A 60,948-nucleotide genomic window follows, 5' to 3' on the forward strand; every position below is an offset into this window, starting at 1 on the left:
CGTTTCAAGGAGTGGTGTTGCTTCGGGTCAGAAGGTGAACAGGTCCAAGTCTGCTATTTGTTTTAGTCCGAGGACTCAACCGCAGATCAAAGCCTCCATCAAGGAGATCCTAGGCGTGGGTGAGCAGGAGGGCATGATGAGGTATCTTGGGGTTTCCATCACTGGTCGGCGTCTTCGGCGTAGTGATTGCTTCGAGGTTGAGCTGAGTTTCAGGCGCGGATTGGAGGGATGGCAGATGGATGCCCTTTCCATGATGGGGCGGATCACCCTGGTGCGGTCGGTTTTAAGCTCGATGCCAGTATACTTGCTAGCGAACACATCAGTGCTAGTGTCTCTATTGAGGTTATTGGAGCAGTTGTTCAGGGACTTTATATGGGGCAGGCGAAAGGGCAGACGGGGGATTCATTTGGTGGCGTGGGAGGTTATTTGTCAGCCATTCAGACATGGTGGTTTGGGAAAATAGTCATTGCTGGCGAGGCGAGAGGTTTTAGCTGCACAACGTGTTGCCAGGTTTGTTTTGGAGCCAGATAGTCTGTGGAGTGTCTTATTGATGGCGCCCACTTGACCGAGGTGGAGTTTCGGGCCGGGTGTTACTGTTCCTTCATCTGGCAAGAGATCTGCTCCTTCACCCAATCGGTGCTATCGGCGATTAGGTGAACGATTGGGGATGGGCAGTCCATCGATGTTCTAGAGGATAAGTGGTTGACGGAGCTACTACTTTGCTGGATGCTGACGGTGGTTGATTCGGCGAGACTGGTCGGACTCAGAGTCAGCGATCTAATGGTATCCGGCGAGAGATGGTGCGATGAGGTCTTGGTTAGGGAGACATTCGGGGCACAGCTAGCTGAGAGGGTACTTGTCATCCCAGTACTTCGAGGGGGCTGGACAGATAGGTGTGGACTGCGACGGGGTCAGCCAGGATGCGGTCGGCTGGCATACAGGTGGTGATGGGGGGTGAGGTGGCCAAGCGTTGTGATGGTAGCTGGATCTGGAGGATGCAGGTCCACCCCCGAGTGGCGTTGTTCATCTGGAAGGTGGTCTAGGACTGCATGTCGACTAGGCGCATGTTAGCCAGGAGGGAAGTCAGGATTTCGCCGACGTGTGTGGACTGCTCAGATTCGGTGGAGACTGTTAGTCATGTTTTGTTTGAGTGCCCTCAGGCAGCTCAGGTTTGGAGGAGGGCATCGTTTCCCCTTTCGGGGTCCGATGTTGTGGTGAAGAATTTTTTACGGCAAGTGAGGTCTGCCATACGATCTCCGAGCATTGTAAGGTAGGGTATGGATCATGTTTACTTGGCTTACCATATTTGGCTGGATAGAAATGCCAGAGTTTTTGACGATAGGAGGGCACCCCTGAGGTTTGTTGTGGAGCGGACCCTCCATCAGGCAGTGGAGGTCATTGAGTCTATAGAGTCTGATTCATCTGCGGTGGCTAGGGACACCTGGGGCCCCTTCTTCGCTTCTATAGCGCCCAGGTTTGCTCTTGTTTCTTGGGAGCCCCCACCACTTGGTCCCCTTAAGGTGAATTTTGATGGGAGTTTGCCCGCCGGTAGTGTTGGCGCGGGAGTGGCGTTTGTGATCAGAGACCATGGCTCCAGGTTGATCGCAGCGGGGGGACGTCATTCCTTTGAGGCATCAGCATTTGGAGCGGAGCTCAGGGCTGCATGGGAGGAGCTCTCTTATACGAGACATATTCTGGAGGCAGGCTATATTATCTCGGAGGGGGACTCAGCTTTATTGATGGAGCACTTACGAGAGGAGGAGTTGGAGGAGGTAGAGCACCCGCTTCTATATGACATACGTCGGATGCTGCGGGAGCGCCATGCGGTCCGGGTCAGGCATGTTCTTTGAGAGGCGAATCAAGCTGCTGATTGGATCGCCTCATTTGTTGCTCATCATTCAGGAGGATTTTTTTGGACCCAACAGTTCTCTATTTTTTTTGCTCCGTGTAGCCTGATTGTTAGTAATGCTGCTGGCTGTGCTTATGCGAAGGTAGTGTGAGCAGCCAATGTACAAAAAAAAAAAAAAAAAAAAAAAAAAAAAAAAAAAAAAAAAAAAAAAAAAAAAAAAAAAAAAAAAAAGAGGAGTGGTGTCGCTGCGCAAATGGCTAGAAGTCGAGGGGCTAAAGTGTGACTTTCCTTCCGCCCTTTCGTATTAATAGCATCTCGTTCCAAGGACTCCCCCGTCTACTTTTGCCCTTCCTCACTTCTAGGCTCTAAACGGCTAAACCCCAAATCCAAACCCTAAGCGCTCGATTCTCCCTCTATTCTATTCTAGGGTGTTCAAAATTCTTGGATTCGGTCGCAGCGGAGGGAGGATGGAATTCGACGAGTACGATTACCTGGAGAAATCGGTGGAGCCCGCGGATCTCAAGAAGGAGCGCCGGAGCTCCCGGCACGGCGGCGACCACGAGAAGGACGGCGGCGGCACGGATAGACCGTCGAGGCGGTCGAGGGCGGAGGAGAAGCAGAACGGCGAGAAGGTGGACCGCGAGGATCGGGATCGATCGCTTCGGCACGAGAAGGATCGCCACCGGAGCAGTAGGGAGGCGGAGAGGGAGCGTGACAAGGATAGAGACAACCGGAGCCGAGAGAGAGATCACCGGGAAAGAGAGAAGGAGAAGGACAAGAAGGAAAGGGAGAAGGAGAGGGATAGAGAGAAAGAGAGGGGAAGGGAGGAGAGGGAGAAAGAGGAAGATAGGGAGAGGAGGAAGGAGGGAGAACGGGAGAGGGAGAGAGAAAGGGAGCGGGACAGCGAGAGGAGAAGCAGCAGCAGGTCGAGAAGGCATGATAGCGAGGTTGAAAGAGAGATGGAGAGGGCAAGGAGCAGAGAGAGGGCATTGAGAGAAAGAGAAATCGAGAGAGAGGTGAGGGAAAGAGAGAGCAGGTATTGTTTATGTTCTTTTCTTATATCCTCTTTAGCTTATTTGTATTTGTGCTAATTTTCGGCTTCTGTGGAGTATTATATACTTTCCATTTGTAAAGTTTTCTATCGTTTCCCCAGTTCTCTTCCTTTTTTTGAATGATTACGGTATTGTTTAAAAGTAATGTTACAGTTTCGTAAACAATTGATATCAAGCTGTCTGCGTTAATGGTGAAATCTATTTTGTCATGTAGGAGGTACAAGGAGAAAAAAGAAGTGGTGGAACCTGAAGTTGATCCAGAAAGGGACCAGAGGACTGTTTTTGCATATCAGGTGTATAGATTGACTCGTATTTTAACCTTTATTTTTAACATGGTGCCTACAATTTTGACAAATTATGTTTCATATATTCAGTCTAAGTTCACTTTTATTTCATTTACATGCCAGATGCCTTTGAAGGCGACTGAGAGAGATGTTTATGAGTTCTTCTCAAAAGCAGGAAAGGTTAGTGAAACATAATGGTTTGTTAGTTCAGCAGGATGCTAATGTTTGTCTTCTATTATATTCCTTTTAAAGGATTGCCTGCATGTTTTGACATGTCATTTCACCCACGAGGTAAAATATATCCTGGAATCTATACATGTTATGCGCAATGAAGGTACAGTTTCCATCATATTTTTCCCATGCATATACCATTTGATATGTAGTTAACCATTCAAATCTATTTGGTGCATTTTCACAAAAAAAAAAAAAAAGTTTGGTCCATGCTATTCAGAGATAATGCTTATCACATAAAATGCTGCCCTTCCTTTATTGAGGTGAACTATAATATCTTTTTTGTGGCTCAATGTACTTATTATTTGGTTACTGATGATGAATAAAGAAGCCAATTAGCAATCACACAGTCTGCTTTAATGGGTGGTATAATATGCATAAGGCATATCACTGCATCTCATATACTGCAGTTCCCTGCTTATTATTTGCTTCTGGTAAAGAATACATCTTTGAATGTTCTTAATTTCTAGGTGAGGGATGTACGCTTGATTATGGATCGTAATTCAAGGCGTTCGAAGGGAGTAGGGTATGTAATTTCCTTGTACCTGAAGCTACACATTTATGCCCTCAAAAAACTGCTTTATTTCCTTTTACTTGTACAAAATCTCCTGCCTAATTTTATTTTGTTTATTAAATGCAGTGGCATTAAGAAAGAAAGAAAAGATGATACCTATAAGAACCAGTTGTTGGGAATTCTATGTATATCATTTTAACTCCTGTAGAATGTTTTTGGCATCGTATTGACATTCAATATTTGCCTTAGAGGCCATAATGTGTGTGTGGGTGTTCAAAAACATTTCTTGAGCATTTAAGCAATCTTTTTGTTCATCCACTTATCTTGGTGGCAATATGTTATGTTCTCGTGTATTTGAACTCAAGCATAAGCTTGTTTTCATAACCAACCTCAGAATTTTTGGAAAAATTCCAGATTCTATAAACCTTCTCCATTTGATTTTAGACCTCTTCGAGGCCTATTTTTTTTATGAGCTTTGCCGTATGTACTTCTGCCCCTGAGATTTGTTTCTCTATCTCCTTGCCTGTGTTCTCATTTGCGTTTTTGCACTGTTTTTAGTCATAAGACCATCTGCCGTTCCTTGAAATTAAAATGTGTAACTCCTCGTCCTATTCCTGACGATGTAAGTGTACAAAATTGACCTAAAGTTTGTCTATGCAATATCATGAAGCCTCCAAGTTGTCATTATAGTTTGGAGTTACCCTCCACAAAGGGAGTCATAATTATGATGAACAAGCCTTTTCCTATTCATTTGGTTTCACTTCATAATCATTCTTGTCATTTTGTTGTAATTTTAACTCAAACAGAACCTTTAAAATATTTTGTCATAGCTTTCATCTAAAACTTCGCTAAATCTTCATTTGATGCTCATTTCCAAAACAATCCATTTAAGACTTCCATCTGAACCTTTAAATTTTCATCGTCTGCAAGAAATCTTAGTTTCTCTTTGATGCTGTTAACTTTAAACTTTGTTGCACACTGTCATACCATTCTGTTGGACCCTGATGGATGATCATGTCATCTTCACATCTAACTCAGCTATTGTAAGTCCCAGCTTTGCTTTGTTTTTTTTTATGCTCTCTATGATCTGAAATTCTAATTCACATGAAATATCTTGCCTAGTCACTTTTCATAACAACAGCATGTAATGACTGTGAACATGAGCTGTATGCTCCCTGATTATTCATTCTTCTTTGGGCTTAAGTTCTTTACTCAGTTGCTTTAAATCCCTTGTTAGCCATTCTTGAAAGAAAAATCTCCTGTTGTGCAACTTTCCCTCGAGACTGGAGTGTGTCTTGATCATGCACTCTTCAAGCTTCTTGCTACTCAAACCCTTCTTAAATTCTGTTGCATTGTAATTCTGATTTCTTCTGTTCCTGGATCCAGGATGGCCTAAATGATTGCTTAGGTTACCTTGCAGTCATGATTTTGTGCAAATCTTTCTCATTTTTATACATTTTAAGTTCTCTCTCTCTCTCTCTCTCTCTCTCTCTCTCTCTCTCTCTCTATATATATATATATATATATATATATATATTTATATATATTCTTGACTTTTATTGAATACATTTTTTTCCTTGCTTTATAACAAGAGAAGCCTTTCTTGTCTATTTGCCATTTTTTTTTGTTGAGGGGTGGGGGTGGAATGTCTATTTGCATGTTCAAACATCTTATTGTTGTTTATATTGGAGTTGTTGCAGTTACATCGAGTTTTATGATGCAATGTCAGTACCGATGGCAATAGTTCTTTCTGGTCACCTTCTTCTTGGTCAACCAGTGATGGTTAAACCTTCAGAAGCAGAAAAGAATCTTGTTCAGTCAAATGCTACTGGAGCTGCTGCAAGAAAAATTTATGTTGGAAATCTTCACTTCAACATTACAGAAGATCAGCTTCGTCAGGTGAATGCAGCCGATGGCTAAACTGAAATGTAGCTAATATGGAATAATTTTGAATGTGTTCTTATGAATTCTGCTATTGCTGGTGTATCTGCAAATTTATGATGACCTCGTCTTTCATTGGGATAGCTACAGTGATTTTCTTTTTTTCTGGATAGATTTTTTTTAGCTATTGGGTCATATTTTTCATTTTAAACTTCAATATTCCAGATGCATGTTATCCGACATTCAGGTTTAAAATGCTGTTCCAATGAATAGCGAATCTGAGTATGGATTTGTTATTAAAAATAGATAGATTCTAACTGAAAATCAATAATATGGAGCTTGATTTCATTTTTCAGTTATTCAATTTGTATATTTTATGATTTGACCAAATAGTATGCTTCTTAGGCCACTTAAATGATATGCATAAACAAGATAGAGGAAACCTCATCTTTGTCATACAAAGGTTAGATTAATTATAAATTACCATCCTTCCTCGATGGAAATAACTTTCATTTTCTCATTGTAATCTACAGTATAGATGGTGTTCTGTTTTCTCAGTTGTCAGGGGGAGAAGAATAAAGAAGGGTCAGTTTGTAGATTTTAGATACTCAGTGCTCCTAGGCTTTATGGGGTAATGATAATTTCCCCCCATCTATTTGTGCTGTCTGTTGGGCAAATCATTATATTTGATGTACTTTTCAATAAATTAAGTTGACAAAGAACTCTGGGTTTTTGATCCGTTAGTCTCCGTGTACCTTTCAATATTGTAAGAAACATGTCCAGCTGAGGCATATTGATCCATTTTTCAATGAAAGATTTTTGGTCGATTAAATCCAGCTTGGCTTATAATTGGATAACTTGGATTTGCAAGTTAAACACTTTATTCATAGTGTTGTGCGATTGCATGCATATTGTGAAAATTGTGAGTCTACTTGAAGACAATTGATTTGGACTTGGAGAGTGAGCTGGTATTCGGCAAGGTTTAACCATTATTTTCTTGTCAGGTGAAATAACAGGCCAGATAGCTGGTGCATCATTGAAATTAAGTATTTGTCTGACTCATTCAAAAATACAGATTTTAGGACAAGTTAGTTGGCACAGAAATTGGATAATAAAGTTTTCAGTATCAGAATAGGGTGTACATTTGCTTCTCTTTGTTAAACACGATTTCTATCCTTCATGTTAGTGTTGGATTTCTATCTCTAGATTTTTACCTAAAGTGCTGCAATCCTTCCTTTTAAATTTTATATGATTCGCTAATATTGCAGTGGTTGCTGGGTTGAGCTATTGTCTCCTTGGATTTCTATGAAATATTAATATTCATTTAAAAAAAAGTAATCCAGGAACCAGTACCTATGTTTTAGTCAAAATTTTCTTTTATATAACATGCACAAATTGCGATTGCCATTTCATGTATGCGGATATTAATATTTTCTATTTACATCAGTCTGGGCTCTGGAACATAAATTCGCAAGAATCATCTCAATGGATGCAGAGTTGTGTTAAATTGCAGATTTTTTATGTCCATTCATTATTTTGGTAATTCTCAATAACCTTCACTCAGCTGGCATCGATTTTTTAAATTGTTTTTCATGTTGCAGATTCTAAACTAGTGTATGACTATGATATGATTCATGTTTTTGTGGTATAGGTGCTGATCACTAAGGGTATTTTCTACTCTTCTGATTTTGGATTATATCCTCTCAGATTTGTCATTGTCATGTGGCACAATCATAATTGCTGAAGATATTTTGTGTTCTTTCACTTCTAGGTGATACCCATTGCTTCTATTCTTCGTAAAAATATATCTGAGAAGTTGAATATAGTTCTGTTTAAAATGGGTTCCCCATTTGGAGTTTGCAACATGGGTACTTGTTGTTAAATAAAATTCCATGACTTTAATTGGTGAAATGTCATCCATTTATGAAGTTTTTACAAACTGCTTTCTTTTCCTGATTTGAATGTAATTATGTTAGTGTTATATTTTCTTCTCTTTTTATCCCTTTTTAATGTTTTTCAACAGTTGTGCTTAATGCTTCTTGATCATTTTATTACATTTTATGTCAACTTCCAAATGTATATTAGAATTGTTAAATGCATTTTTTAGGTCTTTGAACCTTTTGGTCCAGTGGAGCTTGTGCAATTACCTGTGGATCTAGAAACGGGGCACTGTAAAGGTTATGGATTCATTCAAGTAAGTATGTAGTTGTGCAGTGGCTGTTATTTCAACTAATATTTGCCGACATGCTATTTTATCTTTCTTTTGTACTATTCGATCTTTTAGTTTGCTCAAGTTGAACATGCAAAGGCAGCTCAGAGTTTAAATGGAAAGCTGGAAATTGCTGGGAGGGTCATCAAGGTATTCATCGTGCATGATGTTTTTCAGATATTTCTTTTTTGATTGCTTTTGATCCTGCATTAACAAAGACTTGCATATGGTTGGAACAGGTATCATCTGTTACAGATCATATTGGTGGGCAGGATGGTGGACCAAATGCTGCTGACTTTGATGATGATGCTGGTGGTGGTTTGGTGAGTAAATGTGCTCGACTTTTCTCTTCCTCAATATGTTATTTTAACATGCTTGTGAAGTTGTGATTGGTGTCCTGATTTTTTAATATTAAATACTTCTAGTGGTGTTTGGATCTTAAAGACCATTGCATGATCTTCTGTTTGTTTTGGTTTTCCAGTGAAATTCTTTCACATTGTGCATCAAAAAAGAAATTCAATTCCCATGCTTTGGACGTGGAGACAGCTGATTTCTTATTTCTTTGTTATGCAGTCTTTGAATGCTCAATCTAGAGCTTTACTCATGCAGAAATTGGATAGAACTGGAACTGCTTCAAGGTTTGTTTCTGTGTCTAATTTTATTTGTCCTGATTTCATGTCCTGCAAGCTTATCTGCAGCCTTATTCTGCAGTATTGCAGGATCACTTGGAGTGCCTGTGCTTAATGGAGCTGTTCCAAATCAGCAGGCCTTAAGCTTGCCTATGAATGGGCAGGTTACGGTGCCTTCAGCCCTTCCAGCGCTAGCTTCCCCTCTCGCCGAGCCTATCGGGGAGCCTAGTGAGTGTGTTTTATTGAAGAATATGTTTGATCCAAGCACTGAGGTTTGTAACAAACCTTTGCATACATGGCAATCGTATGCAAGCTGCATTGCTAAACTATGAAATTATGTTACAGACGGATCCAGATTTTGATTTGGATATCAAAGAGGAAGTCGAAGAAGAATGTTCCAAGTTTGGCTCGGTGAAACATATCTATGTGGACAAGTACTGTTTCTTTTTACTAAGTTTTTTTTTGGGATTAATGAAGCTTAAATGCCATCTTACTCCATCACAGTGGATTTAAGTAGCAGTTTCGCATACATTATTTTGCTAGGCAATTAGACAAATTGATTTAAGTAGTAGTTTCGCATACATTACTTTGCTAGACATTAGACAAATGGAGGTTCCTTAGATGATTATGACATATAGGGTATCAACATCTGGGTGTGAAATGTGAGAACAAGTTTCTAGGGATGCTGTTGGTACACAATCCTGATTTATTAGAGACACCAGGTTCTTTGTGAAGATGACGGCCGGTTTCCCTAAAAATTGAGGATAATGCGTTGGAGGCTTCTCCCAATCTATACTTCCTCTTTTCTTATCAATGTGGGAGATATCCCATGGACATGGAATGAGGGTTCCAAACAGTGCCACAGAGTTGTCAGCATGCTTGTTTTGCTTTCATGTTGTTTAGTATCAAAGAAGGGGAGGTTTGTGATATATACGAGTTCAAGAAGACAATTCTGACAAGTGCAGTTTGTGATATTTATTTCTTGTGAGAGAATAAGGGGTTTAGTGGAGGAATACGATGTAGTTGAGAAGACAATCTCAACTGTGCTCGAGCAAGAGGAGAAGGGTGGTGGCCTGTCACCTCTCTGAGTAGAGTTTGAGACTCTGCAACTAGGTCTTTCCCTCTTACCTTTCACAGGGAGTGAGGCATGAGCCTACCCCTCCTCCCAATCCAACACCCTGCCCCAACAAATGTTGGTGTTTTTAATAGTTTTAGATATGTGTACCATATAATTCATATGTCTGGTCAATGCATGTTATGCATCTTTTCGTGTGGTTATATATGTATGTGCCTATTTGTATCAACAAATGTCACTTTTTGAATATTCTGAGCCTAATTTTGCTACAGCATGGGGTAACGATAAAATTCTTTACATTTTGAAATTGGAGGTGACAAATTTTGATGAATGAGAGGAACGGATATTTGCTAGATGTTTACTGTTCTAATTGATTTAGATTCTTGTCTGAATTTTTGGGCAGAGCAAGTGTCAAATAATGAAACTATTGATAGTTTTAAGTGTTATATTAAGCTTTTAGATTGTTAAAAGTGTTTTTGGAATCCTTATGCCAATGGCTATTTAAACTTGTGTCATCTAGAGCACAGTGGCCTGGTTAGGGAAAACGCTAGCCTAATTCCTGGATCTTTTTTTGGCAAACCGTTAGCGGACAACACAAACTTGAGGTGAATTCTGTGGATACAAGTTGTGTTATGGTCTCTGCTCAACTGTGTAGACATGGCAATCCCCTTGTCACAAATATCTGTTTGGTCCCCACATAGCTAATTGGGAGATAGATACCTTTAACCATTGGTACTACCTCCTAATCAGGTAACTATGAATAAGAACTATTCGTTGTTTGGTTGACATTTGAGGGCTGGTGGGATAAGTTGTGGAAAAAGTGGAAAAGTAAGGAGAGAGAGGGGAGAGTTTTTAGTGGTTAAATCTATTTGACCTCCTGTGAAATAAACTTAACCTGGTTATGGCATTTTTTAGGGTGTTGGCGAAATAACGTTAAGACACCTTTTTTTGCACTTGTTTGGCTGGGTAGGTAGATAACCACTGCCTAACCACCCCCTAACCAGCATCCAAACAGGACCTTATTGTATTAAGCTATCATGAATCCTTCAACATGCTCTCTTTGATTGTCAGTTGGATATCTAATACTTTCTTTTTTGGTTGTTATATTTACAGGAACAGCCATGGATATGTGTATTTGTGGTTTGGTTCTATGGCAGCGGCTGCTAGTTGTCAGCATGCGATGCATATGAGATGGTATGCACGGAGGACCATATCTGCAACGTTTATGGTAGGAGTCTGACTTGTTACACAATGTTATCTTTAAATGATGTCGCTATCATACGATGCATTCATTAATATATAGAAGAGAATTTGGAGAAATCAAAATCGTATCAATAGTTCTGAGGACCTAATTCCGTCAATTTCTCTGCCAACCTGATGGTCCATGCCAATGTTGGATGACACCAAAGGTATATTATGTGGGTTGAACTTAAGTTCAGATTGCCGAGGTGCAGGAGGGTTGTATGGGAGCAAGACCACATATACTGCGAACGGTTCACTCTGAAATTGCTGATTCATAGAATCTTGACTGTTCTTTTTTCTTCTTTTCCAAGTTGCTTTGTTGTTTATGTTCACCTTCTGTCGAGCTTATATGATTTCATTCTTTGCAGCGGCCACAAGAGTATGAAGCCAAGTTCCGGGGTGTTTCTTAAGCTACTCCTGAAGATTAGGCAACAGCTGCTGCTGTTGGGTTGCTTGAATACAGTGACTGGAGATTTTGTGGTTGGCCATGCACAAGCACAGTACCTGATGAATTTAGAAATTGAAGCTTCTAACGGTTTCACTTTGTTAATGAATGAGGTTGTATTTGTAACCGAGTCCATTGTATATGCCTTAGATTATTAGATTCCCTCCTGTTAGAAATTTCTCATTTGAGAGAAATATTGTGAGCAAGAAGGATGCTAGTCAAAGGCTTTGACAGATATCTCTGTATAAAAAGCCGTTGTGCCAATAGCAAGATGAGTTCATTGGCCCGTAATTTTGTTACAAACTGCTTGTTAAGTAACAGAGTGACAGCTAGGGCCATTCTCTACGGTTTCTATTTGATCATTGATGAATTTACGTTATCTGACTGAAACAGGTTATTCTACATGCAAATTCCTTCTAGGATAGGGCTGAAAACAGGTTGGACATTATCATGGCTGAATCCCTGTCCGTATGAAAAAAAAGTTCCATCCTCTTCTTTTTAACAAAAAATAAAAAATGGGTAGCTTCATTTTATTCTTTATAATATTTTGATTTTTTTGTTTAAAATATTTAGAAATATCAATGCTTTCAATATATTTCTATTTTTTCCCATATTTTTTAAAAGTTCTTAAAAATAGATGTGATTCCTTTCATTAAAAAAATAGTAGTAGTATTTGCCATTGGCACTCCGCGAGTTACTGTATTTTGATCTTATTGGGTGTATTCATACACGTACTGTTTGATGCACCTGTTTTAAGCACAAAAAAAAAATAGTAGTAGTATTCAATATAGAAAAATTTAATACTTTATATTATTTGTGTTATTTAAATTATTTTTTAATATTTTTAAATACAAATTAGATTAGATCAACTATTCAAATCTTCGGTCAAATTGGTTTCAGCAAGTTTAATAATTGTTTAAGGCCATTATCAGGTTAGGATGCTTCCTTTGTAATCTTGATAGTAAATTTTGTACTTATTTTTTATAATTATATTATTAATTTATTTTGCATTGTTAAATTTTACTCTATTTGATTTATATCTGAATGATATCTAATTTATATCCTTCTTATAACAAAAAAAATATATATTATTAAATATTCAGTTTGTATCCTTTTTGTTTCAAACAAATATGAATATATTTAGTATTTAATTGATATCTGTATCTATTTAGCATAAATATAAATATTAATTTTCGTGTGTGTGTGTGTATATATAGCTTCATATGCAAAGCACATCATGCCTGCTGATAAGTAGTGAACGCGGACTGGTAATCTGATTGTGATGCACAGCAAGCGATCTAAATTATGAGCCTTGGGAGAGTCAGGTGCTCGCTGAATAGCGTGGCTTACGGCTCCAAATACCTGAGGATTCATATAGGAGTTGGCCAGAAGGAATTGCAAATGCTCCGAAGACCAACTTGAAATTCTGGGAGAGGCAATATCTGCACAGCACGAAGCCAAATTTCATTAAGCCTCGAGTTGTGGGCTGTCATGCATGAAAATCAACTGAAATGCCAGCCCATGGTAATGCCAATGGTTCGAGCATGATCAAATGCTTGTCATGCCAATTGCTTTTCACCTAATTTTCTTTGGAGCTTCCCCAGGTATGCCAATGCTACACACAGAGACATATCCAGCCGCAGTCCTCTAGCAAGACCATGCTGCTTCACAGTGCATGATTTGTAGACAAACAACACAATGTAACTCAGAAGTCCTTCGTACCTGCACACTGCAAAATGGTGTTATGCTCGGGTAGTTTCCTGCCTGATATCAGCCAGAGATATCTGCAAGACCACCACCGGAAGTCTGGAAACATAGTAACCGTTAATATCGTCGGCCACCGGAATCAGCCCATGATTTCTCTTGGAGAAGAAGTTGATATTATACATATACATATAGATATATATATATATATATATATATATATTCTGTATCCAATCTATTTTCCATCTTACTGTAGAGTCAGGGGCATGTGGTTGGCTGTGCAGCTGAGGAACATCAGAGGTTCGCAATGCCTGTGTTCTGAGTTCTCTAATATGATAGTTTTGGTGGAGTGAAAACGAGCTGGAGTAGCTCAGTTGGTTAGAGCGTGTGGCTGTTAACCACAAGGTCGAAGGTTCAAGCCCTTCCTCTAGCGGCTAAATTAGTTATTGTTTTTAAAATATTTTTTATTATCTGATCCTATTTACGTGCAATTTGTTTCTACTTTTGTTTGCTTGTTCAGAGCATTTTTTTCAGTCATGTTTTTGATCCGAAAATTGAGGTTGATGAGTTCTCTTTTACAAATAACCTACTTCCCACAATCATTTTGTTAACCTCACAAAATACTTTCTGGAAAGTAATTCCACCAATCTTTTGTCAGGTTCACTGATTTTCTAGATGAAAAAGGGCAAGGCAAACGTCTAGAAGAAAATAATTTAGTTGCCGTTGCACTGCATGCATTCACCCAATTTCCTTTCTCGATTAGATTTATTCGTCTTTTATATAAAATTCCTTCCTCCCTCTGCCTCCAGCTTTTCGCTGCGTTAGCATATGTTTCTTTTTTTCCTTCCTCCATTTTCCCTTTTCTCCCTCCTTTCCTCATTGGCAGTCAAATCAGTTGTTGAACACACAACAGAGATCATATCCACATGAGATAAAACATGCATACATGAACCTCGGAATTTTAGTGAGTTCCCCAGAGAAAACATTAGGGACTCACGTATACTATGCACACAAGCCTTCACATCAGACAAGAAATTATGATTGTTTGCTAAAACCATGTTTTAGTTTGCAACAAAGTTTTTAAAATGATGACAACCAAATATTGCACAACCTGAAATGAAACTCGTGCCACTCATATTATTCCCTTGATGATGAACATTCTGTAACATATTCCCATAGCATATTATGAACTGGGAAAAAGAAATTCAAGTTGCATTTACATATTCCATGATGGTGGTGGGAAAAACATATATTTCCAATATAATAATATCTCTAGTTTTTAAGTATTCATAGCCTCCGTTGAGCAGTGGGAGGAAGCGTTTCTGAAGGCCCACAAGGAAGCATCTGCCCAGTATCTCGTTCTATCCGCTTCTTCAGCTCTCTGAGAATGCGAATTTGGCCGAGCTTCTCGGGAGAAAGTTTCTCCCAGTAAATTCCTACATTCATAAAAATTATTAAATCACCCACCTGCAAATTGAATGACAAGAGACGGACATGGCTCATGAAAATTTTTCATTCCCACCTTGAGGCTTAGGGATTGTTGAATTGGTGAAGATCACCTGAGTTGGAGTGCAGATAATGTCGACTGGAACATCATGAACTAACAAGTTCTCAACTGGGATATCATCCACCAACTGCTTGTCATGCACTGGAGCCATGGACATGATAATTAGACAACACAAATAAGGTTGACTTAAGACACTAGCATACCTAATTAGTGAGTTCTTGTGCTAAACAAGAAACATGATGCTGGCTGTTCTTACAACTGCTTTTGTGGTCAAGGCATATGACATTTCATGGAAGAAAAACCATGAACAAATGTGCAGTTCAGAGATGCATGGGTGCTTGGCTGTAATATCCGATTCTTTGCGTAGCTGGGAGAAACAAGGGAACAGGTATCTTGGAGGCATTGCCAGCAGAGTTTTTGAGCTGGAGTTGGACCACCCAGCTATGTTTTATGCACAGCAATAAGCAATATCCCGCAAAATTTTGGCATTGTGGGAGCAAAGGCCTGCCCATCCCCTACTACTTCTCTCTTCTTCACTCCTTAAGCCTTTATTACCCACCCATGTGTAGAATCATGTATACGGCTATGGCAACTAGACATCCAAATACCCCACCTTTAGGTTTCATCATGCACCCAACATAAGAAGGCAGAATGTAAACGGCAGATAAGCAATAAAGGAAGATACATAGTTGAATACATAGCTTAATGAGACAAGTTGAAGATACATATGAGACAACAGAGGAGAGCCATTACCTGATGTTACAACCATAGTCGTGTCATCTATAGCCCCCATATGTCGCAGCATACCATACTCAAGTTCTGCAAAACCCTACATCAACTAAATCCTAATAAGGGATGAATGTCATTACAAATGATATTTTCATAATTAAACTTACCGCTGCTGCCTGAGATAAATAAATATGATTCAGTTTTCATACAATGAGATGCGCAAGCAAGAGAATGAAGGATGACATCCAGTAATGTGAAAAAGTTAATAAGTAATGCTAAGGACAACCTAAAATTATTGTCTAGTTCTCAATCTAGCAATATTAAATTCAAAATGCCAACTAAAACAGCAAAAACTTAATAATGGACCAGCTAATACCTCTCCCTTCCCGAGTCGCGCTCCTGTTCTTGGATCAACAGCAACTGATCCAATAACTATCAAATCCACATTAATTTTATCATCCAGACTGATAGGTCTGCCATATTTAGCAGCCCCAACAGAAGTGCATGCCTCCATTATGGAATCAGAAGATAACATCTGAGATTCTAATACTGAAAAGAAACCAGTTCTCAGACGTGGTTGAGGAGTCAACAACTTTTTCCCACCTGCATAATCCAAGGAACACTGTGATTAGAAATTATGCAAACTGGACCATGAAAAGTCAAACTTTTTTTAAGGGATGGAGGGAGATTTGCGTACTCATAAAGTTCTAACAAAGCCACTTCTTATTGGTCTGGTTAAGGAAGTTTAGAATAATTGAAATTAGTCAAATAAATTTTTACTTAATTTATGTTGAGTCAGATATGGAGTCCTGGTTGTGCTATGATTAGGTTAAAAAGGTTTTTATGAAATGATATTGAAGAACAAGAAGAAGACATTGTGATTAGAAATTACACAAACTGAACCATGAAAACTCTTTTTTTTTTTATGTGATGGAGCGAGATTTGCGTATTCCCAAAGTTCCGGAAGCTAGTACGAAGTCATGGATGTGCTATGATATGGTTAAAAAGGTTTTTACGAAATGATATTGAAGAAGAAAATGAGTCAGGTATAGAGTCCATTGATGAAGAAGAAGAAGAATCAAAGGAAGAACCCAACATATATAATATCATGACAAAATGCAAAAAAGTTGGAAAATTAAGAGATCCTTCTATATCAAGCATAAACATCTGTGCTAGAAAATATTTATTTTGATATAGAACATAAACATATTTCTTAATTTTGGACAGGAGAGAACATCAAAGTTTCCTTAATTAGAGATGTCTGCAAGACACAGCATAGAAATGTGTTTATTTGCACCAGAAATGCATGTACATGGACCTTGATTAGAATGCAGCAGCCAAAGCAGTATCAGAGTCAAGCCTGTCCAAGACCGGCAATTTTGACAAGTATTATACCGACAAGAATTCGTACACATCAAGGTTGGAGGATCCGGTACCGGGCACCGTACCGGTTTTCTGGCAGAACGAATCAGTACGGGCCGTGTTGGGCCCGTATCGAGAGAGGACACCTACCGAAGCCATAGAAGGAGAAGAGAAAGAGGAAGCGAGGGAGGGAGGGAGGGAGGGAGGGAGAAGGAGCGGCGGCAGACACCGGCGGAGGGCCACGGCGGTAGACATGTGCAAGTGCACCCATATATAAATAAAAACATCCATGTGCATGCATCAATGTGAGAAAGATATTATGTGTTAACATTTCTTTAGATAAACAAACCTTAAAATGATAGCTGTAGAACATGATGCTGAATGAAAGAGTAACAAACCTGTAAGAGTTAAGAACCTGACTTGCTTCTGTGGGGAATCAGGGTTGACCTTCACACATTGAGCCTTTTGAAAAACTTCTAATTTCCCTAACTTAACGCCCACCAAAAATACAAAATTTCAGTAACTAGAATTAAGTTAAAAAATAACAGCTCAAGGTACCTTAGTTTTAAAGGTACCAACAATATTAGGATACACTAAACATGAGAAACAAGTAACCTCCCTAAGTGAATATTGAGTTTGACTAAACAAACCTGTCCAGATCTGTTTAGTCTTGATGTAATTATCATGTTATAACCAGCGAACAGAAGTCTCATCCTATCCATTTAGCATAAGAGTAAAAAAATATTATGCATGACATAAACAATGTCATTTGAGCATATACAAAGGCAAATCTTATAACTCCCTTCTAAACTATTGTCCGCATGTTCTTTAACATGTGCTAGTCTTATGGAAGCTTAGAAACTGATCTCCACTTCATTCAACTAATTTTATTTGCAAACCAAAAATTATGGCTTTAAAGCATTATCGTGATAACAAGCTGAAGCCTTAAAGGACCCCAAGCTATCAATACAAGACTGCAAAATAAATCTCCACAGTCCCAGGAGGGCACCAAAATACAACAACAGTACAATCTGAAGTAGAGTTTCAGAAACAGTTAAAAGGCCTTAAAATGCAGCACCAATCTTGAGATTTCGTTAAAGATTACATCTTGCAATCGACTAGGACAGAACATGGCAAAAATTATGGGCATTCCACAACAACGGGACCACTCACAAACTCAAGTAGATCATTTAAGGTTTGAGTCTAGCCATTGATGAGAGATTCCATGATATCCAAACCCCGTATAAACTTGTATAAGGATTAAGAAGACCTAATTGCTTAAATAAGTAAATATTTTTTGGTCCCTCTTCAATTATAACAAAGCTTGGTGAGTCTCCTACTCTCCTCCGATATTTCTTCTAGTAAGAGGCTTTACAGATCCTTGTTCAAGAATTCACACGCCTCAAGAATTATGTTCTTTAAATGCTTAGTCTACTTTGTCAACTTAATCCAAGTTTCTGTGCTTATAAATTGCTTGAGATTGGAAGAGATTAGATCGTTTAGGCCTGAAATTATCAAAGCACAAAGGAAATAGGAATTGTTTGAATGAGGTTAAGAATAAAAAGAGGGGGAGAACACGGACTGAGTCGGCGGCGGTAGCAGCGCCGGCGAAATTGGGGATGCGGTGGTGGACGGGGCGAGGATTCCGGGCGATATCCTCGGCTTCCATGAGATCCCAGATCCGCTTCCGGATCCTCCACTTCCACGTCTTGGGATCTCCGCCTCCCTCCTCTGCCAAGCTTGCGGTGGACGCCATGGCCGCGCGGGCCTCAGCGTCGAGGCGGACTCGGTCGGCCTCAAACGTGGCCGGATCGAAAGACGAGGATCCCTCCACTCTCTCGGCGCCGCAGGGATGGAGAGGCCTCGGGAAGGCGGAGGAGGAGGAGGACCAGGAGCGGTGGAGGGCCGTGGAAGTTTTCGGAGGTGGGTTACAGGCGCCGGCGAGGACGAGCGGAGCGGCGGGAGGCCAGGGGAGTCGGTGGAGAAAGAGAGGCATAGCTTTGGATAATTTTTTTTTTTGGCCATCTAAGCTCGCCATGGATTCCTGGAGTCACGCTGTTTTGAGTCGAGTACCGGATCATGGCCGTACGAGGTCGATGTCACACGTACCCAATTTCCAGACACTGCCTTGTACCACTTTATTGTTTAAAAAAATTATTTTATTTAAAAAAATATAACTAAAAAATGGAAATAATAACTACTATAATGATTTGATTATTTTATTACGATCATCTAAAACCATGGATTAGAGTGGAGATAATATTATTCAACGCTAGATGACCTATGTTAGAAACTCAAAGAAGTTTTTGAGTGTATCATTTCTTATTGTTTATTACTCATAAACTCTAATTACAAACTTATTGGGAAAAAAAAATTGTAACATACTTTATATATGCCCATTTTTTAAGTATTAAAATAGTATAATGCTACAACATAACATTGATATACTCTATAATTGTACCTTACACTATAATACCAATATTCTTCAAAAAGCGTCGGCGGTATAGGTGTGTGTTATTTATTATTTTGAGATATTCGAGCTATGATATGTGATAATGTGGCATTTCAAATCAAATACATATTTAAAAAGCCATCGTACATGACCAATCATTTTAGAGATATATTTTGAGTGGAAGAGAGGGAGCTGCCTAATACACTTCGGACTTGTTATCTTTTGGCTTTTTTTTTTATATATCTATATTAAATTGTATGAATCATCTGTTTTAGTAAAAAAAATATTAATATTTTTAAAATAATAATCACGTTGAGTATTAATGTTATGATAATATAATTATAATAAAATATTATTATGTCACATTATATTCATATGGAATAGATAAAATAATATAAATTAATATTAATATTACGTGTGATAAAATTGCACCACTTGAAGAATTGATAGATTCTATTTAAATAAGCGGCAACGTTAGATACCGAATGTGTGTCTCAGATCAGCTGCAGCAGCACAGAGTGTCCGCCGCTCAGCGGGCCAAATCCGAGAGGGTAACCTAGCATTAAAGCGGTGACGGGATTATCACACGTGTCGAAGTCTCGCTCGCGCCCCGTCTTTGATCTCCATCTCACGTGACGGGCTTAACCGATAGCTTCCGACTACGAACCCCACCCTCACTTCTTCTCCTATAAATACCGTGTCGGTCCGTTGTTTCCTTCTTTCTGAAGCGGGACCGAGGGAAAGAACCAGTCTCCTTCCTCTCTTGGGGCAAGATCGAGATCGAGAAAAGGTACCGAACCCTTATTCTAGCATTAATTAGTGAGGATTTTTCTCTTAATCTTGTGTTCTCGTTGTTCTTCTCTTGAGAAATTTCGATCTCTTTCTTAATTCGGAGATCTCTGCGGTTATAAATTCTTCTGGAATTAGGGTTTTTGGGGTTCTTGCCTTTGGTGTTGGGGTTCGATTTTATGGTGGTTTGGTGGGTTTGTAGATGGATCGGTACCAGAGGGTGGAGAAGCCGAGAGCAGAGACGCCCATCAGCGAGAATGAGATTCGGATAACCACACAAGGGAGGACGAGGAACTACATCACTTATGCGACGACCTTGCTCCAGGTGCTTCCTCTGTTCCTTTCTTGTGGAAGATTTAGTTTTTGAGGGATTTGGTACGGAATATTAGATCATAGAATGAACGAAATTTTTGTAATAGTTTTTGCCCAAATCTTGTGCATAAATTTTTGTAATAGTCTAGGGATTCCTATTTATTCGAGCTTGCTTTATAGGATTAGTGGGCGTACTTCTCTTTTTTGCATATTGTAATATGCTGATAACCAAATCACAGAGCAAAGGAGCTTTTTTTTTTTTCCTTCCCCTTTTTTCCCTTGATTTTTATGTCTCCAGCTTGTTGGATAGGGTTTTTGATGATATTGTAATTCACTGATATGGACATATACACACACACACACACACACACACACACACACACATATATATTTACACACACACACACACACACACACACACATATATATATGTATGTATGTATGTATGTATGTATGTATATCACTTATGCTGATATATGTATATACATATGTATATATGTATATCACTTATACATATGTATATACATATGTACATACATATATGTATGTATGTATGTATATCTATCTATCTATCTATCTCTCTCTCTCTCTCTCTCTCTCTCTCTCTATATATATATATATATATATATATATATATATATGCATGCACACACATACACACATGCACACACATACACATACATACATATATGCATACATACATATATATATACACATACATATATGCATCCATACATATATATGTACACATATATATATGTATGTATACATACATACATACATATATATATATATATATATATATATATATATATATATATATATATATATATACAGACATATACATACATATCTGTATATATGTGTGTGTGTGTGTGTGCTTATATGTGTGCATGTGGACACGGATGCGCACGCGCATGTAGACTTAGACATACGTGCCCGCGCCCGCGCCAGCGCCCGCGCAGATATATATACAATATACATGTCTATATATATACGCATATATCTGTATATGTATATATGTGTATCGTACAAGGACTTAGATATCCTACCTCCTTGTAGTCTTTAAAAGTAGTTGTGTTCAACTAGTACTTCTAACTATTTAGATGAAGACCCTGTGCAAACTTTGTAATGGTCTTGAGAACATCTAGATGAAAAACTACACATGGTAAAGCAATTCAATATGTCCTATTGTCCCTTCTCAACCTGAAAAAAACAAACACAGACCATGTTGCTAGACGAGCTGGTTCACTCCTTACCCCATCACATTTTGTATGTGACTGAAAGTGAAACAGGTTTTTTTTTGCAATTGTTCTTGAAGATTTTTTACCACAAAACAAAAAAAAAGGGGGGGGAATATAATGTGTTACCCCCCCCCCCCCCCCACCACCCACACACGCACACACAGCAAAACAATGAAGAAAAGGAAGGAAAAAAACTCCAATTTCCTGATGGGAACAAAATCTTGATGCCTTGTAGATAGACCTCACTGTCACTCTTAAGTCTTGCTGTTAAGTATGGAAGATATTGGAGGGATGAAAATTTATGCATAACCGTTGTTGTTGTTCCATTGTTCATTTATTATTATAATTGTTGTGAAAATTGCAGAACACTTTGCTTTGGCACCTCACAGTGTGATATGTTCCTGGCAAGATATGATTAAATTTTCAAGAAAATTGGACCTTTATCGTAAAAGGTTAACTAAAGAATAGCTGGGTACTCGGACCAAATCCTCGTTCTAGGACTGTACAAACAGAAGAGAACATTAGCTGAAAATATATTGATCTCTTTATAAAAGGTTTTGAAAATAGTCATTTTCTTTCTTATTTCTGTAATACAAATTGAGCTCCAAGTGCTATTTTCTTTATCAAATATTTGTGTAGGACTTTAAGTTATGCGGCCTCTGCTACTTAATTTTACAGTTGTTTACAGTTTGCACTTAAACTAGAGTTATATAATGGTTTCATGGTTTCTTTAAAAATTTGTTATTTGTGTTATTTCTGTTGGATTAAAATGAGTAGTATTCCTAGTACTTATGACACCAAAAATTTTGTTCATCAGAATTTGAAGGGAGAAGGGATCTCAAAATTGGGATCCCATTCACAACATATGCATGTACTTCCCCTTTCATTGCAACTCATCTTTATCTCTTTTGTAATCTTTTATCAGTCTAAATTATTTAAATGTGAATATGCATATGTTATATGAGCTTATATAGGCACCATTGCTTGATGCAATGGTAAAAGGCTTGGACTGACAAGTGCAATGGTGCAAGTTCAAGTCCTAGGGCAGCCACTGTGTGCATAATAAAAAAATGCCAAAAGTTAGTTTTGTCCCAAGTTTAACCCACCCAGGACCCTTGATTGTCGGGACCATAACTGGGTAATATCCTTTTTTTTATGTATGAATATATATATGAATGTAAATAGGTATGTATGTAGGTTAATCAGTCTGCTCTGTGATAACCTACAAATCAGTATCCTATTTTATTTTCTTTCCCTGTATCTTTATAGGAAAAGGGATCTAACGAAATCATTATCAAAGCTATGGGAAGAGCCATCAATAAGACAGTCATGATTGTGGAGTTGATCAAGGTTACATCTGGAAACACACTCTTGACATTTGCTTGAAAGTGTGCTTATTTAAGGCATATTTTTCGTTTGATAAAGTAATATGTACTCAATTAAAGAACCACGTTTTTCCCTCCAGAGGAGGATTGCAGGTCTCCATCAGAACACAAAAATTGAATCTATTGATATAACTGATTTGTGGGAGCCATTGGAAGAAGGCCTTCTCCCGTAAGCAGCATTAGTTATTGTTCCTTTTGTTGTTCTCATAGTGCAGTTTCTGGTTTGTTGTCAGAATCAACTTGTGGTCTAACAGATGTTTTTGACAGCCTTGAAACTACCCGCCATGTATCAATGATAACTATAACTTTGTCCAAGAAGGAGCTAGATACATCCTCCCCAGGGTAAATGTTGTTATTATGAAAAATGCTATATCGGGCATTGTCAATAAATAATGGATTATTTTCATCATCGTATAAGTACATGTTCTTGAATAATTGCATATTTACATGTACATGTGAAGAATGGTTATCTATCTTTGGAAGTCAGTCAATTTACTTTCCTGTTTCCTTCTATATTCTTAAAACTGAGCTACCGATATATGTAAAGGTATAATTGTATGCTGTAAGAATTAACAACTTCTTGAGTCAGTAGCTTTAGACCTTAATTGAACTATCAGTACAGGCAGGAAGTACAGAAGTTGTTTGTCGTAACTAGCATTGAAAAGCCTTAACTTATTTCCTTGCTTTGATTCTCTTGAAATGTGAAATTTTTTCGTTAAAAAACATCTAAAAATTTGTCGTTTTGAAATTTGTCTTTTTGAAGGGGTCCTTTTCATGATTGCAGCCAAATGCTCAAAACATTTAGATTAGATGGACTTCTACTAGGATAGTAGCACTATAGCTTTTCTGTTAAACCTATTGAAACTAGAAGCAAAGCAACAAGTAATTAACTTAAACTAAATGCAGTATATATATTCATAGCATGTTAGGGTACTCTTTTGTTAATTATGTTTTCGTTGTGTCTCTGCTTAGCTGTGTTAGTAACTATTCATTCTATGCAGGTACCAACCACCCATACCAGCTGATCAGGTGAAGCCTTCGACAGAACTTGATTATGAAGGAGGTAAGCTGTTTGGATGTAATTTTATCATCCTTGCAGGCAACACATATTGACATGTCTGTTTGATTGCATAGATGTAGAGCCCTTTCCATCTAGTGGTCGTGGTAGGGGACGTGGCAGTCGTGGAAGAGGCAGGGGTAGAGGTACAGTGCTCATCTATGTGAGAGTGAATCATGCATGAATTTTTCTATTTAAATGGAACATGGGTTAAATAGTTGGATGTTACTTTTTCAGGATACCTGTTTTGAATCATTATTCTTCTCACATGATGCTGCTTTTAAAATTTTAGTAAAGTTTGTTTGATTCTAATATTGTTAGAGTTGAACTGCTTTATGTTTCCTTGAGACTATGATTGCTTTAAGGTTCCTTAAATATCTCAGGTACTTCTGTAATCCTACATATCGAAAACTCTATATGGACATCTCACCACCCAGGGGGAAAAAAAATAAAAACTGTATGGCTTGGTGTGCTTTGTATGAATCACCTTGGTTCAAGAGTTAACAAGCGAAGTCATTTGCTATTAGTAGTATATAATCTAAAATTGAAAAATAAAATCTTGCTTGGTGATCCATGATAACCGGCTTGGATGAGCCATCCTTTTCCCAAGCACATGAGGTGATGCTCATTACTTTATTAATATTCTGTCGATAAACTGAGTGGGCTGGTTTTGCTATAGGGTATTAGTTTCTCATTCAATAATCAATGAAACTCTGAATTGATGTTGTCAGTCTCCTTCGAGCTGCATTTTGTTTGCATACTAATCCATTGTGTCTTTCTTGATCTCATACTTATGTTGTACAGGGATCAGCAACGGGATGGCAGATTACGATGCTGATGGAGGTTGGGATGGTGGACGTGGATATGGTGGCAGAGGGAGGGGGCTTGGAAGAGGCCGTGGTTACTATGGACGTGGAAGAGGCTATGGTGGCGGCTATGGTGGAGGCTATGGTGGAGGCTATGGTGGCGGCTATGGTGGGGGCTATGGCAGCGGCTATGGTGGCGGCGGCTATGGTGGCGGCTATGGTGGCAGGGATATGCAACAAGAATCAGGTGGTTATGACAATGGTGGGCCAAGGGTACAAGGACGTGGTGAGTTCATACTTGGTTGCTTGACACATTATTCTTCGGTATTATTATCTAAATTTAGCGATTTGTTTAAATGTCTTTTCTCAGTTACTTGTCCCTACTTGTGGTTTGAAAATTGAAAGCACATTTCGCAATGTTTTCAGTGCCAAGTATTTATTATAATTTTCTGAGATTCTGAAAATTGAAGATTTTGATCTTTTCTTGCATACCATGAGAATTGTTATTTTTGGGGAAAATGCCGACTATAATTTGAAGCTATTTTGGTCTTCGTTTATATTTCTTAATGTTTGAGAACTTTTCTTATTTGGAGATTTGCGGTGTGCATTCTCTTGTTTTGTCCAAATATGCTTGTTTGTCAGAGTCTTGGAACTATCACTAGCATTGAATTGTATCAGGTAAAGAGAATGTGTATTTAGGGCACCATGATGTTTATTAGGGTATCAAAAAGGCCAACTCATGTCTGTAATGTAGTTGTATAAGTGTGGCGCCCGTTACGTGCTGTTAGAAACCTTCTTACTTATAGTGCATGTGTCATTAAGTTAATTGGAGCGGAACTTTGGGCACAATTGCCAAAAATGTAGTAGCTATTCACCAAGCTCCAACCTATCGTGTTTGTGTCAACTGTTGAATGTGAAAATGGGGTTATATTCTGTGTGCTTGTAAGCAGTACGCATGCTTTACAGTAATAATTCTGATAGCTCATCATTGGTGTGGCAGGCCGTGGCAGGGGAGGAAGGGGCCGGGGGCGCGGCCGTGGACGTGGTGGTCAGGGTTATCAGATGGACGCTCTCTAGATGATGCATAAGCCCTCATCTAGTGCAAGATAAATATTCATATGCCTGCTTTGCCCGTGATATTTGAAAACAGTATGGACTAAAACTTATTTGTAGGTGGTTGCTGAAGTTTACTGATAACCTGCCGCCATCTTTGGAATGTGGCTGATGGTGTTTTTGTAGTTAGGTTTTTCTTCATTTATTATTGTCCAAAGTTTGGTGTCTGCTGTGAAATTGTACAATTTCCATATGCTTTTGTAGGAATAATAGAACAGTAAATTCTTTGATTCTTGAAACCAGTTTGAGCTTGGTATAATTTCCAAGAACGTTTTTATGCATGTGCTTGTATGTGCGACCGCTTATATCTGGCTTAAGATGCATTAACCATGTAACTTTGATCCATTTTGCATCATCTGAAATTCTGAATGCTTGCAGAATCAACCTGTTCATGTTGGATCAGTGAGCTAAAGCTTTTTCGGGCGGCCAAGCCATCAAAATTTGTTCCATGTTGGACATTGTGTCATTACAGTTGTTTATTGCTTGTAGGGTGCTGGAATTGATACGGCGAATCTTTCTGCTTATGATGCTGCCGTGGATTAAAAACCGAAAATATTTAGATGGGCAACGTGGAATGAGAAGAGGCATATTCACGAACATGATCTCTGTTTAGTGTTGAATAGGTAGGGAGGGAAAAAGAAAAAAGAAAAGAAGAATTTCTGGGTGCTGTAGTTCCATTCTGTTGCCCTTGTAAACTAGATCAGGCAATCAGAGAAAAACAACGGATGTACGCTGGCCCACCAGATTGCAGCCCCTCGTAATTCGTGCTCGGGAGCCATTGCCCTGGTGGTCGATTAGCAAGTGCTGCACTGGTAAAACAACCATGACGAACGTCTAGCAATTTGCAGAGCAGAAGGCTCCTCTGCGCGTATTCAGGGAATTCCAAAGAAAGCGCTACTTAAATTATATACGGCTGGCCGCAGAAGGATTACAGCAGTGGATGTCACAAATCCCAATCCGCAATTGCGCTTCACCAGGGTGGTACGTTGTCTTCCTATCTTCTACTTGCAGATGATTGTATGGTGATTTGTCAAGCCATGATGAGCAATTCCATTTGGAAGCTCAATCACCATGTCAGCATACAATTAAAACTGGACCTCCTGAACTATAGTAGGGATATGAATATGTTTATGAGACTGGTAAATTTACCAGGGTAAGGCGTGGTAATAAGGATACTGGTGCTGAAGTTAACAGCAGGACAAGATCAGCACGTGATGGTAAAATTTACATGTTATCTAGATTGCAATAGATCTACATATACATACCAACATACGTGCATATACATATGTCATGCACACACATATATATACTTCTAGAACGAGAAGCTTCTTAAGACTAGATATAACAAACAATAAACTAAACTCAACATACTTGATCCTGGTTTGTCAACCTCACAGACAATGTGTGTCATTCCAGACTTGTAGCCAAGGAATGCTGTAAGCCTGCAGGGTTTCGTTGGGTCATCCTTTGGAAAAGACTTCACTGCATCAAGGAGTGACACAAAAAGGTCATGTAAAATTTTTGACATGAAATTGACACAAAAGACCAGCATATTATATAAAATTAGAAGCAATTCAACAAGGGGCCATGCAGCACAAGTGATAACAGTAAAGGAAAGCCCATATACAAGAAGTTAGGACACAGAGTGGCTCAGGTTTTAAAGCTCAATTATGTATCCAAGAAATATCATTATCAACAAATATTAAAGAAAAAGAGAGGCGCATTAGAAAAAGAAAAGCTGTGTAGCTAAAGGTGAAACAACAAAAACAGCTTTCAATATGGTTAACAGATAGAGTAGAGACCAGAAAATACAAAATAGCAAGATGGTGTAAACATATAGTAAGAAAAAAAGTTGGAAGATGATCAGGAGGTCGCAGAGTGAATATACATATGGATAGATAGATAGATATAGATAAGGTGAAACAACAGAGACAGCTTTCAACATGGTTAACAGATAGAGAAGAGACCAGAAAAATACAAAATAGCAAGATAGTTAGGAAAAAAAAGTTGGAAGACAATGAGGAGGTCACAGAGTGAATACATAGAGACATGCATGTGTATGTATATGTATAAATGTATATGCAATATATAATAAGCATCGATATGGGTGTTGTTGCTCGGCAGAAAAGCGTAATGTAGCAATACAGTGTTCACTTATTGGCAGGCAAAAACAGGTGTGTGACATGAGAACCAGACTGAAAATCTTGCAAAAAACCATTAGTGGTCCCAGCTCACCTTTTCCACAATGGCGAGAGGCTCGCTTCCTGGGAAGAAACCCGAGGGACCCGTGCCTAGGGTGCTCGAACTTCCGGTGAGACATCTTGCTCCTACACCTTGAGATAAGATAGCAAGGACATTTGAGAAAATTACCCAAATTTAATAAAGCAAATATATAAGATGACCAAGTTGCCATTACATGATTCATTTGAAGTATGAATCATTTCCCCTAAAGAGTAATAGAAACTAAAAATGTCAAAATCCAGCATATCATGCTGATTTTCCATCAAAACATACATTTTAATTTTTAAAGTTCAATTTGGCTACATGTTAAAAACAAAATAGTTTTAAAAAATGCATTCAAAAGATAGCTACCACTAAAAAATCAATAATGGAGTTAATCTGGAGCTACGAAGATCCTAATTTCGATACAGCGTTCTTCAAACAGGAGGTGCTAGTCTATAATTTCTCTCACATCATCTAAGTTGATATCAAACTGAGACAAAAGAACGGAAAAAAGCAACAATTTATGATCTGTATTAAAATGAAATAGAATTGAAAAAAGATGAAAACAGTAATCAAACTTCGAGGAGAAAATGTCGGATCTGGTAGAACGAGAGAAGCTATCCGTAATTGCGACAGCTATAAAATACCTGAATCTAAGGTTATTGGATGAGATTAGATCGAGAATGGAGAAACGAAACCGTAACTGATGGAAGGAATTGGATACCTCTAAGAGCCGAAGCCCCTCCTTCCCCTCGGCGGCGACGGCCTCCCGTTCGAGACCGCTTAAAACCCGAACGATGGGTTTATATTGAAGGCGGAAGCGTTAATATTTCATCTGCCCAAACTGCCCTTTCGTCATATTTCATTTTACTACCTCCGAAATTGTTATTTAACTAAGCAAACGCTAAAATGTTCTTACTTGGCTAGATGTCGAAATGAAGAAGGGAGACTAAATATGATTAAATACTAGTCAGGGATCTCTTATTAATTTTTAATATTTTTTCTAATAACCATTCCATGGCCATGATATTTGAAATGTAGAAGGTGAATTTAGCTACTTAAGTATATTTAAGTATTAAATAATGATTTATGCTGATTTTAGTTTTTATTTTTTGATGATAAAATGGAGAGTCTCATTTGTTCTTTTTCTCTGAAAATTATTTTTAATAATTTTACATGACCTGTGTAGGGTCATGTAAATCCAACTATTGGGGATGACTGGAATATTTTATACCAGGAATCTCTACTAGATAAAACTAAGTTTGATAATCCATTTTAAGAGGAGGAGATAAAAACTATCATTTTTGTTATTGTTGGCAATAAATCACTAGGGATCGATGGATTTCCAATATCATTCAACCAGCATTTTTTGGTTCCGACTGAGCAAGACTTCACTAATCTCTTCCAATGTTTATATGCAAGTTAAATTATCCACAAATTTAATTAAGACCCAAGAAAGTTGATTTCTACTGACTCACAAGCCTAATTAACAGTGTACCAAAAATTGTCACAAAGATTCTCTCAATCTAGCTAGAGAAACACGTGCACCGGTTAATCTCTAACTCTCAACTAATATTTCTTAAAGGAAGAGCAATTCAAGATAGTTTTTCCAGTGCAGCCGAGAAGCAAATGCTCTAAAGAGGCAAGTATAGTTTATAAAATAGATATTAAAAAAATCATTTGATGGAGTAAACTGAAAATTTATGTTAAAACTCCTAGAGGTCGAAGAGTTTGACTCAAAGTAGATAAATTGGACCCGACTTTGTCTAGAGATTGATAAATTTGCATTGTTAGTTAACGGAAAACTTGGTAAATAGATGTGCAATATGATATGTCCAAATTAAGGTGACCCTCTCTCTCCACTCTAATTCATTTGGGTGGCGGAAGTCTTAATAGGAGAAAATCTCATCTCTAGCATAAACTCTAACAAAATAATTGCCAAAATCGGCTGCTTGTGTTCTACCGATGGTACAATCCTCTTTACCACAGTGGATTATCAATTCTCAAACTCATCTTCTATTCACATAAGTTGCTCGCAAGTTTGTAAATCAACTTTGAGAAAAACTTTCTCGCAAGATCGAATCTTTCTCAAAATATAACCTAGCATTTGGCCAGCTTAATTGGATGCAGAGTGACAGTGTTTCCTATCATATATCTTAGCATTCTATTACATCATTTAGAACTAAAGAAATCAGATTAGCAGTTCTTGTTCGACAAATTCAATTCCAGACTTGCAAGATAGAAAAGCAAGGACCGATCTCTAGGTGGTTGGCTAACTTTAGGGAATGCAATTATGGGATTGATGCCAATATATTGATCTTCCAATTTCGCTCTTCCTTCTTGGGTCACCAATTGCATAGACAAGCTTAGAAGAGCCTTCTTATTTCAAGGAAAGCCTAGCAGTTATTGAGGTTTTTACCCAGCTAAATAAGAACTTATTTGCTAACCGGAAAATTTAGAGGTCTAGTAGTTATCAACCTAGGGAATTCCAATCAAACTTTGTTAATGAAATGGTGGTGGAGATTTTTTCCTGAGGAGAATAAGCTTTGGAGAGAATTGATCAATTGGATCTACTTTTCTTACTGCAATCCAAGAGTAGTTTCAAGCGATCTTAAAGCTAAAGCCTTGCATGTGAAGTATGCTTAAAGATAAAATTAAAGACATAAATCATGACAACTTAGAATGAATTTTAACTCGTTTCCTCCAGAACACAGGAGCCCCCACCCCCGAGTTTCCTCAAGGTAAATTTTGACGGATCGGTGTTGGATGGAGGTATGCGAGGCGGGGCAGGCTTCGTCATACGGAACCCTCACTCCAGGGTAGTGGCAGCGGGCGGTTGCCGGTTGTTCGACATATCAGTTACAGGGGCAGAGTTGCGAGCTGCCTGGGCAGGTCTTCGCCATGCCCGATAGGTGCTGTGGGCCAGCTCGATCATCTTGGAGGGCGACTCGGCTACAGTTATTGGATGGATCCAGCGGGGACCGAGTGGTGAGAGCACTGACCACCCTCTGATCCGGGACATTAGGATGATGGTGAGGGATGGCGTGGCCTTTGAGGCCAAGCATGTATTCAGAGAGGCCAACGGGGCGGCTGACTGGGTGGCTGCATACGCGGCCCACCATTCAGGATACGCCCTGTAGGTAGGAGAGAGAGAGCTGCCATTGGCACTACGTGAGATTGTCTATTTTGATTTTCTTGGGTGTATTTGGACACGCATTGTCTAAAGAACCCGTTAAAGCAAAAAAAAAAAAGAAAAAAAAAGAAAAAAAAAAAAAAAAGGAGAAGAAGAAGTATGCTTAAAGTTCATGCTCTATCGCTCAAGTATTTCATTCAAAATAGGAAAGGGAAATCTTCATTTAAATTTAAAGGCCACTTTTCTTTTCGCACTTTTACCCCTACAATATGCAATTGGCGATCGAATATGTTAGAGACGGGACTCTCAAGAAAATTGAAGATCTTCTCCCTCACTGCAGACAAGAAATTGGCCATGACCAGGTCATTGTTTCATCTAGTGTTTAGAGGATGAATTGGTGGATAATCTCTTCATAAGATGTTCTTTTTTTTTTTTTTTTTTTTTTGGTGAAAACGGCAATTCATATAGCTCTAGCCTGAATACATCCTGCCAAGTCAAAAGAAAGTAAAGAGTACAGAGGGGGCGGAAGCTCTGCTATGGATGTCCACAAGAACTCCCCGGAATGTCGTGCAACATAGGAGGCGACCCAGTCTGCAGCCCTGTTCGCTTTCCGAAAAGCATGTGCAACCTGATGCTCGCCTAGCTCAGCAACCAGCTTGCGAGTGTCGCAAATGAGTGGGTGGCCATCCCCATACCGGTCAGCACTCCGAATCCACTCGATCACCATCGATGAGTCTCCCTCAATGTGCACCCGGTCAGCACCGAGCACTCGTCTCGTATAGGTAATCCCCTCCCAGGCAGCTCGAAGCTCTGCCCCAACAACAGTAAGACCTGGTGTATGACGGCCCCCTGCTGCAACCAATCTGCCACGGTGGTCTCTGATCACAAAACCAACCCCTCCAGACCTCCCATCTGCCGACACGCTACCATCAAAATTCATCTTGAGAAAACCAGGGGATGGGGGCACCCAAGAAACAAAAGCAAACCTGGGCGCTGTAATAGCGAAGCGAGTGCCCCAGATGTCCCCGGCCGTCCCAAGAGAACCCGTAGCAGCGCATGAGATCACCTCTCTCGCCTGAAGCACTGCTCTAACCATCACCAACCTCGGCGAGGACCTCCTGCCCTCAAACAAACCCGCATTCCTGTCCAACCAGATGTGGTAGGACAGGTATGCTCTGAGAATCCCTACCTCCACAGAACTAGGCTGCCGGAAAGAGTCTCTCACCAACTGCAGCAGATCCTGTACCGACACAACCGACAGGGGAAGAGGGACTGGTGACCTCCTCCAAATCTCCCTAGCCCTGGGACACTGCAGAAGAACGTGCCCAATAGTCTCCTCACTGACCGTGCACACCTCGCAACACTGCAAGATCCGCATGCCCCGTCGGACTAGCACGCTCCTAGTTGGAAGGCAGCCCCAGGCCACCTTCCAAAAAAAGAGCGCCACCCGCGGATGGATCCGCATCCTCCAAATCCACCCTCCCTCTATCTGCCGAGCTGGCTCCCCCCTGAACAAAGCCTCATAAGATGTTCTTTTGTGAGCGGCTAAGGTCCTGTAAATGATGAACTTGGGTAGGTCTTAATCTTTGACCCCTCTTTGCATGAAGTGGCTACTACTCATGTAATCTTGATTAAATGATGTGTATTCCAAATTTCCAATAGAATACAATGGGTAATTGTTATCGTAGGATACATATTCCAATAAAATACAACGGGGTTGAATTTCTCAACTCTTTTATCGAAAAAAGATTGCATGTACCACCGAGATAGTAGCATGGTGGGAACAGAGCTTTGATTTCACCAGAGTGGCTCAGATTCGAAACGCACGAGTGTCGATTAAATACGGAGATCGGATGCCTTTCCGCCTAATTTGTCTGGTGGAGTCGCTATCTGGTCTGCCGGTACTTAGAAGGTGCTGTTATGACATACTCACACGAGGATAGAGCTGCCACGCTGGTGGAGCTCTGCCACGGATGGAGAGAGAATGAGTAAAAAATGTTCTACCCGCATCGAACACTCTCTAGCAAGGAGGGGGCCAGTGGGGGTTGCTATGCGGGTGAGGTTATCCTCACCCTCCTCTTTCTTTTTTTCTAAGCAAAAAAAAAAAATAAAAAAAAATAAAAAATCGCATGTTCATTGTACTTAAAAGATAAAAAAGCAAAGATATCCCTGATGAATCTTTTTATTACTTCTGAGTCCAACATATTAAACTTGACAGATGGGTGCCGAGGGTGCTGACCCTGCGCTTCCTCTTATTAGCTCAGAACTCAGAAGACAAGAGGACCTCTCGGAGAAACCCAAGAGAGGGAAGTAGGAAGAAGGGAGACGATGGATCTCTCGCAGATCCAAAGCGCCCTCGCTTCCAAATCGTACGAGAAGATTGCAGACATCTGCGACGAGTTCATGCTCCAGGTAGAAGCCCATCAAATCCACAGGGTTTTGATAGGGTTTTGACCTTTTTTTTGGAAAAAAATCGAATGATTTCTTGCCCTATTACGAAAATTTCGATGTTTGTTGGAATTATTGGATCAGTTTGCCTCGAGAGGAATCGCCTTCCAAGCGGAGTGGCCTTATACGATCCATCTTCTAGGGCACATCTATGTGAACGATCTGTGAGTTCGCCCCTTGTTTCTTTGAATTTTCGTCGTTCGTTGGATTTTTTTGATTCTAAGTACTGATATAGTTATGACTGTATGATTGAGTTGTTCAGCAACAGCGCAAGGTTCTTGTGGAAATCGATACCCCAGGGGATCAAAGAGAGCCGACCGGAGCTCGTGGCCGCTTGGAAGATTGGGCAGTGCCTCTGGAATCGAGACTATGCCGGGGTTTATGGTGCTATTCGTGGCTTTGAGTGGAGTCCTGAAGTTGTTGGTCTCGTCACCGCCTTCTCAGGTGAGCACATGTATTGCTTACTAAGTTCTATCTCTTTTAATATCTCCATCTTAAGATATTGATTAATTCCTGTTCATTGGTTAGGGTTCTTTTCATATTTGTGATGTTTCTTGAAGAAAAAAATCATATTTTTCCTGCAACACATAACCTGCAGACTGAACAAGACTTTTATAGACTAGAGTATAGACCCTAGATACAGGCATTCTAAATCTTAGATTATATATGATACACTTAATGCCTAAAAGATTGTCCTACATTAGGCTACTGTGAGTTTTTGTGATTTTTGTAGCTGCATTGCAATAACTGATCCTATCCTGTACTTTTATATAATGGACCACCGGTAGTTGATCGTATACCAACAATAGCATGCAGCACTTGGCATTTTTTGTCCTGGTGACAATTGGTGATAATCTCAAAACATGAGTACCTGCACGACTGTTTGTTTATTGCCTGTATTATATTTTTTTTCGTCAGTCCCTTTGTAAATGTAAATTTAAATATCTAAAAAGTATATTTAGATAAATAGCAGTTATATATAAATGATAGCATTCTTATTCGGGGAAAGATGAATACATGATTGGAATTATAACCTCTTTTCACTTTTGTACAAAGTCCAACTCTACTTTTGTGGAACTATGAGATACACCATCCTTAGTTACAATTCCTTTCAATATAATCTTGCAATTGGGATACTTGATTGGTGGCTTGGAGTACTAGCATAACATAGCTGTCAGTGTTAGACTATTATACTTATCCAAATGATCATACATATTCGTAATTTTATATTTGAATTATATAGAACACTTGGAATAGGATACACAAGTTGCTTTCCAAAACAAGATATCAAAAACTTAAAAAAAGAGAGGGTTCACACATATGCTTTGGAGGTGATAAGACTTGTGAGTTCAATGTGCGATGAAACTAGCAAAATAAGGTGAGGGCAAGGTGGAGGGTGACTGACTGAGATGCTCAGCAAATGTGCAGCAGATTGGGGGAGGCCCCAATTTTTGGGTCGAGTCATCATGACTATGGCATATTGTTATCATCAGAGTTGTTGGCCCCTCCACTCAGGAATGATTTTCCCCCTCCCAAGGCATAGTCATCTCGGAGAAATTTTTGATGCGAATACACATTAAAACATGAAGCATACATGCCTCACTTTCTTTTGCTATTGTCTTATTTATGCAACAATAAGGCTTAAGTGGTCACAGTTCGGAAGGGAGTAAAATTATGTACTTTGGGATCATATAAGTGATGATATTTCAAGTTGGAAGGAGAAAAAAACAATTTCTGAAAATGATTTTTGGCATGGCTCTCTAGCATGTTCTGTGATTATCAAGGTCAAGCGAATGTTATTTTGCAGTTTCTTGCACTGTTAGAGGATGTTAACTTCCAGCATTTTTTTAGTGTTGTTTGCATTCAAAACTTGCATCCACTCTCTCGAGCAACCAAAAGCCCAATATCAGTAGAAGTTCTTTTTCAGACTGCCTAATCTATCATCTCAAGGTTGTGAGGGACCACAGGGGGCTGACTTTTTTGCTTCCCAATTGGAGAAGCTTCCAATAAAGTTGCAGTAAGATGGTACCTATTCGTTGGAGTGGTAACAAGAATAATCATAGATGTACACACCCTACACTACCTGCAGTTGCAGGTTCTCAGCGTATTTCAAATGCTGGTCTCTCTAGCCACTGGTATCAACATGGTAGAGCATAAATAAGGTTATCTGCTTTGGTAGGTTAAGGAAGCAAATTCACACGCAAGGGGAGAGACAAGATGAGATTCTGTCATACACATGCTCATGTTTATATTATATGCTTTTTGTGTGAAATATTTCCTTGATTTCCTTTATGATTCACTGACTTATGTCTTTAACCACAAGTTTTTAGGTTTTTACAAAATATATTGAATGATTTCTGGATACTTGATGGTGCAGAGAACTGTACAAACAAAATGTTTCAGCTGTTAACTTCTGCTTATTCAACAATTGCTGTTGCTGATGTGGCTCATTTTATGGGAATGAGTGAGGATGATGCCACAAACTGTATGTTTCTAAATCCTTTTGCCCTTATGAATTGACTCCTTTTCGATTGACATTTGCAACTTTTCTTCCTGAAAATGTAAACAACAAAACATTGCAATTCTGAATATGGTCGTGTTTTACAGCTCGTTCCTATGTGCTGCTGATGTGATTGTGTTACGATATTGATTACCCAAACCGACATCTTATCTGACATGTTTAATTACTGTTTCAATTTATCAGCGTTTCTGCCATCACTAATTAAACATTACTGTTTAATCCATCAATTATTGAAAAAACTGGATCAAGAGTTTTTCATTAACTGTATGATTGATTACAATTGTTCTCATCGTTGTGATTGTTTGGTTTTGAGTTTTTTTTCTTTTTTTTTTGGAGGGGGGGTGGGTGGTGAGTGGGGAGGTCGGACTTTCTCTGTTAACACTGCTGAGTCAAACTCTTATTTGCCCTGGAGTTTTGCATAACATCATGCATACTAGAACTCAGACCATGTTAATGTAGGTTTGGTAAGTTCTTTCTTTCTCATATCTTCTCAGAACAGATTTCTCCATATCAAAATTCATTCATCCATTAATTCCAAGGTCCCATATAAATGATAGTCACATTATTTACTTCCTAGTGGATCATGACTAATCTCTCCGTCTCCATAACAAAATTCATTCATCCATTAATTCCAAGGTCCCACATAAATGATAGTCACGTTATTTACTTACTAGGGGTTTATGACTAATCTCCCGAGAGAGTAAGCAATTTAGCAAGCAGGTGTGCGAGAGAGAGAGAGAGAGAGAGAGAGAGAGAGAGAGAGAGAGAGAGATCTGAAAAGTAGTTTTACATAATGCTGTGTTTCATAATATTGAAATATGTGCAAATATATTTTGTTGTATAGGGTAATCAATATTTTATTGTCACTTAATGCTAGTATATTTTTATTGGGATGGATAGGAATGACTTTCTTTTGCTCTTTCTACTAAGATGGTTTATATTTATCTGTAAGAAAGTTATAGATATGACATGTTTTTCTTTTTTCTTTTCAGCTAGCAAACTTATTGGAAGTAATTAAACACATTGGAAGTAATTAAACACTTCCAATATCATCTATTGTCAATCTTCTACTTAGCAATTCAGTTTGAAATTATGAAGACAGATCATATTGAGATAGTTTGATTGAGTGCTTAAGAAATGCCTTTTTAGATTTGTTCTGTATTAGCTTATGAGTTAATAACCTCAAAGTTACTTAATCGATAGTTAGGACACAATAAAATTTTAGTACTCAGGGCTGTAAATTTTCTTAATATTCATGGCAGTATCTAGTCAACAAATCTCCTATGGAAAAAAAAAAAGCTGTGATGTGTTATCCAAAGTTCAAATTTCTGAGCTCTACTGTGATGCGAAGTTTAAAATTGTGGCTTGTAAATGCCTGAATTTATAAAGATCAGGCAGGTGTTTCGTCTGTTTGTATCATCCATTTTCTATTCTTTCCAACTCCCCTTCATGACGCCCTCCTCAATGCTGCCACCAGCCACTTTTTACTTTGAGATTGGATGCATGATTCTCTGATTTGCTATCCTTGTATCCGGGCATCACCAAACTGTTCTATGAATGCTATAATATGCCATGCCAGTATAAGATAGCAAAGCAATTGATCTGTAACTAGAAAATGGCTGTTAGCCTGCTAAGTTGAGGTAGAATAAGAGTGGGGAGAGCAAGGGTCAAATGAGTGGGGGTGGCAATGCTGAGTCAGGTTCATTTTGAGAGAGGTACTATTTTAGGAGAATTGTCAATTGAACATGACTCATTTAATAAACAGGTCAAAATTGGTGCCCAAAACTAACCTGTCTATTAAAATGGTAACCTGATCTGACCTAAGTAACCTGTTTAATGAACAGGTCGAGTTGGGTTTGGTCTATGATGGCACACAACCTGTTAACCTGACACTGCATAACTTGATTTGATAGTGTAACCTGATAAAACATAGAGGTAAACAGGTTTTGAGTTATAGATAGGTGTGGGTTGTGATCATGTTGGCCCAACTCAACAACTGAGTCACACTGGCTCAGATAGGTCAAGACTCTACTGAGCAGTAATAAAGGAGGTCAAGACTCATGTTGACCAGTTTATGAGTCTATGACAGATCCTGTTTATGGCAAAGCCAAACCTGGTAATTTCCAATTGGGTTTGTGGTGGGTTCAAGGACTGACACCCCTAATAATAGGAGATTAGAGACAAAACACCTCCAACCCAACAAATCTGGATATTTCATATACCATGCCTTATGTTTGGGACTTTGGAAAGCTTTATGCACCACCATATTCTGAAACTTCATAGATGACGACTTCATGCCATTTTGATTTTCTATCCTTGTATGTCATATCAAATCATCAGAACACCTTTCTCTATGCAGCTAATTATTTGAAGTGCCATAAGAGTGAAGCTTTTATATTTACTTATACTGATATCTTTTGCCATTTATGTGGCTGGTACATTCAGATGCACTGCAGCAAGGTTGGACATTGGATTCATCTTCTCAGATGCTGACTGTTAGGAAGCCAAAGATCACCACAGAGCAGAAACTAGACCCCAGCAAACTACAGCGTTTAACACAATATGTTTTCCACCTGGAGCACTGATCTCCTTAACCTTTTGCATTTTAAAGAGTTTTTTTTTCCTTGTTTCTTTTAGTCAAATTAGATATCCATTGGATTGGTTGTCAGTAATGTAAGGAAGCATGCTCTAAATTTGCTCTGACGTTGAGGGTTTAGAAATTATTCTTGCTGCTATGGACTATGGAGCTCTTTAACGATTGTTAAATTAAGAGCTTAGCTAATATGGCTTTTCAGTAACTTGGTCTATTGCACCAAAATTGCATTGTTGCCATGATGCATATAGGATATAAGTTATTTGAAGTTGAAGTTGATTTTGACATCAGCATACCCAAAATGAAGTTGAATAACTTCTTTTTATGAACTGTATCTTCCTCGCATTCTAAAGGTTGATCCAAAATGGTTTTATTCATAGGAATCCAGTTTCTAAGCTTGCGTAGACGCTGATTATCTAGGCACTGTTCCATCCATGAACCAAAGGGAACACGCAGGAAAAAAAAGAAATGAAGGGGAATAGAAACAAAGCACTGCAAATAGAAACATTTTATACATTGGTGTTCGTGGGGTAAACGGACGCAGTTATATAATTTGAGACATGCAAGCATCATGAGAATTTTCATATAAAGTATTGAAAGACTGTGGAAGTCTCAAGCATTATAGTTCAGCAACTATTCGCTCCCTCTAGTTCGAACATTTCTTGGTAACTTAGAAGAAAGACTTTTTGGAAACTACTAGCATTAAGATTAGAAACTACTTTGACCTTGGACAAAAGGGGGAATTCCTTCATGTTTGGTTGGAGCTTTCAGATGAGAAAGTAACTTTTTTATATGAATAAGATTTTCATATTTCATGATAAAAGTAAAATTTTTATGAAGATTTGGAAGATTTTTTTTTCTTTCCAAAAGTGCTCATAAGCTTTTAGATAGGATAGGATAAGATCTTTTTCTTTGTTAAGAGCATAACGGTATTTTATACAACTTTCTCAAAAAAAAAAAAACTTAGCCAAATATAAGCAATTCTGAAATATACCAATTTTTCATTGTAAATCAAACATACAATTTTTTTTTTCCACATAGGCATTAACTTTTTAGAAACAAATTTTCGATGAAGAAAAATTCTTCTAACAAACCAAACGGATGCTTAGTTTGTTTGAGGTAGCTTCTTTTCATTATTTCTTCATCTGATAAATTCTATTGTTAATTCTTGTCGCTATATGAACATGGCTTTGGACCATGATGATATTTATGGTGATTTTATTATAATGTTATTGAACTAATTATTTAATTACGTAATATTCTAATATTATTTTTTTTCAGTACATACATATGGACATACATAATACTATTTGTCAGTACATCCTAATATTATCTAATTGTTTAATGGAGTTGGTTTTAGTTCGGGTTATTTAAAACCATGCTAGATGCTGAATCATGTTTGTGAAGAACAAGAAACAACGTAAGACACGAGGATTTTTATTAATATCTCATACAAAAGTTTCTCTGAGACATTTTGTTTGATAAGCTGGACTAGACGCTAAACATTAATTATTCAGTTAAAGATTTAACAATTCAAAGCTAATGATGAGTCATTCAAATTGAAGATTCAATCTATGTATAAATTCAATCCCACCTCTATTTCAATATTTGGCTTGGCATCCATCCAGAGAATATATGATTTACGCCCTAAGAGTATTTAGAAACTAAAACTTACTAAGTTGTGTGGTTTTGACCTAAACAAAAGTGGGCATGAAATAGATGATTTTAGTAGCATGATATCATATTTTTCTATGACCAAATTATTAAATTCGTTGCATCCAAATTATTATTTTAAGGTATATATATCATGATCGCTAAAGTGAATCTTTCATTCATCATGCATTGTAACATAGCACTTTAATTTATTATTCATTTTTTACACACCTGGTGCACATATTACATATCTATGGAGCATACAAGTATACAACTCAACACTATAGATTCTGTATTTTTGGAATTATTTTTTCGCTTAAATTAACGTTTATTTGTGTAGTCTCATCTTTATTTTAATGAGCCTGTCTATCAATTTATCTAGCTATTCGTTATACGATACAAGTCATACCAGGTGGACTGCAAGGGTGGGCCTGAGGCTGAGAAATCTTAAATTGCGTATTAAATTCTGTGCGGGCGTCCGTTTGGATAAAACCCAGCGGTCGCATTGGAATCCTAAGTCCTGACAATCAGACCCCTCACGTGCTCGATCCAACGCTCAATTATATAAAACACGTCCCAACGGTAAAGTTCGAAGTCGACAAACCCGATGGAGCCACGTGGTGGTTCCTTTCTTTTCGCTGCGCGGGAAAAGCACGGGCAACCGAATTCGCTTCAAATTCAAAAAAATTCAAACGAGCCTTCAACGCTCTCTCACTCTCGCGCCTCGCCACCCCTTCTCTTTTTACCAAACAACAAAGAACTCCCATGGATGTCACAGAAATCGGACGAGGATTTCTTCTCCCCCTTCGTCTGATGAAGGATTTCGTTTAATTCCAATCGGTTTGCTTTTCTTTGGTTCTTTTCCTTAAATTCCATGGAGATGGAGTTAGATTTCAAGAGCATGAAGAGGAAAGAGCTCCAGGCGCTGTGCAAGAAGCATGGGTTGCCGGCAAATTCCACCAATTTGAACATGGCTGAGAGCCTCGCTTCCCTTCTCCAGGTACTACCTATCTATCCACTTTCTTTTCTCTTCTTGCTTCTTGTTTTAGATCTTTCTTTATGGAAATTTACGCGGGCCGAGATTATATAAGTTTCGTACACTTTTTTTTTTATATGTTTGTGGAATATCTATACCTGATTTCTTTTTTCTGTTTTCTTTAATAATTAGAAGAAGGAACATAAATGTGAGGAGATGAAGCCCAAGGGCTGCCTGAAGGGCTCAGGTGGAAGCAGCGGGGAGGATGTTGGAAGAGCGCGGGGGGTTTCAAAGAAAGTCAGCTTCTCTTTAGAGGAAGATAAGCTTGAATTCGATGAGTTACAGAGGAAATCAGATGGGAAATACTCTCCAAAGAAGAGGAAGTTCAGTTGTCGGAGGTCTGATATTGCTTTCAGGCCAGTAAAGGCCCTTGAGGAAGATGAAGCGGTTGAAGTTCCAGCAAGAAATACACGGTCTCGATCGCTTGCAGTTATGGTAATGTGGTCCCCTGGTGTGGAAAAGAAGAAAGGGAGAAAGCGCATGGAAGCTGTTTGCCAGAATGACGAGCCACCTCAAGTAGTGAAGTTGCTGAGTCCAGATAAAAGGAATGAAAGGAAGGCAGAGACGGAACTGTCTCGTGATGTGCCAACAACCAGAACCTTGAGGAACAGGGTGGTTGTGGTCAAAGGAGATGAAGGGTTAGTGCGAGATTCAAAACCTAGGAGAGCCCAGACAAAGAGAACTGCCAAAGACAAAAATCAAGCTTCAATAGCTCCTTTGTTTCAAGAAGCCACCATAGCTAAGGAAGTGGAGAATGATGAAGTTTTCAGAGGGAAATCTTGTCCTAAACATTCGCGCGGTGCAGTCTCTGCGGAAGAAATTTATGCTTATAATGGAAGTGAGATGGTTCCTTCTTGTGAGGATCCTCCTTTGAGGAGATCAAAACGCATTAGAGCGCTCGATCATAATTTAGAGGAAGGTAAATCCAAAGGTGATGCAGTTGCTAAAACGATCAGGCCAAAGAACATGAGAAATGAATCTTTGCAAGTTTCAGTTACAGTTGTGAATAAAGCTGAAAAGCAAGTTGCAGAGGAAACAGAGATGGCCCCTCTGATCGGAGAAGCTTTAAAGAGATCAAGGCATAATGTTTCAAGGGGTAATGAGGAGTCAGGACTTGGAACCTCCTTGCCGGCATGTAGGGAACTGAAAGATGAATGTGTTGCAGTAGCTGGGAAGATTTCGAGTAAGAAAAGAAGAAAGAATGCTCCTAATGGAAGAGATCTTGCATCCTCTGTACCTGATAGGAGCATGTCAAATGAAACTGCAGCTAAAAGAGTCAATAGAGGAAATCTCTGCGAGCATAAAGAACCTCCCAGGAGATCAACACGTAGTTCTTCGGTGCACAGAATCCTGGATCATGAGACTAATGATGTTGGAATAGTCCAGAAAAATGAACCAGTGAAGCAAGAAAGGCACATACGAACAAGAAGGGGAATGATGAAAAGTGCTGCTCCTAGCAATGAAATTGAAACTTCACTTCAAGCACCAGAATCTCAAGAGGAATCCCAAATGGGGTCACAACCTGAAGAAGGTCTAAGGCATTTAAGATGCAATGCTTCAGAATTCAGCATGCCTGATCATGAGATTTCCCTTCCTGTTGGCAGGAATCTGTTAGATAATGAAACCAATGGAATGAATAAGTTGCAGAAGCAGAACAAACCTGAACTTGAGATTTCCCTACTTGAAGGTGAGAAATCAGTGGATGATGAAATAAATAGAGGGAAGAATTTGCAGAAGCAGCAAAGAGGTCAGATTCTGGGAAAACCAGGTTCAGAAGCTTCTGTTCCTGATTGCAAAACTGGGGTTCACGCTGCATGTTCGGACACTGTTCCTGTAACATTAGCTGATGAGAAACAGAAGCATGAGAAGCATGCTGAAATTCAAACAGTTGGACTTCAGGTCATGGAGGCAAAATTTAGTGGATATACTGTGATGGAGGATTGCAGCAGCAGTTTTCGTGGGGCAACTAACCGTGAAGATAACAATGGAGGCAATGAAGTAGCAAAGATTACTGATGAACTTTTGTCTTGCAATCATCCTGAAGTGCTTTCAGCAGCCATTGTCGAAGGAGATTCTTCAGTGATTGATCTTAATCTTAAAACACCTGGTATGCCAGTTGAAGTTCATGATGTTAGCAAAATGGCTTCTCAAGTTGATAATTTCTTGCTGGTTGATACTAGCGACAACCAGGGTAAGCTTAGATACAGTATAACTTGCATTACTTTTTCCTTTTGGTATGATAATTTGCTAGACTTTCACCTTTTGTAGTATCTTTGCAGTTAATTTTGTTATGAAAGAATGTCATAGTCCTGAAATTACCTTATGGCAAAATTGTTCTACAGAAAGGACCATTCAGCTTTCAACTGTTGTTGCTGGTAGTGATTCGGAAGATATGTTGAACCAGCAAAAAATCTGCAGAAATGAGATGGTAAATTGTAGGGCAGCTGAAGATACCACTCTAAATGCTCAATCAACACCCGATGAATCTGATGATGTGAAACAATGTTGTGAAACTGTTGCTAAGCCTAATGATCCCCACATATGTGAAACTGCTGTTGATGAAGGTAAAGATAATTCTACAAATTTCAGTTTATTCATTAATTCGGGAAAAGTTGGTTTTCAATCTGGGGAGAGTAATTTTCAGGAAAACTTTAAAGATGAAATTAGACAATCTTTTCCCAACGAGAGTATTCCTCTTAATGTATGCTCTGATGAAGTTAGGATATCATACGGGGAATTTCCAAAGGGTGATTCCGATGGTATGCAATCTGGCTCTTCTAGCAATGTTATGGACTCTGACTCTGTAGAGCAGATAGCTAAATATAAAGAGTTATCCCTCTCCAAGCTTGTTGAAGTGTCATGCGGAATAAAAGAAAAACTTCAGGAGGTGAAAGAAAAGTCCAAAACATCTTTTGATGGCCATCTACTTGCAAAAAATGAAGAACAAGTCGCTATTCAGGTCGATTCTATTATATCTGAGGAACAAGAAGAAGCCTTGGAGATTGGTTTGGATAAAGAACTTTCTTGCTCCAAGGTTATGGAAATTCGAAGTGAAATCTCAGATTTACTTTCACAAAGATCTGGGCATTCAAATGTTGAAGCTGTGGTGCAGGTGGAAAGTGTGAGAGATTCTGCTTCACAGGGGAACTTAAATGCAGACAACAACGATGCCATTCTGTCATTGGATGATGGCGGCATATATAGAAAGCAAGACAAAGTTTTAGATATTCTTCAAGCTACAGATTTGAAATCTCCTGCTTCTACTACTGTGGCTGATAACAATGAAAATCCTGTTGATGTGTTTCACTGTGAGAATAGCAACAAAAGAAATGAAGCAAGAGGCTTTGGTGGAGTTATACTGCCCTCCACTTGTCCAGAAGATCCTTCAATAGTCGCTGCCACTGAATCTTCTTCCTGGATTCACAATGAAGAACCTGAAGCTGCTAAGCAGGAGCATGTCTATGATGCTATTGAAGCAGGTTCTCATATTGATGGTCACTCACCAATTTGTGGTTTTGGTAAGATATTGTAGAAACCGTTCTGTGATTGTGCTAATTATTTCTGTTCGATCATAGTCCATTAGTGATGGTTATGTTTATAGATGCCATAGCTTGTTCAATATACTTGGTCATTCTTTTTTTTTTTTCTCTCCATTCTTTTTTTCTCTCTCTCTTTTTCCTTTTTTGATGATTATCAAGCTTTTGCAGTTGAAAGTTATTTGATTTTGTCTGTGGTGACAGATAGTAATGGGAAAGACTTATCGAACCTGCAGACAGACTCTAGAATCAAGATGGGGTCTGGCGGAGTGGCTAGGAATGCCATGCTGAATGGCCTATCTTATAGTAGGCGTTGTGATGGTATAAGCGGCAGAAAAATTTATCTTTTAGATGGTAATTCGCCCTTGTTTAAGGATTGTTTTCAGGGTATGTCCCATATTGTCCTTTTTCTACTAGTTGTGGATATTCCAAGTATGCTCTATGGTTACTAGCATTAGTTATGATTGATTATCTAGTCTTATCAATTGTTTATCTTTTGTTAACCTCAAGCTTCTGCCTGCATCTACAGAGACTGAAACTGGAGAACATTTACCAGACAATCTAAAGGATTTCAAAAATAGAGGGGGAACTTGTGGGGCTGTTTCTTCAGACATTTGTAGTCACAAGTCGGCACCTGGAGAATGTGAGGTTTTAGACAAATTCAAAGAAGATTTAATGGAGGATAATCAGTCACAATTGTGGAATTCTTTTTCGTGCAAAGTTCTTCCTGAGCAGAGTAATTTAGAGTTATGTAAAGTTGAACTTCAAGAAACAAATGAAACTGTTGTATGTGGGCATGCCAGTGATGATAAAGGGGTTGCTTCTAATGAAAGTGTGTTTGTTCAGACCATCTTGGAGGAGAGAGATGTTGTTGATGCTGGTGAGACTGTGGACATGAGCAATAACCAGACAAGAACATTGCATGTACATCAGGTGTCCACTGATTCTTTAACAAAAATTATTAACATTGATTCTGGAAGAAGTGGTGGTTTGAGGGACGAGCATGCAGTTCAGAAAGCCAGATTGGATATATTAGATGGCATAGTGGGCGATGAGGGTGAACTTAAAGAATCTGTAGGGAATAAAGAGAACACTGCACCTTCCAATAAATTTGATGGAGAAGTGGTTCATAAACCAGGTGAGCTGTTGTCTTAAAAAGGGGTTTGTGATCTTACTGATGAATTTCATGCGTCTTTTATTAATGCTATAGCATCATTTGAAAACCAATCCCCCTTGTATATTTGAAGTTTTTGGTTTATGAAACCTGTTCAGCATGCCACATGTAGGATTAACGTATAATGCCTAAGATTCTGCATGGAGAAGGGTGAAGATTGTATCATCTGTAAATGTTGCCTTTCACTGAATAACAGTCATTGTTTCAGAATTTTACCATTACCATATGTAAGCATCAAGCTTCATTCCAAATACTAGGTGTAGGCTTTATGAATCTTGATACTAAGCATTTTTGTTTAAAGTTACCCCTGATGTTATTTCATTCTTTTCTTATCCCTTTTCACAACTTCCATAGATGTTATTTTAGGTCTTTTCTTATCTTTATAACTCTTTTTCTAAGTATATGTTAAGTGTCCCTTCATATTGGAGCTCTTTTAACTGTACATTGTGCATTGACATACTTCCATTTGAATATCTTAATTGTCCTATCCTCATTTTGGTTGTCTTTGACCTTTTTATTCCCCAATATATCGAGGTAGACAACTTAACACGCTTCATTATCATTCTACTAATTTTCCCTTCAGTGTCTACCAAGGTTTTGAATCACATAAGACCCTAGAAAGACCTCTCAACTTCTTCAAATTAGCTTTAATTATATCATATATTAGTCATCTATCTTTTCGTCATTTTATGCAATAATTCTAGGTAATGAAATTGATTACTCTGGTATTTTTCTGTTTACAACTTGACCAAGGCCTCAACTTCATATCTCATGTTGCTTAAATTCCATTCCATATATTGAATTTTTGTTTTATTGATTTTCAAAATCTTATCCTTTAAAGCTTTCCACCATAAATTCAATTCAGTGTTTATTCTCATCCTCTTCTTGTCCATATATACTATTTCACCAGCAAATCACTTATGCGATGTTAGCTTATCTTGATTACTAGCTTATCTTGAGCTCCAATATGAAGCCCATGGTCATTGGAAATACATTTTTAATGCCACCACAGCCTTTTATGCTTGTTATGCTACTGGATGCATGTCTTTTCGTAACTTCTATGTGCTGTTTATGCACACATATCCTTCTTATGTCCCACCCAGTTACCTCTTTGCAAACTAATTCATCTGTTCTTGCATTTATCCTTCATCTAGATACTGTGTAATGTTTCACATCCACCACTTTATCCCTACCCTTCAGCATTATGAAGGAATTCAATTTAGAAATATGCAATCTGCAGCAACTTGTAAACATGCATTAATATGACTAGCATTGTTAGAGCATTTATAGTTCAGTCTCATTTTCCAAGCCAAACTGAAAGTGTCAAACTGCCGTCTTTACTACTTTTCAACTAATAAGCGTGGGTTCACTGATTCTGTTCCTTGCATGTGAAAGTTTTATTATCCAAGCACATTTTTGAAATTGTAGACAAATATTGGGGTATCATAGCTATATTTGATTTACAAATCAGAATTATATTTTGATACTGTACTTTTAATCCCCTTCAGATGTGCAGTCGAACCTTTTTGTGCATGACTTAGCTTTTGCATGCTTGTTCCATTTCTGATCATGATGTCTTAGGTACTGAAATGGGCTATCGTTAATAGCATATGCAGGAGCACCTGCAAGTTTGATGTAATTTTTTTCTGTTTAGCTTATTAGGTTCTTGAGGCATTTTTTTTGAAACTCTACTATTCATCTTGTACTGATATCAAAATTGTTAGAGTCAGCTTCATGCAAAGAAATGATACTCTCTCCAGAACACCTGGGATCAGTGGAAGCTTTGTGCACTGAGGAAGGGCCCTTTTCTTACAAGCAAAATGTTGAGAGAATTGATCAAAAGGAGGCATCTAAAATTTTGGTGAGAAAGTTTGACTGGAGGGTTCTCGAAGGCAATGAAGCCTTCAAGGATGAGGATGTAGAAGAGAAACTGGATGCAAAATTAAATTGCATTAACTGCAACGAAGTTGATGACATTTTCTCTGCTGAAAATGTTCACAACAGTGGGGCAGGAGGAACTTTGATTTCCATAACTCCACCAATTCTTGAATATACATTGGAAAAGTCAGAGCATGGTCTACATAACAGTGGCAAGTTGCCTATCACAAAGAGGGCTTATGAAGTTCTTAGTGCATTGAAAAGTGAAGTTGATGAAGCTTCATTCATCATGAGACTTTTAATTGGCTCAAAAGACCTAATCACTCAGGATGACAAAGAAATTTCACCCAATGATGCTCTGGATCAAGTTGGCTTCACTGAAATTGTTTGCAAGAATGGTGCTTTAGACGAAGCAAAACCATATCGTATCAACTCTGGTGAAAGTCTTTGTTACAATTCAAAGAATGATAAGGCAGCTTTAAATGGTCAGTTTGCCTTAAAGGATCATGATGATGATAATGGGAGCAAGTATTTGAAAACCCTGGGACTTAAGTTGGACTATGGGTGTTCTGAAGATGCTGACATAAGTGGGAATAGAGATCAGACGGGTACATCAACAAGTCATTTAAGTTGCAAATTATGCAAACAAGATAAAGAGAAGGTGAAAGCAACTTCTTCAGAAGGTATGTTCAGATATTTTGCACAGTTGGACTCTTTTGCCTTTTCTCTAATTAGACATTTATTTTCCTTAAAATGAAATACTTCGGATATCTTTGCACTTTAGGTTTAACCTGACATATGGTAAAGACAGTTTGGACTAAATTAATTGTTGTTTAAAAATTGCAGGGAAATTTAGCAGCTCGAATACGGCTCCATTTGTTGGCGTATCGAGTGAATCCAAATCTAAAGATATTTGGGATGCACCAGGTGCAAAGTTAATATTTTTAAAGGACCTATTTCGGATGGAAAGTGAAGTGTCATTTGTCATGAATGACAATGCTTGGGCTGCTTTTTGTGGGAGTCAATCTGATGAAGAAAATTTTGAGCATGAAAGTAAAAATTCCATGGACATAATGGCAGCTGATGAAAATAAAGCATCAGGGAAGAGAGAAGAGATAGAGGCTATGCCACTCTTGTCAGATGTTCTGGTCCAAAAAGAATTTGGAGGGCAAGCAGATACTGTGGAAAATAATGGGGGTCTGCATGCAAGCTCAGAGGCCCTTGGCTGTGAAAATTCTTACGTGGTAGGAACCGTATCGGGTAATGCTTATTCTGAGCCTGTTGATAGATTGGGGTGTCAAGGTGAGTAGAGGTTATGTTGTTGGTGCCCCTTTTCTGTTTCATTTATGATTTTGTTGGTATTTCCTATTCCTGGACTAAAGTAGTCTGACTGTAATGGTTTTCCAGTTTCTATGCAACTAGATGAACAAAAAAAATCATGTCAAGAGGATGATATTATTGACAAATATGAAGGTTAGTGTTGCTGTTTTCTTTGTTATATCTTTATTTATCTGCTGAAACTTACTGGCTTCTGTTGGATAGCAGGTGCGAAACCAGACGACTTTTGCCATGCTGTATTAACTGAAGGCAATTTTTCAGAAAATTATGCTACCGATGGGCATGAGGACCAAGAGAGGGTAGAAACCTTGAATCATGTGTCTCCATTGATTGGTGGAACTGGGGTTGATGAAAAGGCATCCATTTTAGATTGTATTGAACTTACTAGTGCAACAAGAGAAACAAAAGTTCAAGATGGATCATTGCCTATGGTACAAGGAGCGTCCGTGCTGGAGAGTTGCACAGAGAGTTTCCGAATGAAAGCTTGTGGTCCTTTTATTTCTGCAGAATCTGAAGAGTGGGAGAATACATTTGCCGATGAAGTTGCTGGAAAGACATCTATTATTGAGGCAGCAGAAATTGTCTCAGTGGAGGAATCAAAGTCCAAGGAAATCTTGAGTTTAGCTGAAGGTGTATCAGTTTTGCCGGATGAGACTGCCAAATTGAATTTGACTGATTTTGAAATTGTTAATTCCTGTGATACAGAAGTGGCAAAACAGTTCAAACATGAAGAAAATTCTGAGGATTTTGGAATGTCTATGGTAGAAACTGTAGATTTGGTTGGTTTGTCTCAGCAGGATTGCAAAATTAACTCTCAAGGACCAGTGGGATTTACAGGTGGAACTCCTGCTGACTGTTCTCCTGTAGAATATGGAATTGGGCATAAGAGTGATGCCTTGGAGTCTGAAGGTGAATTGTCTAAATTATTGATCATCTCTCTCTCTCTCTCTCTCTCTCTCTCTCTCTCTCTCTCTCTCCTTTTTTTCTCTTTTGCAACTTATTTGACTGTTAAATGTTTCTTCAGAATCAAGTCGATATAGCGGTCTGGACCAGATGGAGGAAATTAGCTGGAAGTTGTTAAACTCCAGGATTTCCAGTGCAAACAAGGCCAGTAAAACAGGTCTTTACAACACTACACCAATAAAGTTGGTTGAGAACTCGAGATGCCACTCTATGATGGATGGTTCAAAAGGTAAGGAGAACACAACAGTTATCAAGATGGACCACTCTTATAAACATAATCTGGATAAATCGGCAATTACCAGATCTTCCAGACGACCTCTACAGAGTTTGCAGAAATAATAAGAACGTTGAATGATCAATGAATATATATATATACACGTATAGTTAGTTTGTGTTTTCAACTTTTGGTTGAAGGATTGTACAAGGTGAGAAAATAGCAGTGTGGTGTCCTAATCTACTTTGAAAAACTTATAGGGTCTTGTGAATTTGAGATTTGTTAAGAGTTTCTTTGGGGACCAGCGTATTTGGGATTTTTATTAAGAGTTTCAAGTATTTCTTCAGGTCAATTATTGCTCTGTCCTTGGTGCAACCATGTATGAACTTGCCACTATGCTTGGAATGCTAAATTAAAAGTTGATTTATCTGTAAATTTTGAATTGAGTGGAAGAGTTTCCAGGATCTTCGAAACATAGTTTTGTATCAGCTGTGTGCATGAAGAAATACCATTTTACAAAAGAACTTCAGCGGTACATGTTAGCTGGTTGATTAGCATGTTGCTTTTAGCTTAAATTCTCTTGTAATTTTCATTTCTATGCTTTAAATCTGTCTTCAAAGAACGTTTTGGGTTGTACAAGTTCCAAATCATTTCAAAGTTTTATGCTCCTGAAAGCCTGTCCCCATATTCTTATGTTTTGTGTTTTGAATGGCAACCTAGTTGTTAAGATCAGTCATTAGCATCAGGAAAAACTCCAAAATGATGCTTCTTAACTTAACTAAAAAGGCTTTTACAAGAATGTTTATCTGCTTTGATTAAAGGGCTAGGTGCACTGGGCTAAACTTCTTTAGACTCCAAACACGACAAGTAAACTTGCTTTGCCTGCTCTGCAGGGCAATCATCCGCTGCCTAGTTACCATACATTCCAACAATGGCATTCTCTCATGAGATGCTTAAACCAATTTAGCTACCAGGATTGGAATCGAATGTAGCAGCCGATCGAGAACACCCCCACTTTACTCAACTCATTTAGGACGCAGCCCAACTATTTCTGTTCTCCTGAAAAGAGAGATAAAAGAAGAAAAGGGAGAGGAAAACAATATCAACTCTCGCACTGTCCCTCCTTCATGCTTCTCAGCATCTCTTTCTCTCGTCATGAGGCCTGCTGCTGATGGGTTGAGTCACCATGTATATATACGCCATCGAACGAAACCGCTGCCTCTTCTGCGGCCGCTCTTCGATGATCTTCTTCCTCTTCTTGCTGCTGCTTCTGCTGCTGAATTCTTCTTCGACGTCTTCTTCTCGCCAACTTAGATGCATTAGCTGCTGCACTGCTTTCATGTCCAGCTCCGTTAACCCCTTCACCATCCCTACGTACGTCATCATAGACTATATATTGGTAAGAAGAGAAGAGAGTAAATATTTTGGCTAGAAGAGAAGGAAGAGTCTGAAGAGAAGAGAAGAGAGTAAATATTTTGGCAAGAAGAGAAGGGAAGAGTCTGAAGAGCGAGACAAGTTTAACTCCCATATTTCCTCCTTTCCGCTGGCTTGCGTTTATATATATGGAACCAGCCCACGCGTCGAAGGTCGTCGCGTTGTTCGTGTGTACGCGAGAGGGTTATTTGTCTTCAGAGGCTTTCAAAAGGAGAAGCTGCCGAGTTGACGCGACGAAGATGGTACGAAAAGTCGCGGGGCGAGGGAACCCCTACTACTACTATTCTTACGAGGAAGGTGGGGGGCCAATGGGGTCCGTTTGCATGTTGACTCGTTTTACGCGTCTGATAGCCTCCGTTCTCACGGTTGATTCACAAAATATATCAGGTATATTTAGTGCTGCAACTCCACGCGTCCATTTCCTTAAGTGATTTTGATGTATTGCCTCCTCTCCCCCTCACTGTATATGGGATTTATCCTTGTAGACATATCGACACCAACTTTATTCTCACACACACACACACACACACTATGTATATGTATGTTCGAATGTAGCAGAACTCTCAAATTACAAAAAGAAACTTGACGTATACAGATGGCTCTGATCTCATGTTCTGAATTTATTATTTATATACCAAGATAAATTGAATTTATTCTTTTATTTTATTTGAATTTGGATTTATTATTTGGATACATAAGTATATTAAGATATGCAGTATATTAAGAGCTGACAGTCTACAACTAGACTACATAAACGTAGTGCACACGCCTTACCATCACGGGTGTAGAGCTTCTAAAATTACAGTCGCCCAAAAACAGTGTATGACGACCTTTCTGCGCACGGGGTCCTTTTGGAAGTGTGGAAAGTTGCGCAAGGTGTCAGTTTGTAATTTTGTCCTAGCATTCCTCGAATCATAAAGTATTGAAGACAATGTTACTCTCAGAAATGACTTTAGTCAAGCTGGCTCAAGAGACCAGACTAACCAAGTCAAGTCCAAGTATTTCCAACTCCGCGTCTGTTCTAAGACCCTTCTAGGGAGCCCCAATCAAAATAGAACCATTAGATGGCGCGCCTTTGATGTTCCTCGTAGAATTTTCTTTTTGCATCTTGAATAGTTATTAGACTCTTTTTCTTTTCTTCTCCAAATAATTAGAATATGGATGGAGCTCGGCATGCAAAATGAATGTTACAATTACTAATATGGTTGAAAAGATGAGCCATCTGTAATTCGCTATTGTACGTGAATTTATTTATTTTTGAATTTTCAAAAGAGTTCAATTAGCTGAAACTTGGATATGTAAACCATAAAGGCTTTTCTAAACGAATTAGGCACGGTAGCTCAAACGTTACAGATCTATGAATTTATCTGTTTTCAACAGAAACAATATTAGAAAAGTTTTGTATATCAATCATAGTTGGTAAACTCTTTATCAACAAATATTATAGTCCAAACGTGGACTTGACAGGTCGTTGGATTGGAAAACTGGTGAAATGAACCCGGTTCGGTTTCTATTTAGAAAGAGCCTATACTTTAGTACTATGGGGGCGTTTGGTAACCCCAACAGAATCACTACGGTGATCTAAGATCTCCGATGATCTGAATACTGGAGTGATTTGATCCCCAGTGATCTAAGATCAATGTGTTTGGTAAGCCATAGTTTAGTGATTAAAAATCCTCGGATATCCATGAGTAACTTGTTTGGTATGGTATGGTGATCCAAGATTACCGACCACATAATACCACAAATACCCCGATATATCTTGGATAGATTTTTTATGTGTTTTTAATTCTTATGAATCAAAAATGTAAGTCAAGCACACTATTTCGACAAAAATGTATAAATCTAACAAAGATAAACAAGAAGCCTCTTCAATTTAATATAATTCTTGAATGGAAGCACAGAAAAGTAATTACTCTAAAAGAAGGCCCATGAAGCTGATTAAATAACTGAGATTATGCTTGGCAATACTGTTTACCATGTCGAGCAAGAGCAGAATAGAAAAAGGTTATCCCATGGCACTTCATGGTCAAGGTAAAGAAAAGAATTTGTCTAGAAAAGGACAACTAAATGCGGTATTCTCATCACCTATACCCACATCACCCTTGATCCTGAGATGATCACTCTATACCAAACGCCTCCTATGGTGTGCATGAGTATTACGATTGACCCTGGGGATGGCTTGCTTGCGTAGGCTGAGGTACATTTTATGTGCTCAGTTTAACAAAGTTGCTGAAGTATACACTCGTTCAAGCGAAGGAATTATTGATCTTCTTTTATGTCAATCAGGCCCGGCAAAAATCTAAAAATAATCCGAACTCTTTCGTCCATTTATTTGCATAGATCTCTATTGCACATTTCAATGGTGGATCTGCACACGAGATGGTGAATCATTTTTTATTTTTTTTTTGGGTACAAGTTGAATCATTCTTTCTCGCGAAGGACACAACCCCTGTACAGGAAAAAAACACCCATCCAAACGGGGCCCTTAAAAATCCGGCAGTTTTATTTAGTCTCCTCGCGAAGTTTCGACAATTTTTGCAAATAATAAGTCCTTCCAGCCAAATGATTAGCCTATTATTATTTGTCATAAGCAAACAGGTGAGATAAGTCTGATGGAAGTGCTCCTCCAAGGGAAAAAGAGGACAATTTGCAGCCCTCTACAATTCCCAAAACTTTACCACCAGTCAACTCCAAGAAAACGAGAGTTAAATACAAGTAATCATACTGGTTCGAAGTATCTTTAGTCCCACACGCAGTGAGACTGGCATGGGCCTTTTGACCACCATCTCAGTCCCCACCAAAATCTCAACCTATATTCATCTGAAATATGGCCGCATAATTCCACATTCAATACATGAATCCCACCTGAAATATGAATGCATATCGTATTACCTGCATCACATTGAATCCTGGAGCGAACTTCTGTTGTGAATCCTCAAATTGACATAAATCATTCATTATCACATTATCAGAAATTGGAGCACTCAAGTGCTTTAGAGCTGAAGACAACAATAGTGATGTCCAGCATACTTAAATTTGCAACTCAGAGACGACTAGGCACCATTTAGTAAAGGGAATAAAAATTCTTAGATGTAGAATTATAAGAGCTAGCAGCATGATGTATGGGCAGAAGCTCTGCTTTAGGATATATTGATGCCTCAGAATTCCAAAATTAAGATGTATGAATAATGATCCTTCATAATTCAAGTGATATATGAGCATCTATCCACCAGTGATTTATTTGAAGTCTTCAAATATATTTTACCTTTGCTTACAGCTTACATTCAACAAAATATTCAATCACACTGTTATTCTGTTTTCTATGTTAAGAAAACCAAAACAAAAAGAATTATGAAAAGAACTATCAAGAATGCTATCATCATAAGCTGTCCCTTCGCACCAGCCTTCTTCATAACCATAGCCACTTTTTTCTGCACGCAAAAAGTGTTTTCTCACTTTAATAATGCTTTTTGGCACTTTGGGGGGCAAAAGGAGGGAAAAAGAATAGACCAGAAAGCATGTCATTTGACTAGGTTCGCTGCTGAATCAAATTTGCTATAGAGCAAAAGGATCCAAAGAAAAGTGGCCCCGGGAAGGAACATAAAGAAGGAAAAAAATGCAGACATCTTCTAAACAGAAGAATGCAAAAACTAACCTGAACAAAATCAAGCCTATTTGAAGTAGTTTCCATTTCCATGCCTAGGTCATCCAATATTCTTTCCTTCATCAACATAAAAAAAAAAAGCACACCGATAATGAATTAAAATTGCCACTACTGAGTTATTGCAGAAAAGCACTGTAACATAATAGTATAGATTAAACCGGCCTCCTGCAGTACTGCACTGTAAATGAACAAATACGGCATCCTGCTTCAAAGTAACTAAAAAACTGGACACAACTGACATATGACCTATGACTGCCAGGAAGGAAGATGCATGTAAAAATTGAGACGATCAAAACACTCCAACCGATCTAGCCAAGAAGCACATTTTGCATGTCAAAAAAGTAATAATGACATGACGAACGATCATTAAAATGCTTTAAACAAAATAACAAACCAAACAAAAATATACCAGAGACATGGATGCCTCTTTATTACTTTTTGCCCATCTGCTAGATATTTTTTGGGAAAATGTTCTATATCTATTTGAAAAAGAAAGTGAAAATCTTCTATGAACCATATTGCCACCAAACCATAATCATTGAGGATATTCAATTTAATCAAGCCTTCATAAAATAAAAAAATTTGAAACAAACATGAAAATACCTGTCCAACAAGCTCATCATGTATAGTAAGTCCTACACCACCTAGTCTCTGAACACTGGCACTGAGCTCATCCAGCTCCTCATCTTGTTGCCTATATCATCAGGCAGCAGGTATAAGTTCCCAGTGAAATAAAGCTATTCGTCAAAAGCCTTAAACCAAAGGCTCAGCTGTGGCATGAAACAAGCTAAACCCATTCCACTCAGAAGGTAAATACTGAGGTTTTTTGTTCATTTGATGCATTTTTCTCCATGATGTGGGTGACCATGCTATGCAGACAAGTTTCTCTAAATCCACATAGAAGAAAATTATGTTGCATGGACCCTTCAGTTTAGTATCATGTACCTATAACTAGTGCCTGGGCATGGGTATTTATATAAGGCCTAGGTACAAGTCCATGAAAGAAAAAACCATTAGATTCTATAAGAGTCTGACACATGCACCAGCACACAACACAATGTCTATATCCATGTATCAGTTGGAAGAAAATGACTACAGGACCCCAACATTCTTCAATGCCTTGGAGAAATTATAGCTAAATTATTGTCAATTTTTAGAAATAACTCCTTGGGAAAGCCTGATCTGTCTCTCCCCATGGATGGAAACCCTGACCACACTTATAAAATGCAACAGATTCTACTTTCTTCAATAAATCTAGTCAGACCAATTTTTTAGTATCACTTGATGGTTGTTCATTAACTGAATAAGCAATTTGATTTAGTTAATGATTTCCAAAATTGGTTGCAGAAAGTGTTTGACTAATAAAATTTTTGGCCATGTCCACAACAAATATGGAAGGATAGATTTAGATAAATAAAGCACAAAATTACTTTATTAGGAGCAGCTGCCGATCTGATTCTGAAGAGATAAAATCATCATTGTCGGCAATGAAGTGGTTCGATCTGCCTGTCTGAGAAGCATGATCATTGGGAAGTCTCATCAGCTCTTTACGCATACCATTGATTGAACTGCTCTTCTCCTTTCCAGCTTCCACAGCTCTCCTCACAACACCAACCTAAAAATTTCATCAGAGCATCCAAATTACTTTTCCAGTTTAGAAATCATGAAACAACAATAATAGAAGTGTTAATGAGAAAACTAAATTTAACGATTTCTATTAAGTCTACCTGATTATGAGCAGTACCAGTCCATTTTCTACGTCTTTCAAGTTCAACTTCATCAAGGCCATACCAAGCTGGATCTCTTGCAGCAACTGCAATTGCCTTGTCCAACTCATCCACCTTTCAAGGAAGAAAGACTGTAGGTTCAACTAAGGAATTGTAGCCCGATAAAACAATGGGAACAGACAAAACATTTGGCTAAATTTTAACCATACAAAGCCAGGAGGTGCAGAGTGCCATCCAAATCAAAGGGACAAGAAAAAGGAAATCTCCCTTTTCATGTCCGATTTTGCTTGTTCGCTAGGCCATGTTGTACTATGCCATGTTCTAATATGTTAAGTGCTCAGTATAACAACATGTTGATAAGAAAAGTACTTAGAAGTAGAAGAAATGAAAATAGACAACATGATACCTGCCACTCAATGCTTTCACAGCTGGCAAGGAGCTCCTTGCTTAGATGAACACGCTCTCCGGTGTCTGAAGGGGTCTGCTCCCAGTGGTGAAAAGTAGCTTGAAGTTTATCAATCTGCCACAGTTCATCCAAAAGATGGAGAGTTTGGTTGGTCTCTAAAATAAGCAGAAACAATTAAGTCGCATATAGAAAAAGATGCCTAATAACTAGGAACATAGCTGGAATTCATTAATTGCGTATTAACATATTTATCGAAATGCATTTTTCATTAATAAATGTAGAAAGAGATTTATTGTATATATATGTAAAGAGTTCTTGGTCCTTTGCTATAAAGTACTCAAACACTTTGTAGAATGCTTAAAACTGACAAATGGGCTCTCCATATAATAACAACTGTCATTCACAGTTACATATTTGTTTAAAGAAAAGCAGCGGAATATATGTCTATGCATAACTACTGTAATTTACAATTACCTCTCATGTAAACATATCTAAGACATGAAAAAAAATAAATCACCATTTGCTATGTCTATCAACATCCTTTTTGGCATCATTCTCTTAATTTACTGACCCCTCAGCATGAATATACAAGCCCTTAGTGTGGCATTGGTGGACCAAAGATTCACCTGCACGACTGAAAGATGTCCGATAAATTTTCTAGAACCTCCAGAACCTTAAGCTCCCCTCAAACACACATTCAGGTTCAGAACTTACAGCCACCAGTTCTACTCCCATCTTGACTCTCTCTACCTTTATGCCTTTCTTCCTCACTCCAGTCCTACATCACTGAATAAATCTCTCTTTGTTCACATGTCCTTTCTAGATCTATAAAAACAAGGTTTTGTCATTTTCTTTTCATATAAATATATCCATAAATTGAAAGCATGGTTATATATGAATGTGGAAGAGTACCCTTTACAAGTATAAAAGCATACATGACCTCATAATCAGCGTCAACAATAACATAAAAGACCCACTTCAGGTGAGATGTTCATCCTTTCAACAACTAAAACACGTGACTCCTTTAAAGAGATAGGACATCCGTGTTGGAACATAATTTTTTCAAAAAAAGAACGGAACTAGATAGCAGAAAACACCAAAAGATTTCAGAACACAATTATGTTGCAAGTTTCAAGAATTACAGCATAAAGAAACTTCTTTGTTATTCGTTTGGGTCATCCTAGTTTGCCAATTTATCATATGGAAAGCAGCCCCATATATTTTCTCATGGCCCCCTTTCACATTTTCTGAAGTTCACCCCTCCTATCTCAAAACCAGTATATTCATCGAATGAACCGTACCTCCGGCCTATGTTATACAACAGAAACAAATCAAATGGTTTTACCTTTCTCTTAAGCTCCCTCCAGTACCATCATCTCGGAATCAATCCTTCAGAGTTTTACTGCTAACCCTACCAAGCTCATCTAATCTAGCCCCCTTATCCTGTCTTCATGTTGTCTGATATCAAATCGAACTACAAAAAACACATGATTAGACAGACTTACAGAATCCTGAATTTCTTCTTTCACGATATAAAATGGATCTTGAGGTGGCGTCATTTTTTCGCATTCACCGACGAAGACTTTAAAATCGCAGTGCTTCAAGGTACAATGTTCTGCAATTATAAGAGAGCAGACATATAAATCAGCCCATGAACTAAAGCATATCCATAATAAAATTGAGATCCTCGACAAGACAAGTGGATCTAATATAAGACCAATCAAAATTTACAGCAATGTTCAATAAACCCTAACCCACCAATATAATTGGAGTTATCAGTAATGCTGGGCTTACTTATTCACATAAAGAGATCATAAAGGCCAGATCCAAGTTGTTTGAGTGCACTGGAAGAAAAAGACGAAAGGTTTCAGAAAAGATTTGGAAGATACAAGTAACTGGGCACCATATGTGTGGAATTTAGATTTGGAGAGGGTGGATTAGGGACCTTGAATTGGGATTGCGGCTTGGGGTACGGGAGGTGGAATTGGGAGCGATGCGGCGAGATTGGGGAAGGTGGCGAGTTTTGGGCACAGGAAGGGCCGGAAAGATCAGAACTGGGGGCGAGAGCAGCAAGCGAACGAATGGAGAGGGGGGATAAGACGGCGAGGGATGGAGTGCGGTACCTGGAGCGAATCCCCGGAGCTCTCCCTCTGATCGGCGCCGGTGACCAGAGGCGAGGAGGGGGGGGGGGGGGGGGGGGGGGCGGCGATGAGGAGGGGGACGGTGAATGGGCGCGTGCGAATCAGGCAGCCATGGACCGTGGTGGAGTAGGTCCAGGAGGAGCCCTGGAGGAACTATTGCCGGCACGTGCGACAGCGAATCATGGGCGAGTGAATGACGTTTACGATGTTGATGTATTGGAGACTCTAATCTATGTATCAAGACATTCCACATGCATAGTTATAATGAAATGATATAGTTTATTAATTTTGTGATGATCTGACGCTTCTATAGGTAGGAAATTTTCAAAATATATAATCTTGTATAAATAGATATGATTGCCCTTCTGGACTAACCCAAGTTTTTATTTTTTAATATTATTATTGAAATTGGTGGTATTGTCATGTTTATATAACCTCATTCTTTATTTGAATCAAAATTGACTCAAAATATAGTGTTGCATAGAAGGATTTTTTCTCCTCAACTTATAGTTTGGCAATTTGCCAAGGTTAAAGTAGTTGGGTTGTGAATCAATTTGATAAAAAATGAAACATAGAATGATATGGAAGTAAAATAGAAAATATTATATGAAGATTTATTGGAAGTATGGAGACTTGACTTGCTTGGATTTTGTAGAGCATCAAGTCACCTTGTAAATCATTGCCAAATTATTAAATAATATATAGGTATGAGTAACATAAAATTTGAATAAATAAAATAATAGCAAACAAATATAGAGTAATTCATGATATATATAAACTAAATGTAATATATATAGAAAATATTATTATAAAGGAAATTTTAGAAGACCTAGTTGAGTTAAATTACGGATTTGCATAAGAACTTGGCTAAGTTATTAGATTGGGTCATCATATTTTTATATAATTTGATCATTAACTCGAGTGTTGGCAATACAATGCGAGATCCAACCAAATCCAACCAATTATATCAAATCAAATAATCCTTGAGTTTG

At 38.5% G+C, this 60,948-nt stretch overlaps 6 protein-coding genes, 1 long non-coding RNA gene and 1 other non-coding gene across 15 annotated transcripts; 5 read left to right on the plus strand and 3 right to left on the minus strand.

The window, feature by feature from the left end:
- Positions 1 to 2,174: 2,174 nt before the first annotated feature.
- Positions 2,175 to 11,767, plus strand: LOC103701237 (RNA-binding protein 39-like). The gene is made up of 13 exons (XM_008783230.4): positions 2,175 to 2,885; positions 3,116 to 3,194; positions 3,309 to 3,365; positions 3,887 to 3,942; positions 5,631 to 5,829; positions 7,919 to 8,005; positions 8,096 to 8,170; positions 8,260 to 8,343; positions 8,594 to 8,658; positions 8,732 to 8,921; positions 8,995 to 9,083; positions 10,838 to 10,952; positions 11,335 to 11,767. Exons 1-13 carry the CDS (start codon positions 2,317 to 2,319, stop codon positions 11,374 to 11,376), a joined length of 1,707 nt encoding a protein of 568 aa, XP_008781452.1. The 5' UTR covers positions 2,175 to 2,316; the 3' UTR covers positions 11,377 to 11,767.
- A 1,707-nt stretch (positions 11,768 to 13,474) lies between these two features.
- On the plus strand, positions 13,475 to 13,548 carry TRNAN-GUU. The gene has a single exon. It is a non-coding gene; the product is annotated as a tRNA-Asn (tRNA).
- A 679-nt stretch (positions 13,549 to 14,227) lies between these two features.
- On the minus strand, positions 14,228 to 18,752 carry LOC103701236 (5-formyltetrahydrofolate cyclo-ligase-like protein COG0212). Of its 2 annotated transcripts, XM_008783229.3 has the most exons (6): positions 18,296 to 18,750; positions 17,112 to 17,202; positions 15,728 to 15,954; positions 15,376 to 15,451; positions 14,638 to 14,763; positions 14,228 to 14,551 (listed from the first exon to the last, which is right to left on the minus strand). In XM_008783229.3, exons 1-6 carry the CDS (start codon positions 18,707 to 18,709, stop codon positions 14,403 to 14,405), a joined length of 1,083 nt encoding a protein of 360 aa, XP_008781451.3. In that variant the 5' UTR covers positions 18,710 to 18,750; the 3' UTR covers positions 14,228 to 14,402. The 2 variants fall into 2 exon arrangements, with proteins under 2 accessions (XP_008781451.3, XP_038989170.1); XM_039133242.1 differs by lacking the exons at positions 14,228 to 14,551; positions 14,638 to 14,763 and adding an exon at positions 14,770 to 15,235 and having other exon boundaries at positions 18,296 to 18,752.
- A 1,083-nt stretch (positions 18,753 to 19,835) lies between these two features.
- On the plus strand, positions 19,836 to 26,152 carry LOC103701235 (glycine-rich cell wall structural protein 2-like). Its single transcript, XM_008783227.4, has 9 exons — positions 19,836 to 19,955; positions 20,157 to 20,279; positions 22,780 to 22,860; positions 22,976 to 23,064; positions 23,163 to 23,237; positions 23,897 to 23,958; positions 24,030 to 24,098; positions 24,757 to 25,044; positions 25,759 to 26,152. Exons 2-9 carry the CDS (start codon positions 20,157 to 20,159, stop codon positions 25,833 to 25,835), a joined length of 864 nt encoding a protein of 287 aa, XP_008781449.1. The 5' UTR covers positions 19,836 to 19,955; the 3' UTR covers positions 25,836 to 26,152.
- Positions 26,153 to 26,982: 830 nt separating this feature from the next.
- LOC103701234 lies at positions 26,983 to 28,876 on the minus strand. Its single transcript, XR_603145.2, has 3 exons — positions 28,819 to 28,876; positions 28,107 to 28,204; positions 26,983 to 27,353 (listed from the first exon to the last, which is right to left on the minus strand). It is a non-coding gene; the product is annotated as an uncharacterized LOC103701234 (long non-coding RNA).
- Positions 28,877 to 33,443: 4,567 nt separating this feature from the next.
- LOC103701233 (COP9 signalosome complex subunit 8-like) lies at positions 33,444 to 38,994 on the plus strand. The gene is made up of 5 exons (XM_008783226.4): positions 33,444 to 33,639; positions 33,760 to 33,839; positions 33,938 to 34,119; positions 36,053 to 36,160; positions 38,642 to 38,994. The coding sequence occupies exons 1-5, from the start codon at positions 33,556 to 33,558 to the stop codon at positions 38,779 to 38,781; spliced, it is 594 nt and encodes a 197-aa protein (XP_008781448.1). The 5' UTR covers positions 33,444 to 33,555; the 3' UTR covers positions 38,782 to 38,994.
- Positions 38,995 to 40,053: 1,059 nt separating this feature from the next.
- Positions 40,054 to 51,349, plus strand: LOC103701385. 4 transcript variants are annotated; one of them, XM_039133243.1, is made up of 10 exons: positions 40,054 to 41,442; positions 41,611 to 43,669; positions 43,821 to 44,996; positions 45,219 to 45,368; positions 45,544 to 46,152; positions 47,913 to 48,749; positions 48,913 to 49,368; positions 49,474 to 49,539; positions 49,612 to 50,313; positions 50,429 to 51,349. In XM_039133243.1, exons 1-10 carry the CDS (start codon positions 41,317 to 41,319, stop codon positions 50,704 to 50,706), a joined length of 6,459 nt encoding a protein of 2,152 aa, XP_038989171.1. In that variant the 5' UTR covers positions 40,054 to 41,316; the 3' UTR covers positions 50,707 to 51,349. The 4 variants fall into 4 exon arrangements, with proteins under 4 accessions (XP_038989171.1, XP_017696870.2, XP_008781645.3 ...); XM_017841381.3 differs by having other exon boundaries at positions 40,057 to 41,442; positions 45,219 to 45,401; XM_008783423.4 differs by having other exon boundaries at positions 40,057 to 41,442; positions 45,219 to 45,401; positions 47,949 to 48,749.
- A 3,823-nt stretch (positions 51,350 to 55,172) lies between these two features.
- On the minus strand, positions 55,173 to 60,040 carry LOC103701230 (syntaxin-61-like). Of its 4 annotated transcripts, none has more exons than XM_026802286.2 (9): positions 59,939 to 60,002; positions 59,610 to 59,659; positions 59,321 to 59,430; positions 57,816 to 57,929; positions 57,410 to 57,523; positions 57,113 to 57,297; positions 56,286 to 56,376; positions 55,674 to 55,739; positions 55,173 to 55,449 (listed from the first exon to the last, which is right to left on the minus strand). In XM_026802286.2, exons 3-9 carry the CDS (start codon positions 59,372 to 59,374, stop codon positions 55,339 to 55,341), a joined length of 735 nt encoding a protein of 244 aa, XP_026658087.1. In that variant the 5' UTR covers positions 59,375 to 59,430; positions 59,610 to 59,659; positions 59,939 to 60,002; the 3' UTR covers positions 55,173 to 55,338. The 4 variants fall into 4 exon arrangements, with proteins under 4 accessions (XP_026658087.1, XP_017696873.1, XP_008781445.1 ...); XM_017841384.3 differs by lacking the exon at positions 59,939 to 60,002 and adding an exon at positions 59,761 to 59,882; XM_008783223.4 differs by lacking the exon at positions 59,610 to 59,659 and having other exon boundaries at positions 59,939 to 60,040.
- Positions 60,041 to 60,948: the final 908 nt, after the last annotated feature.

This window comes from Phoenix dactylifera, chromosome 14, assembly GCF_009389715.1.
Source record: "Phoenix dactylifera cultivar Barhee BC4 chromosome 14, palm_55x_up_171113_PBpolish2nd_filt_p, whole genome shotgun sequence".
NCBI lineage: Eukaryota > Viridiplantae > Streptophyta > Magnoliopsida > Arecales > Arecaceae > Phoenix > Phoenix dactylifera.

What these genes read in the sequence shown, in the direction of transcription:
- LOC103701237 (XM_008783230.4), top strand. Translation starts at nt 2,317, where the DNA reads ATGGAATTCGACGAGTACGATTACCTGGAGAAATCGGTGGAGCCCGCG. An exon ending in AGGCGTTCGAAGGGAGTAGG is followed by an intron (nt 3,943 to 5,630) that starts GTATGTAATTTC and finishes GAGTTGTTGCAG; the next exon opens with TTACATCGAGTTTTATGATG. An exon ending in ATGATGCTGGTGGTGGTTTG is followed by an intron (nt 8,344 to 8,593) that starts GTGAGTAAATGT and finishes TTTGTTATGCAG; the next exon opens with TCTTTGAATGCTCAATCTAG.
- LOC103701236 (XM_008783229.3), bottom strand. Translation starts at nt 18,709, where the DNA reads ATGCCTCTCTTTCTCCACCGACTCCCCTGGCCTCCCGCCGCTCCGCTC. An exon ending in CAGGTTCTTAACTCTTACAG is followed by an intron (nt 15,955 to 17,111) that starts GTTTGTTACTCT and finishes TGGATTATGCAG; the next exon opens with GTGGGAAAAAGTTGTTGACT. An exon ending in AACAATCCCTAAGCCTCAAG is followed by an intron (nt 14,552 to 14,637) that starts GTGGGAATGAAA and finishes TTATGAATGTAG; the next exon opens with GAATTTACTGGGAGAAACTT.
- LOC103701385 (XM_017841381.3), top strand. Translation starts at nt 41,317, where the DNA reads ATGGAGATGGAGTTAGATTTCAAGAGCATGAAGAGGAAAGAGCTCCAG. An exon ending in CTCACCAATTTGTGGTTTTG is followed by an intron (nt 44,997 to 45,218) that starts GTAAGATATTGT and finishes CTGTGGTGACAG; the next exon opens with ATAGTAATGGGAAAGACTTA. An exon ending in AGAAGTGGTTCATAAACCAG is followed by an intron (nt 46,153 to 47,912) that starts GTGAGCTGTTGT and finishes CAAAATTGTTAG; the next exon opens with AGTCAGCTTCATGCAAAGAA.
- LOC103701230 (XM_008783223.4), bottom strand. Translation starts at nt 59,374, where the DNA reads ATGACGCCACCTCAAGATCCATTTTATATCGTGAAAGAAGAAATTCAG. An exon ending in GTGAAAGCATTGAGTGGCAG is followed by an intron (nt 57,524 to 57,815) that starts GTATCATGTTGT and finishes CTTCCTTGAAAG; the next exon opens with GTGGATGAGTTGGACAAGGC. An exon ending in ATAGGCTTGATTTTGTTCAG is followed by an intron (nt 55,450 to 55,673) that starts GTTAGTTTTTGC and finishes TTTTGCGTGCAG; the next exon opens with AAAAAAGTGGCTATGGTTAT.
- LOC103701233 (XM_008783226.4), top strand. Translation starts at nt 33,556, where the DNA reads ATGGATCTCTCGCAGATCCAAAGCGCCCTCGCTTCCAAATCGTACGAG. An exon ending in CACATCTATGTGAACGATCT is followed by an intron (nt 33,840 to 33,937) that starts GTGAGTTCGCCC and finishes TGAGTTGTTCAG; the next exon opens with CAACAGCGCAAGGTTCTTGT. An exon ending in TCTCGTCACCGCCTTCTCAG is followed by an intron (nt 34,120 to 36,052) that starts GTGAGCACATGT and finishes TTGATGGTGCAG; the next exon opens with AGAACTGTACAAACAAAATG.
- LOC103701235 (XM_008783227.4), top strand. Translation starts at nt 20,157, where the DNA reads ATGGATCGGTACCAGAGGGTGGAGAAGCCGAGAGCAGAGACGCCCATC. An exon ending in CTAGATACATCCTCCCCAGG is followed by an intron (nt 23,238 to 23,896) that starts GTAAATGTTGTT and finishes CATTCTATGCAG; the next exon opens with GTACCAACCACCCATACCAG. An exon ending in AGAACTTGATTATGAAGGAG is followed by an intron (nt 23,959 to 24,029) that starts GTAAGCTGTTTG and finishes TTGATTGCATAG; the next exon opens with ATGTAGAGCCCTTTCCATCT.